At 37.2% G+C, this 72089-nt stretch overlaps 6 protein-coding genes across 10 annotated transcripts; 4 read left to right on the top strand and 2 right to left on the bottom strand.

Annotated features, from left to right (window-relative positions):
- Positions 1-13493: 13493 nt before the first annotated feature.
- Positions 13494-30177, top strand: LOC123321957 (keratin, type I cytoskeletal 9-like). Its single transcript, XM_044909775.1, has 2 exons — positions 13494-13642; positions 29681-30177. The coding sequence occupies exons 1-2, from the start codon at positions 13625-13627 to the stop codon at positions 30095-30097; spliced, it is 435 nt and encodes a 144-aa protein (XP_044765710.1). The 5' UTR covers positions 13494-13624; the 3' UTR covers positions 30098-30177.
- A 6478-nt stretch (positions 30178-36655) lies between these two features.
- Positions 36656-46118, top strand: LOC123321956 (glycine-rich cell wall structural protein 1.8-like). 2 transcript variants are annotated; one of them, XM_044909774.1, is made up of 2 exons: positions 36656-36803; positions 45566-46118. In XM_044909774.1, the coding sequence occupies exons 1-2, from the start codon at positions 36789-36791 to the stop codon at positions 45980-45982; spliced, it is 432 nt and encodes a 143-aa protein (XP_044765709.1). In that variant the 5' UTR covers positions 36656-36788; the 3' UTR covers positions 45983-46118. The 2 variants fall into 2 exon arrangements, with proteins under 2 accessions (XP_044765709.1, XP_044765708.1); XM_044909773.1 differs by lacking the exon at positions 36656-36803 and adding an exon at positions 36870-37052.
- A 13447-nt stretch (positions 46119-59565) lies between these two features.
- Positions 59566-62676, top strand: LOC123321594 (keratin, type I cytoskeletal 9-like). Its single transcript, XM_044909272.1, has 2 exons — positions 59566-59722; positions 62180-62676. Exons 1-2 carry the CDS (start codon positions 59714-59716, stop codon positions 62606-62608), a joined length of 438 nt encoding a protein of 145 aa, XP_044765207.1. The 5' UTR covers positions 59566-59713; the 3' UTR covers positions 62609-62676.
- Positions 62677-65015: 2339 nt separating this feature from the next.
- LOC123321947 lies at positions 65016-65831 on the top strand. The gene is made up of 3 exons (XM_044909757.1): positions 65016-65196; positions 65249-65498; positions 65778-65831. Exons 1-3 carry the CDS (start codon positions 65154-65156, stop codon positions 65806-65808), a joined length of 324 nt encoding a protein of 107 aa, XP_044765692.1. The 5' UTR covers positions 65016-65153; the 3' UTR covers positions 65809-65831.
- A 220-nt stretch (positions 65832-66051) lies between these two features.
- Positions 66052-68767, bottom strand: LOC123321609. Of its 4 annotated transcripts, none has more exons than XM_044909300.1 (2): positions 68331-68767; positions 66052-66966 (listed from the first exon to the last, which is right to left on the bottom strand). In XM_044909300.1, exons 1-2 carry the CDS (start codon positions 68574-68576, stop codon positions 66169-66171), a joined length of 1044 nt encoding a protein of 347 aa, XP_044765235.1. In that variant the 5' UTR covers positions 68577-68767; the 3' UTR covers positions 66052-66168. The 4 variants fall into 4 exon arrangements, with proteins under 4 accessions (XP_044765235.1, XP_044765234.1, XP_044765236.1 ...); XM_044909299.1 differs by having other exon boundaries at positions 66052-66969; positions 68331-68766; XM_044909301.1 differs by lacking the exon at positions 68331-68767 and adding an exon at positions 67075-67211 and having other exon boundaries at positions 66052-66969.
- Positions 67244-68103, bottom strand: LOC123321611 (cell division control protein 2 homolog 3-like). Its single transcript, XM_044909303.1, has one exon. It carries the CDS (start codon positions 68075-68077, stop codon positions 67499-67501), a length of 579 nt encoding a protein of 192 aa, XP_044765238.1. The 5' UTR covers positions 68078-68103; the 3' UTR covers positions 67244-67498.
- Positions 68768-72089: the final 3322 nt, after the last annotated feature.

The following is a 72089-nucleotide window of genomic DNA, read 5'->3' on the forward strand; positions in this document are numbered from 1 at the left end:
ATTATCGCAAATCAAGCAAGAAAGAACTTAAACAGATTATACGATTTTCACAATATGAGTTTTTGAACCACGACACTTGTTTCGATATCACAATAGCATCTTCAGGTGCGTATCAATAACTTCAAATACCAATCAAGAAAGATCAGATGATATTGACATTAGATTTCGTCCTCAACTACACAACCGCTGACCCTGATTTGAATTTGAATATTTCAGTTCATCAAAAATGTTGACTTAACACTACAATAATATCAACTGAGTTCAAAATGAGAATCTTTCAGAAGTGAGAGGTTACGTAATCTTAAGTTTCGTAAACAAAGATCATCAGTCTATGAAAATACTTCTTTTTGAGGGGTTGAATTGTGAAAAAATCGAATTGCAGTGGAATTGGTGAGTAACTGTACTAAGAAACGAATTAACCGATTCTTATTTTTTAAAGTGTGAGTACAAAGAGTATAAACTCTTGATACTCTCAGACTTCTATGAGAAATAGAATAGAGAGGAGGGGTATTGCGAAAGTTAATTTTGATGATCGTATCGAGTACTATCTGACCCTAAAATTTCGTTTCAAATTATTAATTGATAATGAAATAACAGCGAAAATAGTGGAAGAGGTAATGTGGAATTTATCTCGAGATTATTCGTATAGTTCAAAGATATTTAGTAGTTATGTTGTGAATTTTTTCGGCTTCATTTAACGAACGACATCCTGAAGTAATATATCCGATGCCTACGTTGCCAAAATTTCAGGCTACTGGTTCACTCAGAAACAAAAAGAAGGTGCATGAAAGAGACTAAGCGAGGGAAGTGACTGTCTTAGGACATGTAGCAATGGATCTGACCTTCAGTACTAGGAAACTGTCCGATATATCTGGCGTTTCACACAAAACCATTATGAGAATACTTAAAAAACATAACTTTCATACTTATTAGATACGATTGGTTCAGGAACTGAATGTGGATGATCCCGATCGCCGAATTCAGTTCTGTTAAGTGATCAGTAGAATGTTAAACTGTTATCATTACTACATGCTCGATATCTGTTTTTCGGACGCGTGTTCATTTTACCTTAACGGCATTGTAAACCGGCATAACAGTCGGTATTGGTCAGATGAAAATCCAAGATTTTTTCGTGAGGTCCATACTCAGCTCCCCTAAAAATCAAATGTTTGGGCGGGTATTTATGGAAATCACATAACCGACTCTTTTTATACCCGGTAATCACCGGCTTAATTTATTTAGATCTATTGAAAAACTATTTATCCAGCCATCGTGAAAGTATTTGAGAATGCAGAAGACCATCAAACGTTCATTTACCAACAAGCTCATTTCGTTCAACCCGTGCGTCAGTTCTGAGATGAAAATTTTGTTCATGCCTGGATTCGAAGAATAAGACATATTGAGTGGCCACCCAGATCAACTGATTTAGCTCTACTGGACTTTTTTCTATGGGGTTACCTGAAATCCAAGATTTACGCTACCCAACCTGGGTCACTCGGATCATTAATGAATGCCGTCAAATTACACCACAAATCTTGAGTAATGCACGTGAATGTTTCCAACAGAACTTATATAACTGCATGGAAGTGAATGGTGAATGGTGGAGTATACTACAAAGTATACTCTTAAACTATTTTTCCTGTCATTTCGTTATCGATGAAAATTTTGAAGCGAAATTTCAGAATCAAATAGTACCTACTCGAAAAGATCTTCAACATGAGGTATCGCAATACTCCTCATCCCTGATCAAAATGAAGAGGTTTTGCTCACCTTTGATAGGGGGGGGCAGTCACGTGGATTCATAGAGCGGAAATGTTATTCCCCTCGAATCAAGAATTGACGGGTCCGAGCGATTTTCCTCATTTTTCTTTTAAAGTCGGAAAATCGAGATATAAAGTTTTCGTTGGGCCACACTGTATAATAATATTATCTCCAAAAACTTACTACAGGGCCAAAATTTCTATCCTAAATAATGGTGATATTCTGCTTTTATCTGTAAGCCAATCTTCAACTTTTCATGAGCTAATAAGAAAATTGCAATTTTGGAGGTTTTTAGTGAACTGTAGCTTACGGGAATCCGTAACTTTTTTCGATAAGAAATTCAAACGTAACACTGTAAAGAAGATAGTTACAGGAGCATTTCCAGAATTGTATTATTTACGAATCTGCCAATCGGACACTCACAGATCAATCCTACGCTACAGATTTGTAACTTACTTACAGATGAAAAGCAGAATGCAACCATAAATTCCGTATTTATTTTGTCGAAAAATCTGTTTCCAAAACAACGTTTTGAAACCGACCATACCTAATAATTAATTCGCTCATTGTAATACGGTAATAGAATAAATTTATGACCCTGTTAGTTTACCACCTGCAAACGATATTCCAATTCGTCACCAGATAATCTGTTCATTCCTGAATATGTTACTCAATTAACGATTGCGGATCATCATAAGCTTCGAATGAGTTTACTTTCGTTGAAAAATTAATTTTTCCCACATTGGATCTACCATTTTCCAGAATTTTCATGTTGGTATTTTTGACAAATGAAGAATTCCGTAAAATACCCTTCTACCCCTGTAGAAACCTTCAACTTTTTTATTGAAAATGAAACACTCAGAATATCTTTGCATCTTCAGGTAGGTGATTGTATGGTAATTTCCACAGTATACCAGACCTTGAGTAAAAACTTTATGGTTCATGAGTTAAATGGATTTTTATGCAAAAATGGTGAAAACGGACTTGACACTTCACGGAATATTTCTGCTGATGATATTTTCCTTTCGAGAATAGTTATTTGTGCAACCAGTTGGGAAAACCATTATTTTTCGTAATGAGCGTATTTCTGCGCAACGAGAGGAGCGAGTAGTAGTATTAATATTAACTTTGTTTGCTGTTTGGACCTAAAATGTACAGGGTGTTCATGAGAATGAAATACTTTAGTTGCCAAAAAAACAAGAATCAGCAGAAATTGAGTTTGCCGTGATAAAGAAGAGTTCAATCAACCGTGTTCTTGATGTTTTCAATGCTATTGACCCACATTTGAATTTCACTTGTGAACTCGAGGATGAAGACTCATTCTCCTTACCATTTCTGGACGTGCTACTCATAAGAGATCCCAATGATGGTCAAATTAGGACTAACTTATATGAAAAGCCCACAAGTACAAACCGGACTATAAATTTTCATTCTCTGCATCCTTTGCACCAAAAGATAAATGTGATAAAGGAGAGAGTTAGGAGGGTTGAAAGATTAAGTGATCCCGTTTTTAGAAGAGACAATTTGAGAGTGTTGACAGCAGATTTAGTTAAGAATAATTTCCCCAAAAGATTAGTTAACAAATGCATTAATGACAATATTAATCAACCTAATGAAACTAGAGACAACGTTCATCATGTGAAGATACCACTAATTCCTGGTCTATCTATCAGATTGATGCAATCTTAAACCTACAGAATTTGAAGTATCTCACATATTCCAAGAATACTTTGGGAAATATTTGTTTTTCGAAACTTAAGTCTAAGACCCCGAAAGCACTAGAATCAAATTTGGTGTATAAAATCAATTGTAACAATTGTGATGGCTGCTATATAGGCACCACAAAACAAACCTAAAAGCTAGATTGTCCAATCATAAAAGTTCAATAAGGAACCTATCCAACAATAAAACTGCCTTGGTAGAACACCATCTTGCCACAGGCCATAATTTTGATTTTGAGTTAGAGAACGTTTGCATTTTAGATAGAGAAAGAGACTATAGAAAGAGGATGATATCTGAGATGGTTTGTATCAAAAAGTTTGATAATTCTAGTAACTTGGTTATCATCCATTGTATTAGAATTAGGAAAGAAAGAATATATTGGGAGTGTTGGACACTGTTTATTATCTATTGTTCACTGTGTAACAATGCCGACGTTTCGAAACAAATCGTTTCTTTTTCAAGGCTGTAAATAAATACAAAAAGTATACTATAAGACACACAATATGACATAACATGAAAATAAATTACCTATAGTATATCCAAATCCAAGAGGCCAGCGTCAACATTACAGCATGCAGTGATCACGCGTCAAGAACGTGATAACGCAGAGGTGTACTAATAAATTTAATTCCGAGACCGTTATATTTTAAAACTTTTTGAGTGTTCCAGTTCCGGTGAAAAATATGTATGCTGAGACTGAGACTCGTAGATACGAGTCTCGGTAATGAACAATTAATCTAAAGTTCCCACTTTAATACATACATACTATGTATATAATTGTGTTACAATATTTTTTTGTAAAAGTGACTAGCCCGTAGTGTCGTCAGAAGATGCAGAACTTTCTTCTAAGTTGACGATGACTGGTGTTATATCATCCATAATATTAGCCAGTTTCCACATGTCTACCTCTCTACTTTTTGTTTGACATGTTCCACGCACATGTTTCTATCTTTCGGAATTAACCCGTGAGAGAGCCTCTTGAAAAAGATTTTGGACGTCAGCCATTTCAAATGTGGTGTTTTTATCTGCCACAAAATTCTTGACATCGGCACAAATCAACTCAATAGGGTTCAGTTCACTGTGGTAGGGCGGTAATCTAAGTACAGTAATATTTTGGGCCTTTGCGGTTTCATCCACTATGTATTTTTCAGTTTTCTTCGTTCTGCCTGACTATCTGCAACAATTGCACTTTTATGAGGTCAGGGGTGAAATCAATATTTTTTCCCCCTCAACCATTGTCGGTTATCATTCTTTCTGAATTGTGAATTAGGAATTTTTTCCATTTTCCTTGAATGGTAAGGAGCATTATCTAAAACTACTATTGAATTTTCCTCCAATTTAGGAAGTATACCCTCGAACCACTTTTCGAAGGACTGACCATCCATTTCTTCATGGTAGTCACCAGTTTTTTTGGATTGGAAAGTCCAGAGTCCTCCAGTTAAAAAACCAGTGTCACTGCCAATATGACACACTATAATTCTTTGCCCTTTGCCTGGAAAAATATATTCACTTCATTTGAAAAAGAATGTTGAAATTGTTTTCCACCAAAAAGGTACTTACATCAAGTTTCACAAAACTTTGATTGCTCGATCAACGATTTGGCATTCGATTTCCCGCAGGAAATCATTAAAACTTTCATATTTCCGAATATATTGGAGGAGTAGCAGTTGAGAATCATTGAATGGGCGTGTATAGATAATTATTTGGTGCAAGAATGATATTCAGAATGCTTATGACCAACTTATCGACTGAAAACTAATTGACGTTCATCCGTCAATCGATCGTTGATTCTGTGATCAAGCTTTATGAAACCGAGGGTTAAACGAGGGTTAAACTCAAATTTCAAGACCTTAACAGACGGATTTTTTAATCCAGTAGATAGTCCAGCAAGTAACGCTTGCCGAGAAGACGTAACTGTTTCATCGGTCCACACTTTGGATTTAGTATGACCGGCATTTACCCAAGTTTCATCCAAGTAGTAAATCTTCCTGTTTTCATCACGGAAGGCCCTAATTTTCGTGAGATAGTTTCTTCTCCAACATTTAATGTCGTCACGGTCCATTAAAAAACTGTTGCGTTGGCGACGTCCATATTTGAAATTAAGTTTTTTCAATATTATAGGGAAGGTACTCTTCTTAAAATTTGGCAAGTTCGAGTCTTCATTAACTATTTTTAATACTTTCTCTATAGTCGGGTGTTCATTTCTGAAGAAAAACTCGTGAACTTTTCGCCGTATTACATTTTTATCGAAATCTGAAAAGGACTCCCATTTTATTGGTTCGATTTTGATTTGTTGCCGGCTGTGATAGAACACCGGAATTTATGTATTCGGAAATAATTCTCCTAACACTTCGAGCTCCAATGCCAAGTCTCTCAGCAACTCGGAGTTCTACGTCGTTTAAACACATTCCTGCATTTTGAATAATCTCAATTTTATAAGTATTCAAAATCATTTCTTTTATCTCGGCACTGAAGTGTCGTTTCACACGTCTTTTTTTTTTGGAGGACTTAAGTCAACACGCGATTCCTCAGCAGTATCAGTACTTGACATTATCTTAAATGCTTGTAACTTGAATAACTTGCTACAACTATAAACCAATTTACGAAAGAAAAAGCAATGAATGACCTCTGCAATTCTGCACAACAATTCGCATACAATCAATGAATCAAACGTAATGCGGTTCTGCATTACTCCCACCTGCAAACATGGCGTTCCTGAAGCTTTGACCAATAAGAGAAGTACCTCAAATAAGATCACGCGTTAGTTGGTTTGTTTACGCTGGCCTCTCGGATTTGGATAGACTATAGTTACGAGAACAATATTGTACGCTTTTTAAAAACATTAGGATTCAACAAAGAAATCAAAATCTCCTGGAGAGCAGACATACAATCCCATCACTTTATCCGTTTCTATATTTATGATAATGACATCAACATAAGGTTACAAAATATTGATCAGGAATGGTCTTAACACTATTGACGAGGCCAGCCATTACTTATTACTTTCTAAGTATATTATTATAGATCATGCTTAGGTGTTGCACATCTTCTCTATGATTGACGGTATAATTTCTTTTTATGTGTATCATCTCGCTTATATTACGTCTATAACCAACCTCTTCTCTATCAAGAATTTTTATCAGACAAATCTATTCCCTACAATTGGAAGAACATCCCTACAAAAATACTGTAGATAAAGTATTAAAGACGTTTCGTAAATCGATCCTGAATATTGAGATTAAAATAACCATTTGGAAGATCAGAAGGTTGGAAGAAAACATCAGAGAACTACAACAACAATTGTGTTCTAACATGGATGACCACTTTTATAGTATACTGTTGACTATGGCCAAAAATGCTTATAGTTACGTATTCGGTAAGACAAAGACTGGCAATGTTAAAAAGATTGAAACACTTGTAGATCAGCAGATTCCACCGATGCCGTTAACAGTATGTGATAATTATTTAGTAAACTACACCAATATAGCCATACCTGAAGAAGTTAAGGTTATGTTAAGCCTTGGTCCAAAATTTAGTTTGCCACCTAAAAAAGTACCTATCAAAACTGTCATCAAAGAGATAGAAAGTTGCATTAACATTCAGGCAATAACAGAAGAAGTGAAGAATACATATAGATTAAGAAGTGTGAATGTTATTAACAACTTTGAGAGGAGAGAACAACACAGAAACAAGGGCCACCTACTTGATGGGTTTGTGAGTGAAACCAATAAGTTTGTTAGAGAAAACCAGGATATCATCATAAGTCGAGCTGACAAGGGGGGTGCAACTGTTGTTATGTACAGGGATGAATATCGAAGCGAAGTGGACAGAATGTTGAGTGATGAGGACACCTACAAAATAACGGAAGCTGATCCAACGACAAAGATTCAGAATGCAGTCAATAGATGCCTGATGAGACTCACAAAAGAAGAATATATATCTGAGGTAGAGTATAAAACTTTAATCAGACATAACAGTTTACCACCTAAGTTATACTGTTTGCGTAAGGTCCATAAAGATGGTCTCAATTTGAGACCTATAGTCAGTTGCGTCAAGTCTCCCACTTATAACATTGGTAAATATTTACATGATATCTTAAATTCTACCTTGTCTACTTCCATTTTTAACTTGAAAGATTCATTTTCATTGACCACAATTTTGTCAGATATAAAAGTACCACTAGGATACGTGCTTATATCGTTAGATGTTATATCCTTGTTTACAAGCATCCCAAGAGAACTTGTTGTTAGTATCATTAAGAAAAGATGGAGATTTATCAGCTGCTATACGGATCTTAGTAGGGAAAAATTTTTGGAATTGGTTGATCTTTGTTTTGATGGTGGTTATTTTGTTTATGAAGGAAAATTTTATATACAATTGGATGGCACTGCTATGGGTGCACCGGCAAGCCCATCATTTGCTAACTTGATTATGGAAGAAATCTTTTGTTATGTTGTTGAAACACTTAAATTTTATATCCCGCTCATTAAGTTCTTTGTAGATGATACATTATTGTTGGTACCATATGACAAAATACAGTACATTTTAGATGTTTTCAACTCTTACCATCAAAAGATACAATTCACGATTGAAGTGGAGAAAGATAACAGTTTGCCTTTTTTGGATTTGTTGATGATTAGAGAAAACTCTAGTATTATTACTGACTGGTACACTAAAGCAATAAGCACTAACAGATGCATAAATTTTTACAGCAGTCATAGCATGCAACAAAAAACTAATATAATGGAGAATTTAATTAAAAGAGCTTTAAATCTGAGCAACAAAAAGTTTCATAGGAAGAACTTAGATAAAGTTGAAAATATTTTGAAGCAGAATAACTATCCTACATACTTAGTCAAAAGAATAATAAATAAACACACGTCCAACCGAAGTCATATAGTTAATGTTCCTTCTAACTCGTCTATTTCTTCCTACTTTAGGTTTCCGTACTTACCTGGTCTTTCTCACAGAATAAATAAAATATTTAAGGAGTTGAATGTCAAGTGTGCCTTTTACAACTTATTCACCACAAAGAGATTTTTCACAAATTTGAAATTTAAAACACCTTATAATTTAGAATCAGGAGTAGTATATAAGATACCCTGTGCTAATTGTAACAAGTGTTACATTGGCCAAACAAAACAGTATTTACGCGATAGGATGAAACAACATAAATATGATGAAATTTTAACAAAACTGCTTTAACTTTACATCAAATGACTACAGGCCATAAATTTAATTTTGAAGATGTAAAAATTCTTGATAGAGAAGAGGTTGGTTATAGACGTAATATAAGCGAGATGATACACATAAAAAGAAATTATACCGTCAATCATAGAGAAGATGTGCAACACCTAAGCATGATCTATAATAATATACTTAGAAAGTAATAAGTAATGGCTGGCCTCGTCAATAGTGTTAAGACCATTCGTGATCAATATTTTGTAACCTTATGTTGATGTCATTATCATAAATATAGAAACGGATAAAGTGATGGGATTGTATGTCTGCTCTCCAGGAGATTTTGATTTCTTTGTTGAATCCTAATGTTTTTAAAATGCGTACAATATTGTTCTCGTAACTAGGTAATTTATTTTCATGTTATGTCATATTGTGTGTCTTATAGTATACTTTTTGTATTTATTTACAGCCTTGAAAAAGAAACGATTTGTTTCGAAACGTCGGCATTGTTACACAGTGAACAATAGATAATAAACAGTGTCCAACACTCCCAATATATTCTTTCTTTCCTAATTTGATAATTCTGTTAATTTTAGAAGTGACATAGACAATTTAAGTAATACATATTGCCATCTCATCAATAAAATTAAAATTTGGAATGGATAGTTGTTGGCGAACATAACAGTGTTGTCTAATATATGTTTCTCTTTTTTATCCTGTGACTGTTTGTTTGTGATCTCTACGCTGTTTTTTGGGCTTAACATCCATTGGCTTGTTCACGAAACTGTATTTTTGTAATCTCTAGTTGTAGTTTATTCTGTGACTATTGTTGATAAGATTTTCTGTGGTCGTCCATAGTACATATGACTTCTATACCGTTTTTTAGGTTAGAGTAGAGTCATGCCCTATCTGTTCTCGTTATACCGCTGATGTCGTTATTTTTCTTAATTTCATTATATGTTGGTAGGTTGCCTCCTCCCTTCGTACTCGATGAAGTCTGTATGTTCATTGTTTTGTTTTTTTCAGCCTGAAGAAGAGGACAATCGTTCCTCGAAACTGTAGCAATTTGTAAGAATTGAATAATAAATATATTGCCACGATACCGACTCAATTTCTGCTGGTTCATGAGAATATCATGACGTTGGAAATCGAATTCATCAAAACCCTATTTTCAAATCACAACCTATACAAGGTGGGCTTTTTAAAACGAAACAGACGAGATAACAGGTGGAATAAATTCATTTCGAAAAAATGCTCGGACAGGTCGATTTTTGTTTCGAGGGGGAAAACTTTTGAGGTCAAATTCACAACTATATCGCTTCAACCCCTAAATTTTGAATAGGAAAGTTAGGGTGAGTGATACCTCATTTGAAAGGCCTTCTTATCCTGAATTCAGAGTATTAATTTTTTTCTCATTTGTTTCATTCGTTTTCGTTATTCAATTTTGAATTTCGTACAGTACCAGTCATTCCGCTAACCATGCTATGTGAAATCATCAATCATTTGACTAATTCATTCTATGGTTACGATGGTAACCGTTAGTTGTCAACATTAGACAACGAAATAATTATTATTGGCAATTACATTTTTCAACAAATAAGGTGGTTGTCTCTTTTGTTTCGTTTTAAAAAGCCCACCCTGTATATTTTATTGGTTCATTCGCTTTTACGAGAAGGAAAGAGGAGGGCTACCTAAATAAACACTAAACCTACAATAGAAACTTACAGGGTTATCAAAGAAAAATTTGAAATCAGAGGAAATAGCCATTTCGTACTGCTTGATTATTCTGCGACTTCAGGAAACCATAGAAAAAAAAGTAAAATCCAATGTTCCGATGAAAAATTTTGACATTTCATGACTTGTTGGCGACTTCTTAACAATTCCAACAAAATATAATTCATTTGAATCCATTCATGAAAGGACAAAATTATATATATAACATTGAATTTCAGTTTTTTATATTACTTCCCTTTTATACTATTCCCTTATTTCAAGTTTTTCGTTGATAACTCTTTCCATTTGAAGTATAAGGTTTTTTTTTAAGGTAAACCCCTTCGTTTTTTTCTCACATGATATCGACAAAGACAATAAAGAATAAAAATGTAGTTTGTCTGGGTTGAAGCGGCAGCACATGCGGAAAATTCCAGAACGCCATAAAATCGGGAACTAGGTTAGGCCACAGAGAACGGTTCAAGTCACCGCGTCAGCACCAAGAAGCTTATTTATTTCATCTTAAGTCAACGTTTCGACCCTGATTAGGGTCTTCTTCAGGGCTCTTAAATAAATTTACATTAGAATAAGTACACACGAAAACTCACATGATACATACCGAAACATAAAGAGCAACAATCTTGAACAATCTGGTGCTGACTTCTTGGTGCTGACGCGGTGACTTGAACCGTTCTCTGTGGCCTAACCTAGTTCCCGATTTTATGGCGTTCTGGAATTTTCCGCATGTGCTGCCGCTTCAACCCAGACAAACTACATTTTAAAGCAGCCTTGTACCCAATTCTAACTGTTTTGTATTTGTTACTTGTTGTATGTTGCCTGTTCACACTCATGCCGCATTTTCAGATTGTTCAAGATTGTTGCTCTTTGTGTTTCGGTATGTATCATGTGAGTTTTCGTGTGTACTTATTCTAATGTAAATTTATTTTAGAGTCCTGAAGAAGACCCTAATCAAGGTCGAAACGTTGACTTAAGATGAAATAAATAAGAGAAAAAATCTTACTATCAATTTCCCTACGCCCCTTAAACTAATGAAAGGATATACTGAGAGATAGGTACCCAAGAGGTAAGCCAAAAAAAAATAAGGCAAATCATGAACAAGCTGCGATATACTATTCCTTGTTTTCAAATGCAAACTATACAAATGTGCCTTTATTATGTATAGAGAGCAACTCAGCTCCATTTCTATGAAGAGTTTTCTCGAGAGAAGTAAGAATTGTACAAAATGAAGATCACACCCAAAATCGCCTAAACTAATATCAAAATATCGGAGTTAAAATAGATTCTACTGAAATTCCTGATCGTTTGTGATCTGTACTATATGATGAACTCGAGAAAGTATATACAGGTTATTCCTATTTCAAAGATCGATAATCCTGTGGAGATGTAACCAATTATGTTGGCATGGACTAAACGGATGAAACCTCAACTTGAGGAGTATCTCTACTCTAATAAGATTGTATGGAGTGCCTCAGGGCTCCGATCTTGCACCAATACTCTTCATCTTGTACACCAGCCAATTTACGAAATACATCAATCACTGCCAAGTGCACAGTATACTGATGATTTTCAACCCTTCCTTTACGTCTTCATTAGTGAAATATATTTGAAACGAGGACTCGAATTGGTTATGGGTCATGGTCTGAATCTAACTACCGATAAATCTTTTGATCTCGGATCTCGCCTTCGGTTCCAAGGAAAATAAGCAAATTAAACCATCTTGAGCTCATTGTTTCAGATAAGGATGTTTGGTTGATAGTGCGAGAGATTTGCTTAGATTGTGGATGATTCTTAGAGGCTTCAAGAGCTCATAGGGATCTGACAATGTTGTTTCCATATATTCGGTTTATTTGTCTGTCTTCACGAAGAAACTAATATGTGAAACTTTGGTATTGTCGAAATTCAATTATTGGTCCTTTGTATAAAGGTATTTTTTGCTTAGACCTGGGCAAGTTTGATTGAATTCAGAGTGTTCAAGAAAACAGTATTTATAACTTTTTTTTTCGGAATTAGGAAATTTTATCATGTATCTCACAAACTGAAAGAGATCAATTGGATCCCAATGAGGCTTCGTTTTGAATAATATGCCTTAGCTACTTATATAAATATAAAGATGAGTCCTCCATCTCTTCAACAAGTTGATGTATAGATCTGATGTCCATAAGGCCAGCATAAAATATAGTCGTCACCTCCGCATACAGCTAAAATTGGAGGACAAGAACAAATTTAATATAATGTTATTTATAGATTATACAATGTTATTCCTAATGAATCGAAACATCTCAATAATGGTAAATTCAGAAGGAAGATCAAGGATTTCCTTCTCAACCGCCTCTAACAGAATTTTTCTCCGAAAAATACGTGTTTTATATTCACCATGCTCTTTCGTGTGAATGTACATATAGAAAAAAATAATAGTATTTTTTTTTTCTGTTTTGCTCACCTTATTAGTACACATACTCGATTTTCTTGAGAGGATATTATTTCATGAACTGGATATGAAAATTTTGTTGTATTCTGCTTTTATTATAATATCATGATTACGTGCCTGCAGTTCTTTGAATTTTTTGAGCTATAGTAGCAATCATGAGAAATATCAGCATGAAATTTGCCAGACTAACGAATATATGGGAGTTCATGTTCTAAGCATGTCTCCATAAATCACCCTATATCTCTGAGACCAGTATCGTTATGGATCATTTAATCCCCAAACCCTTATTCAGTTTGAGGTGTTCTATGTCCAATGAGGCATTTTCTCTTGCGTCACTAGTCATCCTTTATTATTGATAAAATATTAGGGAGCTAAAAATAGGTTGGATGTCAGATAAAACAATCTACTGCTCCATATATGTAGGAGCGGAATTGATCAGCAGATGACTCATGGATGTTTATGAAAATAGATCCAAGGTTTAAAATGATATCACAGAAACAATAATCAATTTATTACTAATCAATTCTTCCGGTTCATATTCGACACCACGAACCGACCTAGTACACAATTGAGTAATACAGGAAATCGCGACATCGCAATTCCAATCATTTTTAAAGAATCCCTGAACAATTATCAGTAAACGCTAACTGTAATTTGTAGGCATAAAACGATAACACAATTCATTGCCGTGCATTCCGGTATTTGTAATCTCCCATAACAACCATATATATTCTACCACCACGGTCACGGAAAATAGTATTGAGGGAAGCACAACAAACAGTTATTCAAGTATCTTTCATCATGACGATGTTATTATTAGTGAGTTTGTTTATGCACATTATACAAATCGTCAGATTCTAATATTGAATTCTCACGGAGATAAGTCGAATAAATAGACAATAAGGCCAGGCGCAAATAGAAACGTAGGTTGGTGAGGTGACGCAGCATTTCCCTGCGCTGCACGTACTATCTGACAAGTCACTGTCACGCTATATTTGCGCGGTCTTGTTCTTTTCTCTCTTTTACAAAAACTCACACTGCGTCGCCTCACTAACCTGCGTTTCTATTTGAGCCTGGCCTTATGCTTTTACATTTTTTTTGTTCGAAATTACAATGAGTTCCTTTCTCACAAATAGGTCAGTTGAATTATTATATCAGACCAAAATTAATAACTTTGCCTATTTATTTTTCATTCCAATTGTCCGACTTTCTTTGAACATCACAAAATATCATGACCAGAAACGAAAATTCATAGTTCTATAAGGTTTGGAAAAGCCATGAACGTCAAGGGTCAATTTTTGCAAATAGCAATAAATGCAACTGAAACAAATGCATAGAAATAGCACTGTCTATAATCTTCACAATTCACACCAAGGGGACTCTCTTATGTTTTGATTACATACCCTACTTTTTTGTGTGAATGTTTTTCTGGGAAATTGGGAATTAGAACCGTTGAGCTAATTTTCATCATAGAAAAGAATTTTTACCGAACAAAATGATAAGCGCTAAAGCACAAATTCAGACTTTCTGAATTGATATTTTCTCGAACACCGTGCGTGAAGGAGTTTTTTCCGCACCAACCTGCGTGCGCAATATAACTCAAAATTCACATTGGTGGAGAAAATTCATATTCATTTCAGGAACAGTTGACTATTATTATACAATATGAGAAACCTATTAACCTTTTAATCGTAGCTCCTGTATGAGTATTTCAGCTTGAAATGAAAACAAATAATTTTCTGACTATAAATGCTGCTGCGTTCAACAAAGTATCCAAAATACTGTAGCGCCACCCAGTAGCCAACAAGCCAAGATTGAATACTTTCTCTTCAAATATCAGTGGTGATCAAATACCAACAAAAAAAGGAACTTTCGAACTTGTACTACTCCACACGTCAAGGGAATGGAAACATAAATAAACCTAAATAATCATTTTATAATAAGGATATTCCGTATCTGTTCTCATTGGTGTAGGAGATGTAATGCTCTGACGATATCAAATAAGAGCGAATCCATGACAAGCAACTTATATACAGTGTCGAGTGAGAACTCGACCAGAGCAGACGTATTTCATAGTGCTGTAAAAGTGAAAGTGGAAGAGAAAGTCGAAGTGAAAGTGTACACTAGCGGAGCTACAGAATTTTTGATTCCGTCTATAAAACTTCCGAAGTTTTTGTAAGTTTTATATGTGTATGTGTTATAGAGCGGAAATTCGGAAATTGTCTTGAGTCCAGATCATCTCCAAGATCGTTGGTTCCACGGATATCACTGGGCAGTCGATTCATTTTTCTGATAGTTTCGAACATATACAACTTAGCCACATACATTTATAGTAATATTGTATTGAGGATTTCAAATATTTCATTATTATTCAGAAATACCTCACATAGTTTTATACAGACAGAAAGCTATGTCGGAGGTCTCAGACAATGAGAGCTCCTACATGGAAGCTACGGACACCGAAGACTTCAGCGATGGAGAAGCAGAGGAGCTTGTAAGGCTCAAAGAAGAGAATGGGCAGTTGAAGGCTCAAATAAATGAACTAACTGAAACCGTGGCTCAGTTGGTCAGAGAGATACGCCTCGTGAGAGAGGAAGTTAACAAAAACACAGCGCCTCAATCCCCTAGTTTTTCTGAAATTGCAAAACAGATTACGGCACAGAAATCCCTCACATTTGCAGAAATTGCAAAGCCGGTAGCGGTCCCCAAAAATTCCTTCAAACAGGAAGTAGCTCCAGCACCGGAAAAGAAGAAAAATTTTGCAACTCAAGTTGCAAAAACCCAGAACGCGCCGCCCACAAAACGCGCGCGTAAAGAAAGTTCATCTTCAGACGAAGAGACCGCAAAAAAAGCAACGGAGTTGCCTAAAAAAGATAAAATTCCACCCATCACGACTATGGGTACAGCCGATTGGGTAGAGATCTCAAAAGCTCTCTACATGAAGAAATTCAGCTACATCAGAGCAACCGTCGTAAAAGACGGAATTATGATCGTTACCTCGACTGTGGACGACTACAGGAACATTACAAAATATTTGGACCAGATTGGTAACTAGTACTTCACCTACCAGATGGAGGAAGAGAAAGAGATCTACGCATTCATAAGGCATCTAACAATAGATGCTGACCTAGATATAATCAAAAATGATCTCAAAGTCCAAGAAATCCATGATGCCGAGGTATCCAGAGTGACATCCAATAAAACCAAAAAGCTTATACTCTTATACCTGGTTAAAACTCAGAGAAAGGAGATTTTCGAAAAAAAACGCCTCTACAATCTCTGCATTGTAATGGAATCAAAACGAAGGGCAGAAAATCCAAGCCAATGCTTCAGATGCCAGAGGTACGGACATGCCCAAAAAAAGTGCTCTTTTCCATACAGATGTGTCAAATGTTTGGGTAATCATTGCACAAAAGATTGCGAACTTACCAGAAAAGGTGAGGAGGGAAATGCCACATGCGTTCTGTGCGGTGAAGAAGGCATGAATTATGAGATATATAGATGTGATAGAATCGCAAACACTAAAGAGGTGTTGCCTTACTGGTTAGACGAGATCTGAAACACTATTTTAAAGGAAGATCTGACGAGTCACAAATAGAAACAGTGACGATTGTTGCTGAAATAAATCGACAAAGAGTCGAAATCACATCGGCATATAAAAGACCCCCAAATAACTTATTGGAAGAAGAGATCACCAACTTACTAGATGGGACAAACCCGAAAATCTCCATCGGAGATTTTAATTGCAAATCTCCAGAATGGAACAGCAGGATGGAAAACAGAAATGGCAGAAAACGGAAAGATCTCGCTGAAAAACATGAAGCTATCGTTGTTGGACCTGAAGAACCAACGTACTTGGAATTCGGAAATGGATTACCAGATATAATTGATATCGAAATTATGAAAAATATCACTATACAATTCTCGATAGAGACCTTGTGGGACGGAACCTCTAACCACAACCCCATCGAATTAAAAATAGGATAAGAGCCAAGAAGATAACTAATGCAAACAAGAGAACACACCGATTGGACTGAATATAGCCATCTGATACAAGACCTTGAAGGTGCAGTTGATGAACTGGAAAAGGATATACTAGAAGCCTACAAAAGAGCACAAAGAAAATAACGATACCGGCACCGATATATCCACACGGTGATACACCCAGAGAAATTAAAGATCTCATCAGGGAAAATCGGAGACTAAGAAAAACAGGCTCAACAAAACAGATATAAGTAAGAGAAATCTAAACCGATACAGTCTAAAAAAAAAAGGTCTAAAAAATACCCTGAAGGACATGAGAAGAATTAGATGGAACAACAGAGTTCAAGAACTAAATACTATCGATCATTCTGCATGGAAAATTCGAAAATGTCCGAGAAGAGAAAAGACTAAAATACCATCTCTCCACGGAGAAAGAGGAATGGCATATACGAATATCGATAAAGCAGAAGCACTGGCGGACTCGATCGAAAAAGAATCGAGAATAAATTACAGACCTGATGACAATAATGATGATCTGGAAGAACTAGTTGAGAACAACGAAGAAGAAATGGACGAACCACCAGTAGACGACAAAATGGAGAAACCAACCTCTCCATTTGAAATAAAGGAGATAATCAGAAGCTTGCGAAATAGAAAAGCTCCCGGAAGTGATAAAATAACGAATGCTATGTTGAAGAAATTACCCAGAAAAGGTATAGCTGCTCTCACAAATATTGCAAACGGTATAATGAGGACTGAACTCTATCCGAAAAAGTGGAAAACTGTAGAAGTCATAGTGTTCAATAAACCAGGCAAAGATGAAAAATTTCCCCAAAACTACAGGCCTATAAGTTTATTGTCCGCCCTACACTGAGAGAACGAAATAGTGAAATTACAGTGAAAATCTTGGGTTATTTGTGACCAACGATAATCACTGGAATTTCACAAGGAATATTCTGAAACAAAAACCTTGTGAAATCACAGAAAATATAAATCACAAGTTGGTTGTGATTTCACATGAAATTTTTTCTAATGATTTTTCTAGAAACTAAACCTGTGAATACTCATTGTGAAATCACAATAGAATTTTATGGTATCAACTGTAAAATTACGTTTATTCTGTGAATTCGCAAAGGATTATTACAGAAATAAATTGTAAAATTAAAAAATTTTGTGAAATTACAGGATTCATTGTGGAATCACCTCTCGTTCTCGCGAAAATACGTCGTGAAATTTAGCATCAATTAGACCGTAAAATACTATAATGTTGTGAATAAACAGAGCAGATTCACAGAATTTAATTGTGAATTTCAAGTATTTGTTAAAATTCCAGAATTCATTGTAGAAATACCCCACACCCTTGTAAAATTACTTCGTGAAATAACCATGAAAAGTACTGGATAATTGTCTTTATTTTGTTATTGATCAAAGTAGTTGTACAGAATTAAATTGTGAATTTTAAAAATTTAACTAAATTTGGCACAATCACTGCCTAAAATATACACTTCAATATGGAAAACAAAAAATTTGAAACATTATATCAGTTAAAAAACAACCACAACATGAAATTAATATAATCTTCAATATAAAAAACAATATGAAACATTACATCAAACAAAAACAACAACAACATTGTAGAAATACCCCACACCCTTTTAAAATTACTTCGTGAAATAACCATGAAAAGTACTGGATAATTGTCTTTATTTTGTTATTGATCAAAGTAGTTGTACAGAATTAAATTGTGAATTTTAAAAATTTAACTAAATTTGGCTCAATCACTGCCTAAAATATACACTTCAATATGGAAAACAAAAAATTTGAAACATTATAAAACAACCACAACATGAAATTAATATAATCTTCAATATAAAAAACAATATGAAACATTACATCAAACAAAAACAACAACCACAAATATCATCTAAAATTATAAAAAAAAAATTCAAAATATAAAAAAAACATAATTGTGAAGCATTCAACTATGAAATATCAGCTTCTGAAAATATTGATATAAGTATGCGCTTATTTAGCGGTTTATATCATAAGAGTATAAAATTAAAATTCAAAAACAAAGTATACCTAATCTTTTTCCAACAAAAAAGACACAATCTTCTTGAATAGATAAATTGATGAATTTGTTTTCTATAAAACTTGCTTTCGTCGTGCTTGACTTACTTCCAGAATCCGGATGAATGTTGAAATGCATCCTTCGGAACATCTCCATAGATTAAATTGAGGGCCTTCCTGAATACATAGGTTGTAAACACATATCGTTTTTCCATAAATAATTCGTATCGGTGGTTTATTCCTGAAAAAAAATTGAAATAAGTAGGAATCCAATAAGCAATAAGCTTCGATACAGAATAATTGAATAATAAGTTGTATGCATGCGGTGTTCAATTTTTTCCATTAGTATCTGCCAAAGGAAAACCACAAATCGAAAAAATAAACATCGCTTTCAAAAAATGTGAACGACATATCTACTTACCAGTATATATTTCTTTTGTCACACACTTGAAACCTTCAAGGAACTTGGAAGGCAGAAATACTTGGAACTTGAAAGAACTAAATCATATTAAACAAAAAACTGAACCATGTATAAATATTCGCACTTCAGAGCTCTTGAAGACACAGTGGATCATTCTAGAATGAATTGGGTTATGGGGTAAGTTAGTGAGTATCTACGATAGGATATGGGATTGGGCAACGAGCAGGTGCCAGTTGCAGGAAAGGTTTTGATTGGCCACGGAATGAATCTAGAAGCAGATAAAAGTTGTGATTTTACAATTGCATTATGAAATTCCATTGAAGCTGTGAATTCGGATCCAGCCGAGCGACGTCACGTACCGCATAGGTGGAAAATGACTTGATATTTGCAATCATATTGTAATATTACGTTCAAGCTATGAATGTGTTTAACACATTTTTAAAATAGATATTTTACAGAAATGCCCAGACTTACGAGTTTTTTCAGCTGTAGGTACCTACTCAAAATATTTTCTGACCAAGTGACAGAATTTGTTTTTCGATTATGGTTGAGGAGGAATGCAGGAACCTATAATCTCCTACATATATGAATTATACAAAGAATAGAATAAAATATATTTTATTTATATCTTCAGAAATGTATTAATATAAAGAACAAGTCGAGAAAAAAATTTCTACAAAAAACGTCATTGTGGACTGTCTTAATGCGATGAATAAATTGGACAAAAAGTCATCTGTATGGACTATATGTTGTACTGATGGATCAAAATTAGAAAGAGGTACAGGCATTGGGGTGTGTGGACACAGATCAATATAAGGCAGCAATCCAAAATGAGGAGGGGAGGAAGCAATAAAAAAATCCTGTACACACACTCCTAGACATCCACATCTACACCCGAAAGCTCCTGGAGCTGCCACTAGATGAGTTTCTGAAAAGTCATCTTCAGATGAGACTCTGCGTGGATCGGAAAAAGAACAGCACAATTTTGACCTTCGTAAGATCATCAGTTGTTTATTAAATTTCAAGCGGCATTTTTGGAACGCTCTAATGGAAACCGATTGATCTATTTTTTTTTATTCTGTTTTCATATTCGAGAGAAATATTTTGACCATAATAAATTTCAACAATTTCGCGTAAGATTTTTCTCTTGCTGTAAACATGTAAATAAAAAGTGTTCGATCCTTGAAAGAAATTGTGCCGCGATATCATGTTGTACAATTATATTTTTCGTGGTAATTTCACAACCGCCTTAATAACACATTGTATAAGCACATTTGTGAAGGAATTTTAAAATTAAAAGGGTTCTACATTGTAATTCTACAACACAACAATTTTTTCTTCGCAAATTCACAAAAAAAATTCTCAAATCACAATAACTTTGTGAAATAATGTTGTGAAATCACATCTTCATGTGATAATTCACAAAATTATTGTGATTCAAAAAAAATTTAGATCACAATAATGTTGTGAAATTACCGTTTTATGTTGAAATTCGCAAATTTATTGTAATATTGCATTGCAGTTGTAATTTTTCAGGTGACTATTACAACCCTTGTGATATCACAGAGAATTAACACATATTTTCTGTAAATTTCATATTCACTGTAAATATACATGATATTTTTACATTTTTCATGAAATTTCGCAACACCCTTGTAGAAACATCCAGATATTGGTTGTGAAAAAAATAATCCAACTGTGTAACTGTAACCTGTCCAGCTAATATGTGGGTAATTTCACATTGTAACCTCAAGATTTTTCTCAGTGTAGGAAAAGTAATAGAAAGAGTAATCGCCAGGAGGCTTATAGAAGAAACTGAATATCTGAATCTCATTCCAGCAGAGCAATTAGGATTCAGAAGAGATCACTCAACAGAAAAGCCATTACTGAGACTCACATAATATATAACAGAAGGATTCTAAAATAAGCAAGCAACAGGTCTTGTACTACTAGATGTCGCCAGAGCATTCGACAGAGTATGGCATGAAGGATTGATTTACAAAATGAGATATGCTGGATATTCAATCAAACTGTGCAAGTTGATTAGGAATTATTTGAGAAAAAGAAGATTTTACGTGAAAGTGTAAGGTGCTTGGGGATTCGCGGCAAAGAGCCATATACAAAGAATTCAGGCAACAGAAAACAAGCTACTACGATGTGCCATAAATGCGCCTTGGTTTGTCATGGACAGATATATCGAGATTTGAAGTGGGAAACCATCAGCGAATTTATGAAGAGGAAAGCTGAAAAGTTATTCGAAACAGCGAAGGAACATCCAAACCAAGAACTCAGGAGACTAGTGGACTACGATCTGAAGGAAGACAGAGGAAGAATGAGAATTTACAGAAGGAGACCGCGAGATCAATTGAGGAGAGATTAAAATGATTATGGAAACTTATTAAAACTATACCTACTAAGAAGAGATATCCGAAATGGACGAACATGAACACCCTAGCACGACAATGTACAAGAAGAAATTAACCGATCAAGGGATAAATGGTTTATAGGCAAATGCCCGGAACCAATAAAAAGCAGGTTAGGTTTAGTGGGTCGCGAACTCAGGAGAGTGAGTAACCGCACAGTGTTCCCTAGAAATGGGTTCCTTTGGGCGAGAGATAGAGCCCCCCAGTTAGGGTATAGAGTAGGGGAGGTAGCGTACAAATTTTTTTCGTGATTTGATACCGCATGAAATTCATTTTGCGGGTAGATTGATGTTCAAGTATCATGAAAGTGAACGTCAGTCGCCGCGCCAATGGTGGGGCTAATGGTGGCGACGTGTTAAAGTTGCCGAAAAAGAAAATTTTTCAAGTGATTTGATACCGCACCAAACTTCGTAATATGATTGTTCACATCATTCTCAATTGGAATATAACCATCAACTGCATAAACGATGGTGGATTATACGTCAGCCGGGTGTTTGAACTCGACCAAATTGAAAAAAAAAGTCAGAACTGACTGTTTATACCTCAAAATGAATGAAAACCATTGTCAGCTTCATCTTCAACGGTGGAAAAACTGTCAGTCAGCGTCCTCAACATGCACGCGTTAAGTGCAACTTAGCGTCTTATAATTGATACTAAAAATCAACTGACCATCTTTACCAACAGAATCATTCAGCGGATAATAATATTCATTTAAATTGTTGAAAAAAACTGAATTACAATATTTTCCGATCACAGGCCAACACACATTTTGGTGCCTGCGATTTTTTAACTGTTCCTGAGTAGGAGATGTAAAGAATTCTTCATTCAAATTCTTTCAATAAACTTTCCTAGATCGAGCATGGCGTGTGACTTGGAGATTCTGTGACAACGTCACGAGAATGTCAGTCGAGAGAGAAATAGACGAGTGAACGGATAATAATAAACTGTAATTGTTGTTTCTTTTGTATTACAGGTAATTTTGTAATTTGTACAAATAATGTAAAATAATAACTAATAAACTTTTGTATTACAGAGAAACCAAACTTTATATTATTATCCAGACAGATATAACCTCTTAAGTTTTCTGGAAAACGATCTAGGTGGCTGTGGAGGTAGTGAACTTTTATACTCATGTTACAGCCGAGAATATTAAAATTTGAAAGCATAGTTTCCACTAATTCTACGTAATTCTGTGCTTTATGATTGCCAAGAAAATTTTGTACTACTTGAACAAATGAACTCCAAGCGTTAGATTCAGTCTCGTTTATTGATGTGGTAAATTGTGGATCTTTAACAAGTACCTCGACAAAGTAGATTTTTTTCTTTTAATCTGGATGCAAGTAATTCAGCGGATTCCTTTGAGAGATTCAGGTCTCTTATAAGATCGTTTAGTTCTTCTTGATTGAATCACTGCGGAGTTGCTAAATCTGCTTCAAAATCGCTGTCGTTTTCTGATTGAATTCTTTTAACTTCGTCAGACGTTGATGTTTCTGTATCATCTTCTGTCAGTTCGGGTAGACTGCTGAATGATGGAACGGGTATTTCTTCCGAATGCACTACAGGCCTTCTTGCAGAATCTAGATCAGGATATGTCCATTTGTGTCTATTGTTTCTATTTATGCATTTAATATTAACAAGACAAAAATAGCAGTCGTCATGATGGTTTCGCGGTTCTCTCCAAACCATTGGTACACCAAACTTGAGGCACTTCCTCTTTCCAGTTGTCCACTGTCGCAAATGTTCAACACATGTTTTACATATGAAATGTGGGGCCCAAGATTTATCTTGATCTCCTAAATGCACGCCAAAATAGGCAAGATAAGCTTTTTTCACAGAGTCAGAAATCGTTTTTCTGCTCTCTTTCAAAGTGTATTCACCACACACATAACAAAAAACATCGGGATGATTTACACGGGTACGTCTGCTTGTGGATGCCATTGTTTCAGTTTAGTGTCTTGATACTACAAAACGACCAAAATTTACACAAAATGATAGCACAAGTTTACTTGGGAAAACTCAGTAATATACTAAATCAAGTACAGCCAAGCAGGTATAGAAGGATCGGGTCATAGGCAATTACAGGTATAAAAGTAATTAAGAGCATTGTATTTAGTAGTTCCTAGTATAGGAACATTGGGTCAGGGACAATTCCAGGTATCTATTTGGCTAATTAGATTCTGGGAAATTTCTATTTTGACGATTAAGTACATATTCATCTCTTTATTTGTTGTCCTTTATAAAAAAAATATACCATTTAACCTGTAACGTGTATCTCAGAAACTAGAGCTGATAGAAAATATCTAGTGGCATTTTTGGAATCAGCACATTAAAAACATCTGAAATCAGATGTTAGATTTCCGGCACCATTTTTTTTTCATTTTGTTGGCCTGTGATATCGATTGGGAAAAAAAACCTTTCAATATCATAAGTTGATCAGAATCTGATAAATAACGTTGAAATTATAATTTTAAGTGGTAACGTTTCGGAGTCTATATCAGACTCCTTCATCAGACGTTACCACTTAAAATTATAATTTCAACGTTATTTATTTTCAGTTCATTGTCAGGCAACATTTTTTTCTAGTTAATTTGCTCCTGACAAATTAGTGTAAGAATTTACGCAGGAGCAAATCGTCGATTTCATTTTTAATTGATTTTGTTTCAGAGATTGAGAGTGAAAACCCTAAAAAGTTCATTAAGAAATGCAGAATCCTCCCAGAATAAATTTTCGTAACTGGTTGCGAAAAGTAAAGCGTTTCAAAATGTAGATGAGTTCTAAAAAGTGTCACTTTATATGTCAAAATTAGAAAAAACTGTTTTGAATGTTTTGACAACCGTCATTATTAGTATGGGAGGTAGCGTACTATTTTTTTCAGTGAATTTATAGTGAGTCATGAGGCTCATAACGAAGTGAATTTTGAATAATCCAGTATTATTCGCAGGGAGTTGGACTAAATTTAAACAGATCAATTATGATTTTGTCAACGTTTCGGAACCACTCGTTCTTTTTTCAAGGCTAGAAAATAAATTGATCCATCATGAACGACGACACAGAAACATTAAGGAATTGTTACCTCATCATATGAATCAATAACTATTTCACATTAATTTGAAACAGTAAAACGATGTTAAGAACAGAACATTGGATCAAATTCGTGACAGTCAGAGCTATAAAATAGATTTAACAATAACAAAATGCATCCATTAATTCATATGCGTCGTAGTGAACACGATGTTTCGTTGACATGTATTCGCGTATTTTGTCTCATCCTAACTACTGTTTAATTAACAATTATATAGAATGGACATTCACAGGTAAACGTCAATACAGTCACAAGTGTAGAACAATCATCAAAACGAATCTCGAAGTAGGTACTATCCGTTGGGCACTTTTATTCTGGAAATCAGAAATCAGTTTTCTGTGTAGCATTAATTCTCGTATTCTCCATGTAATTTTCTCTTAGGATGTTTGTCGCAATCTTCTGTTTATTAATTATGGAATTCTCCACCTAACCTTCAGCAACTGTATTAGACTTCCTTTCTCCATGCTGTTTGATTCTCAGTAAATCAGCTGTAGATAACGCACATTGAGCGTTCTCCTAGGATGTTTGGCGCAATCTTCTGTTTATTAATTATGGAATTCTTCACCTAACCTTCAGCAACTGTATTAGACTTCCTTCCTCCATGCTGTTTGATTCTCAGTAAATCAGCTGTAGATAACGCACATTGAGCCGCTTTCTCAATGTCGCTGGGAACGTCGTTCTCTGAATCGGACATTGCAATATACACTGCGCAAAAAAATTAACACACATTATGGAAATCTCAAATTTATTCTACAACTGAAGGTGTTCTCAATGATAATTATTTTTATCAGAATTATGCATGCATATGTTATCCACTTTCAACGGTTTTCTTCAATAGAGATGTTTTTTCCCAGCAGAAATAAAAAAAGATGATATTATCAGATTTTGAATGTATTGGCTCCATTCTGAAATCAGTTGTTTTCAATCAATTCTAATGATCAATAGATTTTCTTTCGTTTGATTTTCTACACTCGATCGCTATGCAACGCGAAACACGCAATTTGACCCAAGAGGAATGTGCCCAAGCGGTAGTTTTGCGAGAAGAAAGGTAGACATACACAAAAATTGCAGAAAGGTTTGGAGTTTCCCATACAAGTGTGTCCAGAATGTTGCAGTGATTCAGGGAGACAGGTATGAATGTCCGAAGACCAGGACAGGGTAGAACACGGGTAACAACTGCCATTAAAGAACATTACTTGAGAGTTTCTTCGTTGAGACAACGGTTTGCAACCGTTCGCCTCCTTCAAATTCAGCTTGAGCAAACTCATGAGGTGCAAATTAGCACTCAGACAATAAGAAATCGCCTCAGAGAATATGATTTAAGGCCTCGTGTCGCGGCAAGAGGCCCAGCTCTTACCCCAACCCATCGAAGGGCGCGTTTGAATTTTGCGAGAGAGCATATCCATTGGGAAGAGGCCGATTGGGAAAGAGTTCTCTTCACATATGAGTCTAGATTCTGCCTCTACCATTGTGATCGACGTTCCCTTGTATACGGACGTCCACATGAAAGATATGCTCAGTGCAATTTCCTGAATACTACAGACCTAGTGGTCGTTGATAATGGAGCTATGAATGCTGATAAGTATATAAGAAACATTCTTGAAGAGCATGTAGTGCCATTTCCTCCATACATTGGTGAAAATTTCATTTTTATGGACGATAATGCCAGACCCCATCGTGCGCGCATCGTTCAGGAGTACCTTGAAGAGGTTGAAGTCTCTCGAATGGAATGGCCAGCAAGAAGTCTAGATCTCAATCCGATTGAGCAGGTTTGGGACAGCCTCAATAGAAGGCTGAGAAGTTCAGAAAATCATCCAGCTACTCTTAATGACTTAGGAATCCAACTCGGAGAAATCTGGGAAGGATTAGATCAGAACATTTTAAGATCACTCATTTTGAGTATGAACTGTCGTTGCCGAGCTGTAATTAACGCTAGGGGTGGAAATACCAAGTATTAAATCACTTATCAGCATTTCAGTATTTTGAAAATTGTTCTCTTCTTTCACATAAGATTCGGTGAAAACCTGAATTTTTCTTCCATTTAATGTGTCTTGTTTTGTTCAAAGCTTTCCCGAGAGAACATAAAAAATAAGTTATAAAGTCAATGTAGAGTTAACTTTCATTAAAATTGAGATTTTCAGAATGCGCGTTAATTTTTTTGCGCAGTGTATATTCTCCTACTTCAAAAATATTCACTTAATTATTTGCGAAAGGAAAGACCATTCTAATTCCCTCTCTTTGACAATCAAAATAAGCACTATCAAAATTACGAAATATGTCACTAAACGATACTTGCTTCCACAGCAACGAAGTGAAAAACAAATATGTATCTCCGAATTCTCGCTTGTTAAGACGTTTTTGGTACTTTTAATTTGAATTCAAATAGTCTCATCCTATTCAAAATTAGAAAAAATATTGTGTGAAACACGTTGGGAAACACCAATTTTCGTAATTCGAGTTCTTTTGCGCAACGAGCGAAGCGCTTCATTTCATTTGAATGAAATGTACAAGGTCTTGAGAACTATACTAGCTAGAAGAAAACGGACGGCACATTCTCGATCTCTTTTCACCTGTCTTTTCCAAATCTGAAAAGAGATCCAGCCTAACGTTCATAGATTTTGAGTTTTGAACGAAAATTGAGAAATTGTCATTTTCAATGAAGCTGAATAACTCGCTTGTTTGAACTCATATTCGAAATCCGTTGTGCATTCTACAGGCACTTTTTCATCAGGAATTCGAATATGATATAATTGAATTTTTTGATCCAGTCATCTTCGAGATACGACAGGGATTTTTGATTTTTCAAATGTAAACTATAGTTGAAAGTTCTTTCATCTGCAATTTTTTTGCTGATTTCAAATATCTATTATATGTCACTATTTATATGAATGTTACACGAGAAAAAAAATTCAATACTTTTTCTTGCTTTTCGATTCAATGTTGAATTATCTCTTTTAAAGGATATCGATCTCGATATCGATATATAAAAGAAATAATTATTCGACAGTCGGTGATTCCTATCGCAGAAGGTTGAGATTACATAGAATTATGTGGAGTTCATGAACCATAACGCATTTTCAACGGTCGCTATGGTTACGCCAGCCTACTGAAAAATCAACAGTGAATCGAAAAGCAGAAAAAAGTATTAAATTTGTCTTTCTTATGTTATATTCAAATGAATAGCGACATATGATAAAATTTTGAAATCAACAAAAAAATTGCAACAAGATGAAAGAACTTTCAACTATAGTTTATATTTGAAAAATCAGAAATCCCTGTAGTATCTCGAAAATGACTGGATCAAAAATATTATATTCAAATTCCTCATAAAAAGTGCATGTATAATGTAACGGATTCCGAATACGAGTTCAAATAAGCGAGTTATTCAGCTTCATTGAAAATGACAATTTCCCCCATTTTCGTTCATAACGCAAAATCTATGAACGTTAAGCTCGAACTGTTTTCATTTTAGGATTAGTCAAGAAAGAAAAGCTCGAGAATGTGTTTTCTTTTAGCTCCTATAGTTCTCGAGATCCCTTCAGTAGACAACGAATTTTGCCCACACTGAACAAGGGATTAGTGTTTAAATATATTAATTTTTGCTACGAAAGAAAATCAAATTATTAACACCCAATGTGCAGATGCTTGAGGAGATTTAATGTTGATTATCCACTTGGCCCGAAAATTTTAAACCAATGGCTTAAAAATTTTGAAAACTGATGTCCTTCCCCCGTTATATTCCAAATCATCTTTTATTTAATTGAGTATTGTGTCAATAGTGTAGTGTTTATTTTTGAAATAACGTCACATTTCTTGCGAAAATTCGTATATCTTCAACCCGTCGTATCTCGCGAAATGTCCGTTAGAAAACTATGCTGTGATGAGCATTTTTCATCAACAATAAATATGATGAGGGTCACATTCATTTTCATACTGACCCATTCCATGCCAGTCAAGAACCCTCTTCAAATGGTACATTATTTGGATTGATTTGAAAATGTTGAAAAAATTGATTATCGTGGGTTTTCCTCGGAAGTTGGATGTATGGCGATGTGGAACTTCTTGAGCTTCACAAAATTGTACTAAACATTTTTCTATATCTCTTATAGTTCACCCAGCGTCGGGAATAACAGCCTAAAATCAACATTTTACCCATGCAAGACTTATTCAGAAATGATCGATATTTTTCGTCATCTATTTACTATAGGATTAATTCCACAGGAAAACCTTATCTGATTAATTCCCTACACAATAGTGAAATTCAAACAAACAAACAAACACGGACTTTCACATTCAAACATCAGTAAGGATGTTAATGCTAATCTTTTATTTGGTGTTACGATAGCTCAGAGAATATGAGAGAAAAATGAGAATAGAAACTATAGAGATACGCAGTCGACCTACCTTGTTGGGATGAACACCAGAAAAATGGGGAGCTGGCACTTCCTGCTATCTTTCGAAGTCTTTGAGAGCACTATCTTTGAAAGCACTATTTAAGAAAAGGAATCGGAATTTAGAAAATTAGACGAAATTCAGATTGTAATCTGCACTGTGTTCCGTCCTTCGTCAATCGAGAAGTTATATTAATCTCGCCCATATGTCTCCATATGCAGTTCGAGATTTCCCAGCGTATTTGCCGATAATGAATTGAAACATAAACTTATGAATGAATGAAAGAAAAAAAGAGAATTAATTATAGAAACTGACGCGTTGATTCCAAGATCGTTTCGAAACAAAAGAAAAATATATATAATTGAATTTTGACATTCAATTCAATAAGAGTGTTGCATTAACAGTTGGTGAAACAAATGTTTTTTCTGTGGATTCTTTTTTCATCGACGATTTATCCCATTACATACTAGGTTCTTATATTTCAGGTTATAACTCTCATGGCCGCATTGTTAGGAACCGTACTAAGTGACTGTTACGGGGGATCCGGTGGTGTTCACCGTATCACTGACTGCCAAGGAACGTTTTATGCAGGCAGTGGTGGTACTTACTATTTCACTAATAGACCAAAAAGGTTCGTTGCGGGTAGTGGTGGTACTTACAATGGAGATGCTGGTGGAGATGAGTTCATTGCAGGTATGTCAGGTGTTTACAATCTGGAAAATACTAGAGGCAAACATCAAAATGGACAAGGAGTTGTTCAAGGGGGCTCAGGAGGTGTGTACCATTTACCACATGGCTATGGAACAGTGACTGGAGCCAGTGGTGGTGTCTATTATGGAGATGCTGGTGGAAGGGGATTGGTTTATAGTACTGGTGGGAGTTTCTTCGTAAGGCCTTCTTAAATAGAAATAATCGGATTAGGAGAGTAGTAGTGTCTATCAAAGATGAAATGGCTACGGTAATAAAGGTGTTATGGGAGCCATTCTTGAATATTTTGAAATTTTGTATGTTCTTTTTATTTCCCATACCTGAAATGAAATATTTTGAAAAATAAATTACAATAAAAATAAATTTGAATGATTGCAATGTATTACCCCTATTGCTTGTCGAAATATTTTATTTAATTGAAATCAATGGATTCATCCCGTTCGTAATCGACGAATTTCTATTCAAAATTGATCACAACGAAAATGAACAAAATTCATTATTACATCGAATTCCTTCTGAGTGAAAAACACATTCATTATTAATCTCAGTATTCCCAAACATATTAATCGACAACCAGTGGGTTGTCCTTCGAATTAATTCTCTCGCAGATTTCCAGGCAAAGGTTCAAATATCGAATAGATGTGGTATATGTTTGATGAAAATACATAATTAAACTAGAAAGGATTTTCACCAGGCTGAGTTATTCAATCACAAAATCTATTCCACAACCACAAGATCAGGTGGCTGCAAGTAAGGGGAGTTGAACCCCCTTTCACTCTGAAGCCACTTAAGTTGTATCTGTAAATGGTAGCAACCTAACCTAACCCATGGAAGAGTTGAAAAGGGGGGCGAGAGAGACTTGACCATAACTTTGTTTATCAGGAAAAACATTGAAAGAAAACAATTTCCTATGACCAACGATTGTCTGTGTCAAGGTTTTCATCATTAGATGTATCAGCATATGAAATACATATTTTCTTTTTCAGAGTCACTTTCACTTATTTCCGAGATGTTTTGTACTTTTTTGAAACTTTGTATTTTTTTGATAGTTATTTCTATTATTCAATTATCTTTTTTTGAAGCAAACTATTATCTAAGCTCAGTGCGGGAAACTTGGACCACTGATTATGTCTCCCGACAATAGCATGGGTCAAGATTTAGGCTATTCAACAGATGTTTTCTTGAAACTTTTACAACTATTATTGAAAAGACTCATCGTTTGTAAAACAATATTAGTCAATGAAAGCAATAAAACTAAATAACACCACGCACCTACTAAACTTTTCAGACAGTGTTACAAACAAAAATTATTCAATTTCTTACTTCCTAACAACAAATCATGTTCAACCCTCTCACTCCCGAAATGTTCTGATGACGGCTAAAATGGAGCCGCCACTAGTTGTGCCTTGTCGCAAGCTATTTACGATACCGGTAGCGCGAAATTTGAATCGAAATATTTTAGGTGGTGCAAGTCTCCTACCTGGGCAAGTCTCCCGGACTCCCCCTTCACTGAGCTCTGTGATAGCACACGTATAATATAATAACACTATTCAACAAGGGTTCTCCCACCTAAGAGATTTATATTTTTTTTGTTAGGTATCCCTCACTTTATTACAAAAATAAAATAGTACTTTGTAGAAGTGACCAAAAATTTTATTGGCAATCACAAATCTCCGCAATATGTAAATATCGTCAAAAGGATGTTACAGGCTCATCAAAAAATGGGATGTAACATGTCCTTAAAGCCCGTTTGCAACAGCCGAGAATTCTCTGGAGAATTCTCTACAAAATTCTCGCAAGAAAACGGCACAGATTATTTTGTATGCAACTGAACAAAGAATTCTACCGAAAATGCGTATGCAACGGTATATAATTCACGGCGCATGAATTTTCGAGCAAATTCTCTAGAGAATTCTCGGCTGTTGCAAACGGGCTTAAAAATACACTTTTTGCAATCACATATTAATGTCTTTTCACAAAATATGGGAGCCGTAAGTGACGAGCATGGAGAGCGATTCCTTCAAGACATCGCGTCATTCGAAAAACGCTACCAAGGCAAAGGGGAACCCTCTATGCTTGCTGATTATTATTGGTCCATCGTTAGAGAAATAGAGAGTCGTCCTACAGCAGAAAAGACAAAAGATCTAAGCGATCGGAATCTTTTACACCATTGCAAATATTATAATGCATTGTTTTTGTTAAAAATCATGAATATAATTATTAAAAAACAACAAGAGCTAACTTCCACTTTTTATTTATCGTGCGTTTATACCTTGGCTACGAAGATTAAAAATATATATATATTTTCCTTAGGTGGAAGAACAAAGCTATAATTTTGTCGATCAGTGTAATTATTCAATTCAGTTTCTAGATTTCTAGATTTATGAGAATTCGCCATTCTGAAGAATGAATATAGTGATTGCATAAGAAATAAATAAAACAATCAGTTTTAAAAGGAAACTCAATAACGATCTGACTTTTATATCATAGATGAAAAAAAAGGTCGGTCAACTTGTCAATCTATGAAGAATTAATGAGAAACTTTTCACTCTTTTATTCGTCAATTCTGTATATTTTGTTTGGAAAAAATGCTATTGGATTTTCGTTTTTCAGTTTTCCTTTGTTGTTTTTTGGGGGAATAGTCGACATGTGAAAATGGCTTTTTTGCATCCAGAAGATGGTCGTTAGGGTTCTTTTTGGCCTGAGGTACCGGGAATCCTGCCGTGGCGTATTCAGGAAGAATAACATTCTCACACTTTCTGGCATCTACATCTATAGATGTCTGCAGTTCCTGTTCCAAAATAGGAACATTTTCGACAAATTTAGGAAAAGTGATTCATACAGGACCCGAAACCAATTTTTTCTGTAACCTCTACATACGTTGTCCCTGACGGAAAGAAATTGTACATATATGTGTCTAAAACTATATAACACACTACCATCCAAAATACGTCAAATTGATAATTTCAAATGTTTTCGAAAAGAGGTCTACAGCCTATTGTTACGACTAGAGCCATACACTGTTAGTGAATTCCTGGAGAGTAACATTGAATGTTGATCTTCTCTGTTTTTGTTTATTTTTTTCCTGTATGACGTTTCCCATCTTCATTGTTTTGTTAACAATTATTATTGGTGAATAAAGATATTCTATTCTATTCTATAATAAATTCTGAATATTTTTCGGGTGATGTATTTCATTTGAATAGCATAGAAAAATGCAAAGTGAAGAGTTGAAAAGTGGTGTGGTGCAATAGGCCCCTAGAAACGTTCGATTGAATCCAGCGTGTTCAAAACAACTGTATAAGATTTTTTTTTTCGAGATCAGGAGATTTAAGTATCTCACAAAACGACAGAGTTGAGTTGGCCTCCGCAGAGGCTCCGTTTCGCATAATATGCCATCCGTATTGAATACAATATGTATAATTATAGTGGGAAGTCCACCCTATTTCTTTAACAAGTTCAAGTGGCAGATCTGATGTCCACAGGGCCAACATAAGGTATTGAAATTTATTGTCATGTATCCACCACAGAACGTCGACCTTAGAGAGAAGTTTTAAATGAAATATTCATAGATAATACAATGATATTCCTTATGGAATAAAAGAGATCAAAAATGGCAAACTCAGAAGACAGAGTAAGGATTTCCTTCCCAACCACCTCTAGCTGAATTACTTGACTTTCCCCGGAAAATATAAACTTTTTTTGTATACTCTGTTATAATCATTATTATCTAGTAGATTATACGATTCTTCGTTGAATGGTTCATTTCGATCTATTCTAATCATTGACCGGAAAAGACCTGACACGCCATGGTAAAAAAAATTCAAAGGAGTTCAAGAGCCAACATAATTCTTTTCAATTATTCACGAAATGTTTTCAAAGTTGTCCACAGTCTTACACGACGGGAAACGAGATGAAAAACGGTACCGCAATAATTCACAAAACGATCAATTTCACAAACACTTTCAAATCGGTATCTCAATTTTTCAGCATTTTAATTAACATCCATTCCACGATACATTCTTCTCGAGTGTCTCCAAATAATCAGTTCAGTTATGTGTTTCATTTTCCTGCTGCGTCACCTTCCAGTCCATCCTGTACCTACTTGAAATTTAAGGAAATAACATTAAACTTGAGGGGATGACAACTCAGCCACCTTGAATATTTATATGAGCGATTTTTGATGAAATGATATATTTCGATGTGTTCTTCCCTTTGAAGGCAGCCTGTATATTTAGAACTCAAATTATCTTCTCCAATCTAATTGACGAAAATTATAATCAATTTTTATATGATTCATATGATTATTCAATTCGAACACTGGTTGATACTCAAAAAAACGTATATGTTTCTTCTTAGAGTAAATAGAAGAGGAGTATTATACAGATATTTCAACAGAAATGGTGCTAAAAATGATACTTTTGTACAAAAATCATTCACAATTGTAATTATACTACTTTGTCATAAAACCAATACTAAATTTCTATTTCCAGTATTTTCTACTAATTTTTCCTTGTTTTTCGCAATCACAAATGGTGTTCCTGCATGTTTGCAATTCATACTCACTAGAATTTGATTACAACAATTTATTTCTGTAAAGCGTCTTCTCTGGTCGATTAAATCCTGAAACGAATAAATTTTCCGTACATTTTTAAAAAAACGATCCATTAACAAAAATTTTCGAAATAGATATTGTGAAAAAGCTCATTCTACAAATTGCAAATATACAGGGTTACTGGTTACGTAAGGGACATCCGCTCAGTGGAGATAGAAGACTTCAAACTGAATGAGGATTGATATGTACCATAAGGACATTGGTTTCAGAGGTTAATGGGTTGAGCCTTTGACCCGTACGAATATTTCAGGAGTAGATTCTTGAGGTCAACTTTTTTCCTATACAAGTTTTCGATTCGGCCCTGATAAAAATACATAGCCATTTCAAGATTTCATAATCAGCTGCACCACCCCTGGAAAAACAAAATTACCTTCAGGATAACTAGCTAAATCTGTGACATTACACATATGTGGATTTCTTAAACAGAGTTGTATTAAGCCAATTTTCCCAATTCTTGAAATTAAACAGATACTTTTCAACTTTTGAATATCAAATTACTCGAGAACGGCGCATTATACGAGAAAATATAAAGAATATTTCAATTTTACAAAACATTCAAATATCCATAAGACCAACTTAGTTTCAAGAGTTGGGATCTTTGAATTTTTGGTAATTTTATGGTACGTAATGGTCATAATAAGAAAACTAGAAGACGTTGGTGATATCTACTGTCCGAAAAAGATTCATCGAATAAATGAAAAGCTATATTCCGAAATTCATTTCATTCGATAGAACCGTGAGATAGAATTGGAAATAATTATTTTTATGGTTTTTCAACAGCCTATATCTTTCAAAACGAGCTGATTCGGGAAAAACGACCTCAAGAATTTACTGTTAAAATATTTCTACGAGTCAAAGACTCACCCTGTAGATTCATTTATGAAAAAATGCTTAAATTAAAAACTTCCATATCTTCGTTAATGTAGTAAATATTTTAGTGATATTTCACAGCATTATTACTATACATCATTCTCCATCAGCGCACAAAAAAATTTAAAACAGGACATTTAAAAATTTCAATTTACCTGTCAGGTGGAAAATATCACTTTGTAAAGGATATAAGAAATATTCGAATGGAAATTTGAGAAAAGCGACAAAAAAATGAGTGAGAATTCTTTGTTTGCATTGTTCAAATTTTGCATGGTTCTCATGATAATGGTAAAAGCGAAATATGACAAAATTTTCACAACCATTTATATTATGGATGGAGCAATAACACTGAATTCGAGTTACTGAAGATAAGTTGACTCATTTTAATAACGCCTAGCACCCCTTGTTATTCTACTGAAATGAGACATATGAAACAGTCATCCACCTGGTATGTTTGAAACAAAGTATCATCTTCAAGTAAATAGTAAATAGTGAGTACAGTATTGGGTTTCACCTGTTTGTACTCCTATTGTCTTAAATGAATAAATTATAGCATTATAGCAATACATCAGGAGACAACATTTTTTTTTACAATTACAAAGGGAGGTGACAAACGTTCTTCTTCTGGGCGCTCAAACTCGCAAAAGAGAAACGTTTCTTTCATTCTAACATACGAATTTTTTTAATACAAATGAATGAAAGCATCCTTAGGGGATTTTTCAATCGCACATACTCATTCAATTTGAGGTCACCTATCTACACTGAGCCGTTTTATCTTACGTCACCAGTCACCCTGTATAATGAATAAAATATTGTGGAGCTATAAATACGATGAGGTTGGATGTCAGATCGTCAGATGAAACAATCTACTGCTACATAGGAGCGAAATTGATTATCAGATGACTCATGGATGTTTATAGAAAGAGATCCAAGTGTGACAATAATCAATTACGAGTCAATTTTTCCGGTTCATATTTGACAACCTATTACAAACTTGAGTAATACAAAGTCTTTATAAATGACTGTAAGATGGAAATCTGCATTGAATTAGAGCTCTGAGTATAAGCAGACAGTCGATACTTATTTACCTGCTCTAGAATAAATTCCATAGCACTTGGAAATTCGCAATCATTTCAAACCGTCAAAATTCTTGAAATGTGCAAAATTGTTATATTTCTACTACGATCATTGCATTGTTGTAATCATTTTTAAAGAACCTGTACAATTATCAGTGAACGCTATCTGCAATTTTTATACATACAATGAACGAAAACACAATTTATTGTGGCGCGTTTCTGTATTTGTGATTTTCCATAAGTACAGTATATATTCCACTACCACGGTCAAGGTAAATAGTATTGAGAGAAGCGCAACAAACAGTTATTCAAGTATATTTCATCATGGCCATGCTATTAGTGAGTTACTTTATGAATTATATTTGTCGGATTTCCTATACTGAATTAGGATTTTCACGGATAGAAATAGAATCGAATAACTAGAAACTAATACTTTTACATTTATATTCGGCAGCGCAATCAGTGTATTTTCACAAAAAGATCAGTTGAAGGTGTAGGTATGCATGTTTGGAGAGGATAGCAATAATTTTTTACTTCTCCATGGTTGATCACACAGTTCACGCATCACAAAAGGGACTTTTGTTGAGGGTAAGACGTTTAAGTAGTATAAATTTCATCGATGAGGATATTAAGCGAGTGAAAGATTTGCTTCGGTTGAATAATTATCCGGTCAGTCTAAGGCGGATCGGCCACCGAATGCGAAGTTGCGCGAAGCTGAGCATTTTCAGTACTAATATAATCGACAAGCTACGAATCGAGTGACGTAACTCATCATTTAGCATTGAAAACTCTCAGCTTCGCTCAACTTCGCATTCGGTGGCCGATCTCCCTTATTTAGAATGATCTTGCTTTCAGAAAATCATCATGTTGTTTCAGGTGGCAACTTTCTCGATAGCAATACCCATAGATTTAGATTTCTGTTCTCATGTGGCTTGTCCCAAAAAATTAATAACATCTTTTTTTACATACATAATGAAGAATTCAAATTCGCTTTCTACAATGTTAAAACTGTTTGCTCTATTTTCTCGAAACTTAAAGAAAAAGAAGAACTATTGACAATTCTAGTTTAGTGTACAAAATATCTTGTAACGATTGTGATAAAGATTACATTGGAAAGACCAACTTCTTGAAAATAGAAAACGACAACATAAGGTTTGTCAATTGGTGGACCTGACAAAACAGCCCTTTATGACATCATTTCACTAATAAGTATAATTTCAATTTTTTGTTGGTCTCATCAACCTCTCGGGATATAAGAGACCACCTTATTGGTTAAAATTCAGTCAGTGTAGGTACAATATATTCATATATTCTGTCAATATACACAGGTCACAATTCTTTCAATATATTAATATTTCTTTAAACTTTTCACTGTACTTATATCACATTTTAATTGACGTTATATTGTAGCGGTGTCGGGCGTTTATATGCAGGGCCCATTCTTCAAAAATGTGTGGAATTGTCAGATTGGAGTTGCAGTCAGGGTATTTTGGTTTCTCCGTTTTAGTGAAAATGTGGCTGTCGGTTGAAGGAGTATGACCAATCCGTAATAAGTTTAGTAGTATTCAGTCACTTCGGCTATGTGTTTCTTTCCATCATTTCTAGTTAGGTTTAATTTTAAACCAACTGCCTATGGTCATTTACTTTCCCAGATTGATTTAATTTGATGTAGCAGATATATTTTAAATCTTTTTTAGAGATTGAGTTAATGTCGATTATTTCATACAATTATCTTATACAATATTTATTCATGGTGAATCTGCCGAAACTGTGATATATTTTGTTTGGTTTTATTGTGCGTTGTATCTCCTTTCAGTCCTGAACTCAGACGAATCGTCGACTTATGAATAAAGTTTTGTTTCTCTATTTTGATTTGTCCTCGTTTCCGTTAAACCCACCATATAGTTTTTTAATTGCTCTATCGGCTACCATAGAGCGTGGAAATATAAAATTTTCCGTATTTCAATATGATAAATTTTCCAGTTCATTCGATTTGTTAGAAACATATATTTTTGCGTAACTTTGCAGAATTAACATCTATTGAAATACTATTTCAGAGCGAAATTCATAACTACCTGTTATTTTTCCATCACAATTGTCCATAATTTCCTCTGAATATTAAAAAATATTATAATGAAAATGATGAAGTAGTGAAAATCGATCTAAAGAGTCACAGTCAGACCGGTTTCTAGTTTATTTGCCGTCTTCATTACCGCAACTCAATACGATGATGACAACCAAGATGAAATGCAGAACATATATTCAATTTGATTGATTTTGAAATCAATTTTGATACTTGATGAAAATACATAATTTAACTTGAAACAGATTATACGATCTTCACAAAATGAGTTTCCGGAACATTCGGAGCAATTTTGAGGCAAGAACAAATCGAAGGAGATCTTGTTATGGTTTCTATTAGTTCATAATAAAATCTTTTTCACTCAATGTTATCGAAAACTATCATCTACATTGAAATTTTATATATATTTTTTATTTATTTATTTATTTATTTATTTATTTAACAACAGTAACGAGTAGAGGACAAACCTATACACTCGATTCACAAAGTCTGGAAAAATAAACATCTAATGCGTACAAACGGGCGCGGGTAAATAGAGTCTAGGATCAAACAAAGCTACCTTAAAACCGCAGCATGAACACAACACTCGAATGCACCCGCCACAGCACAGTCCGCACACCGACAGCACACCAGAGGTCCCTCACCGAGAGGACCTCCACCTATCGTAATTGTTCTTGAAAGAGTTTATTGATGATGACAGAACAACCTCCCCGGGCAATCGGTTCCAGTTATGAAACACACGATTAGGGAGAAAGTGTTGACGTTGGGCGCACTTGAAATTCTCCCGTCTCAGTTTGTAGATATGCCCTCGTAGATTGTTTCTGTTCAGAGGGAACATATCGCGAACCCTCTCACCGAATTGACCCGTCACAGCTCGAAAAGTGAAAATCAGATCGCCACGCACACGCCTATCCTCGAATAGTGTCAAACCCATTGCACTAAGTCGCCGCTCGTACGGGGGTCGGCTCGGGCCATAGTGTATACGAGTGGCCCATCGCTGCACTCGCTCAAGGACCTCGGAAGCGGCCCTCGTGGAACACCACCAGACCGGACCAGCGTATTCAAGTACTGGACGAATATATGTCCTGTATATCAATCCGAAAGCTCGATCGTCGCAGCCTCTAAAGGATTTGTTCAATATATATGCAAGTTGTTTGGCTTTGGCTGCTATGCTTTGTATGTGGGCGGACCAGCTGAGATCTTCCGAAACTGTAACGCCGAGGTCCTTGATTTGAGAGACTGGGGACAAGTTAACTCCACCAATGGTGTATCTCTTTCGGGGGTTGTTCTTTCCGATGTGGAGGACGACGCATTTACTGATGTTGAGGGGGAGTAACCACTCCTCGCACCACCCCTGCAAAGTATCCAGGTCAGACTGAAGAGTACCGTGTTCCGTTGTGGGATCATTATAGAGCTTTAGGTCATCGGCAAACTGTGACAGGGTGGAACCGAACTGTCGAGGCAGGTCGGAGGTGTAGAGGAGAAAGAGCAGGGGCCCTAAAACGGAACCCTGGGGCACGCCGGAAAGTACGGACCAAGAGGATGAAGAGAGCGCTTCGCCCACACGCACTCGGTAGGTACGGCCAGATAAGAAGGCTCTAATCCAGCTGAGCAGCCTCCCCCGGATACCAACGTGCTCCAGCTTTGCCAATAATCGGTTGTGCGGCACCCTGTCGAAAGCCTTGGAGAAATCAAGGTATATAACATCTGTGGGCTGACCAGAGTCAAGTGCCCTCGTCCAATCGGATATGCAAGAGAGAAGATTTGTGGTGGTAGATCTCCCGGGGACAAATCCGTGCTGCTCGTCAGGGATCAGCCCAGTCGAAAGGGAGAACTCAAGAAGTTGTTCGCTTATAATTCTTTACAGCACCTTTGAAACAGACGACAGAAGGCTAATGGGGCGATAGTTGTCAGGTGAGAGCTTATCTCCGCTCTTGTAGATTGGAGTAACAGCTGCGTAGAGCCAGTCGGAAGGAAGTGATTGGGTAGCCATGGATCTACGAAATATGACGGAGAGTGGGGCAGACAGGGCAGCAGCACATAGTTTCAGAAGGAATGGGGTGATACCGTCAACACCAGGAGCAGAAGAAACGTTGAGCTTTGAAAGGTGGCGCTCCACCATCACCTCATCAATCTCGATGTCTACTATCTCTGTGCAGGATCGAGGGCCCCGAGGGGTCGGACACGCACCCGGTGGCTCGGGGGAGAAAGATCGAGAGAAAGATTTCGCGAGAATGTCGGCCAACTCCTCGCAACCACTACTCAGGCCGCCCGAGTCACCTCTGACAACAGGAACGCTCACGCTGGTGCACAAGGAAGATCTCACATATTTGAAGAATTTCTTCTTGTTCTTGGAAGCGGCTAGTTTATTCTCAAAGTTTCTTTTAGACCTCTGTAGCAAGGTCGAAACATAATTGGAATAGTTTCGGTGGACGGAATAGTCGAGTGTGGATCTGGTCCGCAAGTATCTTTGCCACAGAGACCTCTTCTTTCTGATAAGCCGTAATGAGTGATCGTTGATCCAGGGTTTCAGGAGGTTACGTCTTTCTATTATTGTATGAGTGTTAGAAGAGACTATTTGATTGACACGATCCGAAAAAGTCTTCATCAGCTTGTCTACGTCATCGTTAGGAGGAAGCAAGGAGTTCCAGTCGACTCCCAGCAATTCAGTGGAGACGCTGTCGTAATCAATTCTCGTTCTGGTCTTCACAACATTGGAACTGACACGTGACGTGTGAAACTGCAAATTGGTAGAGATAGTGCAATGGTCGGACCTTCCGAACGGTGGCAGATAGCTGAGTTCCGAAATAAGTAGAGGATCGGTGACAAATATAAGGTCCAGGAGAGAAGGAATTTGGCCATCTCGGAATCTGGTCGGCTGATCAACAATTTGAAGCAAACGGGAGGAGGAAACCAATTCGGCGTATGGAAAGGAAGGAGAAGACACCGAGGGTAGAGCGGTAATCGGCCATTTGAGGTCACGGCAATTGAAGTCCCCGGCAACCAGAACGTTGTCGTTGGTATCGGACGCTGAGGCAAGGAAGTCAGCACAACTGAGGTCGGAAGCACAAGGACGCGGTCTGTAGACGCATCCAACAAGGACAGAGAATTGGCTATCAGAGATCTTGAGGAAAATGTTATCGATGTCTGCCCAATTATTGATTTTGGTTTCCACCTTATAAGAATCGGTTATACATTTGTGAAGGTATATGCAAACACCTCGGTACCCTAGAGCATCCTGACTGTCAGCCCTGTATATAGTGTACCCTGGGATATGTACTACAGAATCAGGGATCGACGGCTGAAGCCAAGATTCAGCAATGAAAATCAATAAAGGGTTGTGGAGCTGCGCGTAGGCCAGAATTTCTGAGTGCTTAGATGGTAAGGACTGTGCATTAGTATAAATGATGGGCCAAGAGTTCAGACTGTCTAGTTTTTTGACTTCCCACCCTGTGTTGAGGGTGGAACTTTGACGATTTTCGGGTTTCCTTTGACATACTTAATGGTGAGATCGGTCTCACCCGCAGCTAATCTGTTCCCCATTTCTGCTCTCAACGCTGATAACTGCGACTGTTGTTCCTTAGTTTGGTCGTTAAGAATTTTAACCGTACGGTATAGGGGACTGCCAAGTATAGAGCTCTTCCTCCGAAGAATCGTGAGAACTATCTCTGGGTTAGTGAATGTCACTCGTATCCAACGGGGTCGAGTCCTGTCTCGCGACGGCAGCCTGACCACGGCGGTAATATGCTGACTGGCAGATGCGCTTATTAGGTTACAGATACTCGAAATAGTGGCGGCATCCGTTGTCTTGTCAGATTCAGGCACGTTGGAGAAAATAAGGTTGTATGAGCGTTTAACTCTTTCGAAAACCTCCGGAATAATGTTTTCCCTTACGTCGTCAGTAGAAGAAAGCCTCGATTCCAAACCACCGATTTTATCAGACAAAGATGACACATTCGCACCGACCGCAGCCTGGGTGTCTTTAATGACGGCCAACTCACGCCTACATGTATCAATCTCAGATTGGTGCAAGGTTAAAGTTTCGGAGTGACCATCAATAGCAGCCGCACAGTCGTCAAGGCGAGACATGAGATCGTCCTGCCTCCTCTCGACACGCTCCAAGCAGGCAGTCATCCTGCGTATCTCGTTCATCAGGAGCTCGAAGTGTTTCTCAGTGAGACTATTTTCAGGTGGACCGGAGTGCGTCGGCTGACCTGTGGTGCTCGGTGATGGCTTAGTTCGAGATCCGGCAGTACCGCTGCGCAAAAGGCGTTCGCCAGAAGAACAGGCTGTGCAGCACCACGATCCCCCATTTACTTTCAACGAATCAAACTCTACGTCTCCCAAGTTAACACACTCTGAATGAAACGGTTTTTTGCAAAGAGAACAATTTGCAGAATTATTTTGACCTAAAATAGGTTTGCTGCAGGCACTGCAATTACGTGGCATTATTAGATTAAAAAGCGATGCAGGTATAGGAAAACAAAAATGTTACTCTTCACTTCTTTGCGCCCTTAAAGAAGACTCGGACAGAGTGGGAAGACGACGGATTGGGGAATCGTGGAAGGTAAAGGAATCCTGTATGTTGATGTCGCAATACGCGTCCGGACGCGCGATGTGCAACCGGCAGTAATAATTCGCTCGCAATACCCGATCTCAGCGAAACGAACCGGTCCCGGAAGATTCAAGGTCGCCCCACTGTCGCGCTTAGGAGGAAGTGGAATCGCCGTCCGTTGTTTATGAAATTTTCAATACTGAATTAAAAAAAACAATTGCGTTAAATTGTATCAAAACGGGCGAAAAAATCGATAAAACTCTTACAGAAGGGTTGAGCTCACAGTAGAACTGATATTGGCCAAAACTGACAGTTGAAAATTGGACAATTTTCGTAATTACGCAGGAGCACAAATTAACACGTTCACAGGCTCACTCGTTCGCATTAGAATTTTTGTTTATTTATTTTATGTTGCGACTAAACTAACGAAAATAATACTAGGGAAACACAAATATTCAAAAAATATAGTAATGGAAAGTTATTGAGGTCGATCTGGTCGTTGAGTTACTTACATTTATTGAACTCCACACTTTCGAAAATAATCAGTTTTGGAATTCTAGTTTCTATATATGAAATTTCGAAGTCTTCGTTGAAGTTGTGAACGTAGTAAACGTAGAATTTCCAGTGCCTTTGATGAAACAATTTCTGTGTTCTGATATTCATTTCTGAAATTTTCTACCAGTTTGATCCATATAAAGAGATGAACAATCACTACAAGTTAGTTTATAAACTCCTCATTTATATACCTTAGGTAGTCGTTCGATCTTCATTATTTTTTATATATTTACCTGGAGTATTTTCCTTTCTGAAAGCTAATTTGATACCTTTCGATTTCAACAAACTTGATATCACAGAGTTGCATGCAACCAAAGGACTCAATTTTCTGAATATCACAGATATTTTTTATCTGTGAACATCAAATTACTCGAAAACGGCGCATTATACGAGAAAATATGAAGAACACTTTTATTTCGTTATCGTTTGCAAGCAGATGTGCATGATCATAATACTAGAAATGAATTGTTGATAAGAAAAGATTTCAAGAAATTAAAGAAGTCGCAAAGTAGTCCAGCCTTTTGTGCTACATCACTGTACAATAGACTGCCTCACGAGTTGAAGGATCTACCTTTTACCAAATTCAAAACTAAAATAAAAGAAATATTGGTCTCCGTGTGTATGAGCTAACTCTAAACATATTTTGTGAATGTTCATGATTTTGGCTTCTGATTTTGTACTTAAGGTGTTGACATTTGTGGTTTTATTCTGTTGAGTGATGTTTGATATGTATTCTTAAAGATTTTGTCCTTGGATTTCTCATTTATAGAACTTAACATGTCGATATAAATTGTAATATGTAGATGTTTTTTTTGACTTGACCTGTGAAAGCAATTCCTGTAAATGCATATACACCAATAAACTCTCATTTCACAAAACGTTCAAATGTTCATTATACAGCGTCCAACTTAGTTTCGAGAGTTGGGTTCTTAGGATTTTTGGTATTTTTATGGTACGTAATGGTCAGAAAACTGGAAGTCGTGGGTGATATCTACTGTCCGAAAAAGATTCATCAAACAAATGAAAAGCTTTATTCCGAAATTCATTTCATTCGATAGAACCGTGAGATAGAATTGAAAATAATTATTTTTATGGTTTTTCAACAGCCCATATCTTTCAAAACGAGCTGATTCGGGAAAAACGACCTCAAGAATTTACTGTTGAAATATTTGTACGAGTCAAAGACTCACCCTGTAGATTCATTTATGAAAAACTGCTCAAATTAAAAACTTCCATATCTTCCTTAATATAGTAAATATTTTAGTGATATTATCTTGTGTTCTGAAAAAATTCATCAAATGAATGAAAAACTATATTCCGAAATTCATTTAATTCTATAGAACCGTTCGTGAGAAATAACTATTTTTTTATGGATTTCCAACAGCCTATATCTTTTGAACCGAGCCGATTCGGAAGAAATGGTAAAGTGAAGAAGTGTTTCTTTTGAACTCAAAAATCTACTCTTAAAATATTTGTACTAGTCAAAAACTCACCCTGTATATACAAAAACTTGAGAAAATTATTTCAAGGCCAATCAACCTCTTTCTTTGAAGTGGTCTAGGTATACCTTCGAATTCATATATGTTGAAATGAAACATGTACCAAAACAAATGACCTAAGCATTCTCAAATTACGAATAAAAATTGAAAACTGGAAAGACGATTAAGTAATTTCCTGGAAATGCAATGGATTTTGATGAATTCACTCTGATCCAACCCTTATTGCCAATATATATCCTTTTCTAAGATGATGAGGCATCAGGAAATAATGTTAATTATTTAAGAATCTATCGAAAATATGAAATTTATGCTAACCAATCAGTTGGTGAAATGAATGTTATGTTCACAATTTCTGTAATTTTTTTTTCATTGTCATATATGCCATTACATAGTATGTTCTTATTTTTAGGTTATTACTCTCATGGCCGCATTGCTAGGCTCTGTACTTAGTGACTGCCGTGGGGGAAGTAATGGTATTCACGAAATCAATGACTGCGAGGGAACGTTTTATGCGGGCAGTGGTGGAATTTATCATTTCACCAATGGACCCAAAGGATTTGTTGGAGGTAGTGGTGGAATTTACAGTGGAGAGGCTGGCGGAGATGAATTTACAGCAGGTCAGTCAGGTGTTTACAATCTTCAAAATACTAGAGGCAAACATCGAAATGGACAAGGAGTTGTTAAAGGGGGTTCAGGAGGTGTGTACCATTTACCACATGGCTATGGAACAGTGACTGGTGCTAGTGGTGGTGTCTTTTATGGAGATGCTGGGGGAAAAGGAATGGTTGATGGTTCTGGGGGGAGTTTCACTGTAAGGTCAGATTAGTAGAGTGGTAGTGACAATCGAAGATAAAATAAAGGGCTCCGGTATTGATGATATCATGGGAGCCATCCTTTTTCATTTTTATATCTTTGTATATCCCTATTATTTTTCATAGTTGAATAAAAATATTTCGAAGAAATGATTAATTATTTTATTGTGATACCCTTATTGCATGTCGAACTATTTTATATGATTGAAATTACTGCATTATATCCTGTCATTCAGATTTTGACATATTCTTTGTTTATGTTCACATTTTTTTCATTTTTTGACGAAATTTGTTGACCTTTTTCAAAATGTTTCCTGATTGATTCTTCTGCCCGTTTGTTCATGACTGCTGCATCATCAGTTTCTAATTGATTCGTTGATTTTTGACATTGGTATTCGATATTAATTATTTTCTCATATTTTCCTTCCGTTGCAGTTGTCTTGTTACAAGCTCTAGAGTATGGTGAGTTGTTCTCGCTGAAACTAATCGGGCAGAATTATTTGTAGTATAAATAAATAGTTCCCATCGAAATAAGGCTTAATTTATTGAATATTCGAAACTATGGTGAACGCCCAAGTGTTTAGAGAAACCATGCATATATGCCATTCGTGATTACCGAATTTCTATTCGAAATTAATCACAGCGAATGAAAAAAAGTGGGAAATTCATGAATACATCAAATTCTTTCTCAGTGAAAAAAATCATCAATCATGGATCTAAGTACCTCTATTACCAAACATTACAATTGACAACCGACTAATTACTACTGATTGTCTTTCGAATTAGTTTTCTCGCATTTCTCAGTAAAGATTCAAATAATGAATGGATATGGTTCACTTGATGGAAAGCTATAATTGAATTAGAAAAGGTTTTCACTAGCATTATTTATTTAACCACAACAATTGTTTAAGGATTACAATATATTATTCAGATGGCTGAAAGAATACTGAGATCTGTGATAGCCGAACACGTGTGTGTTACTGCTAGTGAAAATTATTTAATTCATTTTTAACAATGAATATTGTTGTTTGTATATCCCTTTTATTTTTAATATTTGAATCAAAGTATTTCGAAGAAATGATTATTGTATTGTGATACCCCTATTGCATGTCGAACTATTTCATATAATTGAAAAGACTGCATTTTCCTTACGAGATACTCCTCGAGTGGAGAGTGCACAGTTCCGGTGGATATTTTATGTGTTATTCGTTGTGTTTTGGAAAATTTGAGCTTTGTTGCGTTAGCACGAAAAACGTGAGTAAACGTTTCTCTGTTGGAGAGAAATTTTTCGAAGGATTACAGTATCTATCGAGCAAGTAAATAAGATTGTTTACGTTTCACTGGTGCGAATAAGGTCGATATCGGCTCGCTATAAACATTTTCAACATCTGTGCCGCTGATTTGAGGATCTGCTTGCGTTTCCTTATAGTGTTCCATACACAGCACGAATTGTAGATGTGGTTGATGTATAGATTGTTGTGGTCTTCTTAATTTTTTCTCTGTTACGTCCGCTCATTTAGCCCTAGCCTTCCTGTATGTGTTTCAATTTCAGTCTCCCTGATCGGCCACAGTGAAGAGTGTCCTTGCTTTATCCCCGAAGAATCACTTTTCAGTGTAGAAACATCCCAACTTTTCTGAGATAAGTGAATTGCTCAAATAGTGTCATACCATAAGGTATTTATATACCTGTTCCCGAAAATGCCGGATGAGGAATAAGTGCAGGAGATTACACTAAAACGACTTCTGGAGGCCATCCAGGATACCAAAAACGAGGTAAGAAATTGCATATCTGCAACAGAGACGAGGTTACTCTTGGAAATTCAGGCGCTGAAAAATAGATACGTAGATAGATAGATAAAAGGATACTTTTATTTCAATAATTGAAAACAAATACATGTTACAAAAATGAAACAACTCATTTTAATTAACCACAGAATCTATAAAATTCCCCAATATCATACGGTTCACAATTCATTAATAGTTTATGTATCTCCCTTTTGAATAAACCATATTCCTGAATCATTTGCAATCTTCTTGGTAGCCCGTTAAAAATATTTATTGCCATATATAATGGATGCTTCTCAAAACAAGATAGAGTGTGCACCGGAAAGAACATACGCCTCGTATTGTTCTTATTTTTCTACCTTGAGTAATATTCACTATGCTTGTGTTAATATTTCATTCGTTTTGAAGACAGATCTACAACTCACTCGATATTTTCTACCAGTTATCACTCTTATGGCCCATTTCTGCTTCACGAACAGTCTATCCATGACTGAAGTTCCACCCCAAAATATGATGCTGTAAGTCGCCAGTGATTGAAAATTAGCATAGTAAATTGTCCTCAGTACATCATCATAAACCATCCTCTTCAAGACATTCAGCGTATAAATGACGGAATTTAACTTCTTTCCCAATTGATCCACATGTTCTTTCCATTTCAAGTTTTGGTCTACTGCAACCCCCAAGAAAGACACCACCCCCTTGACGTCAACATCACCATCTTTACATCCTAGAGCGCTCGGGAAGATCTGTGAAGATCGATCTGTAGAGAAGTAAGTGCATACAGTCTTATGCATATTCAAGATTAGCTTTTTCTGGTGGCACCAGCTGCATATCTAATCCAGCACTGATCTAAATAAATCAAGTGAGTCCTGGAGGTTTTTACACCTTATCAAGATGTTAGCATCGTCAGCAAAGTTCACAAGTTTACAGTTCTCCGGTAGTGTTAGGTCTAGGTCATTAATATAGATTAGAAAAAGCAGGGGTCCCAATATGGTGCCTTGTGGGATGCCCATGGTTATTTCGATGTCCTCTGAGGTGAACTTCTCACTTTTTCTATTAATAAAAACTCTCTGTTTCCTGTGTCTCAAATAACTTCTCATTAGGTTCAGTTGTTTATCCCTTATATCAGATCTTTCAAGTTTTTCCAACAGTAGTTGATGATCAACGCAATCGAACGCCTTAGAGAGATCAAGAAACAAGCCCAAGGCCACATTATCCCCCTCCAAGGCCTCCAAGATAGACAATGTCAGTTCATAAATGGCAGTTTCTGTATGTTTCTTTCTCATATAGCCATGTTGGCAGTGTCAAATGACATTAAATTTGCTGAAAAATTTCGTTAATCGCGTTGCTATAATCTTTTCAATGATCTTTGAAAACGAACTAAGTAAGCTTATGAGTCTATAGTTACCCAATTCCTCCTTGTTTCCCTTCTTGAATATGGGTCTCACAATAGCTACCTTTAGAGCATCTGGAAAAGTTCCTTCCTTTAGAATACAATTCACGATGTAAGTTGATGGAGATACTACACAAGAAATGCAAGCCTTCAACAAGCTGATAGGTACTTCATAATAACCACATGCATAAGTGTTCTTCAGACTCCTCACGACTGACATCACTTCTGTCTCAGTGACATCAAAAACGAAAAACGACTTCTCTATTATTTTTTGCTTCTTAGTCCTATTCTTCCGCCCATCGTCTGTTTTTACGGGATATTAATTCCTCTTACCTTGCTTTCCTGTTGATGAGTTTACTAACCTCCATGTTGCTTTGCTTTTGTTATCCGCTGTTGCAATTAATCTTCCTGTGTAAGCGCGTTTAGCCGCTGAGATAGTCATATCAGAGACAAACGAGATGGTTACCTACCTGCTAAAAGTTTGTCACATCCTAATTCTCCATCTCTCTCATTTTTTCCGAAAGCATTTGTAGAGGCGCTGCATGCAGTATCTCGCAAAAGCGCGGGAAATTTGAACTGACGCATTGCCGATTTCATTCCGTTCGAAGAGCCAACATTGTTTTATGAGAAATTTTGCATTTTTGACGAACGGAAAATTTCCTATCTGATAAATATTGCCTTCATTGACAAATTTTTATCAAGGAAAGTTTTCAGATATCAAAAATGCAAAGTTTCTCATTTATTCACTAAGGAAATAGGAAATGTAAAACTACATCAGTAAGATTCATAGCTATATTTCAACTTCAAACATAAAAAAAGTCTCATCACAATTTCAGTAAAAAACAGTACAGTAATGAACAAATATAGGTATATGTATATATACAATAAGCAAATTTTATTTTACAAATGAAATGCAAAATAAATGGAACTTAGAGAAAAAAATGTGAAATTAATGAATTTGAAATTTTTCAATGTTGAATTATATTTATTTTTCTTTTCACTGTCTTTTCTCTTTTCTAATTACATTAATTTCACATACCACACTAGTTTCACACACATTTGTGAGAGCTTCTAAATCTTCGGATTTTCCCTACATAAGGTTTTAATCTTCCTCAGAATGTTCTCCCTTCTATGAATAATTCTTATTAATTGCCTTTTTCTTGGTGTATGTACTGTCCATTATTGAAAGTGCATCAAAATTTCTGAATATTTTCTTCCTTGATACTCGATGTGGCCAAATCTGGGGTTTTTGAGCTAGGGCTTGGATCATCCAAAGCTGCCACAGTCACTTCAGTCATAATTTCTGAAACAGTTTATAACTATTTTTCAACAACTACAAGAAACAAAACTTTTGCAAAATGAGTGTTATCATATGAACCGTCTGTTCCGATATTGCTGAGCAGTACTGTCAGTAATTCAGAGACGATGCCTATTGGCCCAGTCGTTCGAGTTCTATTGTTATTCAATTGCGGGCCAGTAAAACCAGCAATATCGGAACAGGCCCGAAGGGTTTCAAGACAGAAGGGCATATACACAAAATCGCAATTTTCAGAATTTTTCAGATTCTACAGATGAAACTCCATATTTACTTCATGTGTCTTAATAGTTCTTGCAGAGGTTTGCCAAGGAATAGGAACTGCGGATCTGTGAAGCTTAAATCTATTGAGATCCATATATGAATCTGGTGAAAAATGCTTATTGCAGATCTTGAATAAATGCAGAGATTCACTCGTGAATTCCATTCCTAGTATTTCTTGCCATTCCTTAGATCTGAAAGTTTAATAATATTAGCAAATTGCAAAAAAGATTCCATTCATAGATCGACCATGCTTATAATGACTATTTTACATATCATTCTATAAGATTTACGGAAGGCATTATTAGTTTTTTGGTTTAAGAAACAGAGAAACCTAAGCAATAATTATATATTAACTCACCTTGCAAGATTACGGGGAAAATTATGCAATTTTTTAACATTTGTCTCATCACCACCACAAAGTAAACAAAGCAATCTTGGCATTTTGCTATCTTGGAAGATTGTCTTCAAATTGTCGAAACAACTCCAGAACTTTGGTTGATAACTAAGCCAACCTCGAAACTTGGAATAAACAGAAAAGAATTGAAAATCATGCGAATTTTTACACAAGTAAACATAAACACAACCTCAAAGCTGTCATGTCAAAATTGTTAAATGACGCATGTGACAACTACGAAATGTTTCCTACTGGGGCGACCTCTACAAACGCTTTTCCATAATTAAACGAAGAGAGACTTAAGCCGCATTCACAATCAATTAGCGGGCCGAAGTGCACTTCGGCACGAAATTTACCATTCGCAATAATCCTGGAACCAAATACTCAAATGAATCAAAAATGTAACTGATCTAAACATAAGCATCAGCATCATCTCTAGCCGGCACGAAATTCCTTGCCGAAGTGATAGTTTGCAACTTGCAAGAAATTTTGTCTTGAATTTCATTGTGAATGGTAACGGAGAACGCCATCTGCTAAGCTTCCGAGCCGAAGTGCACTTCGGCCCGTGAATTGATTGTGAATGTACCTTTATGGAAGCTTATACAAGAAAGAGAGAGATGCACGAATTCCTTAAAATGGGACAGATTTCAATGCCAAGTTAACCGTCTCGTTTGTCTCTGGTCATATCATATTTCCTCTTCATTTTGTTGTAACTACTTTTTAATTCTTTTTTTGTTGTCGATGCAATTAGTAGATAATCTAAGATATTTTTCATTCTTTTTAATTCAGGAGTTTCTATAAATTTATTAGCTTTTGGTTTTACAGTTCTTTTCACCGAGGGAAAACATTTATCGAATAAAATTTGGAAATTCTCTTCAAAACTGTTCCACATCTTATTCACATCCTTTGTCCCAAATTCAAAAATATCCCGCCAGTCCTGCTCCGAAAGGCAGTCTAGAAATTTTTTTCTTGTTTCCTCATTTATTTATCTTTTGAAGTATTCGATCTTGCTAATACCCTCAGTTATATCACAAACAAACCTGAAAATACAGGTAGAGTGATCCGATATGTGATTTTCAATCACTTTAGATTCTTCTTCTAGACTTGTCATAAAATTATCCAAACATGATCCTGAGACCGGACGTGTAGGTTCCCTGATAGTGAGATTTAGACGGAAATATTCTGCTGTAGAAATAAACTCACGTGTTTCTCTTTCATCAGATAGTATATCTATGTTGAAGTCTCCCATTACTAGAATTTCTGCCTTTTCCTTCAAGCATTTCTGGATAATGGTTGTTATTTTCTCGAAAAATATGTTAACATCAGCTTTAGGAGGCCTGTACACAAATTGCTATGATTCTAGTTGATTCTAAGTCTAATTGTATTGCCGAACACTCAAAAATATTGGCAATACTAATCGATGTTATATCTTGTCTCTCCTTCAAATTATAGGAATTGAGCATGAATAGGGCACAACCCCCATGTTTACCTTTCTCTCTACAACAACTTGAAGCCAATTTATAATCATCAAAATGGATCGCTCTGAGTTCATTGATATCCTGCCAATGTTCCGTAATACCGAATAGATCTGGTTTTTGTTTGCTTATAACTAAATCAAATTCATTGAAAGCTGTATTTAAGGCTCGAACATTTTGTTGAATAATGCATAACTTTTTGGAGCATGTATTACTTACTTGACGAAAATTTATCTCTTCCGGTGTGGAAAAAAATTCTTAAATGAGAATTCTCTTAGGATGACTCCTGCTGGCCAGAACTCCTTACTGTATACAGTCTTATAAACTTCCTCTGATGGTAAACCCACACTGAATGCAGAGTTAGAACCTTTTGTATCTAGTTTTTTCACTACTATGTCCCCTAGTCCATCGGTGTTTTTCAAAAAATTTTAAATTTTTTCCTCCGTGACGTCTCCGCCAGCATTTCTACCTACATAAAGCCATTTCCTTTTTGTAGCTCCTGAAATCGTAGTTTGTTTATCATTTATTTTTGAACCATCGCAGACTAACGGAATAAATAGAAATGAAACTTTAAGAATAGAGAATGCAGATTTGAAGCATAGGTTAGAAAGAACAGAACGCTTATCAATATAAATAATTTGGTGATTTTTGGCCTGGAAATAAATTGACTGCTGAGTTCCTTTGCAGAGAGATAGCCCGCTTGCTGAAAGTGGAGATCCAAGTATCTGAAATAAGTAATTGCTATACTTTGGGTAATAGGGCAAATAGTCCAATAAAAGTTGAATTCGTCTCATATCAGACCAAAAAAATTGTTCTCAAACACGCCAAAAACCTTAAGGGTACCTCTGTAACAATAGCAAACGATATAACGCAGCGTCAGGGGAACAGATAACTAAGGTTCTTTTTGCGGAAGGCTAGAGCTAATAAAAAAAAAATCATATATAAAAGGAAACAGATTGGTGGTGGGACAGAGCGTATATGATTTGGAGGATCTGGAGACGTCGGAAGATGAGAACAAACCGAACAGCGCCCCAAGTACGCCTTCAACTGAGAAACTAGTTGGTGCTGTGGATTTCGGGCCTGGTCCATCAGCCACGAAAGGAAACAGGAGTCAGGGGAAACTATTAACGCCCCACGTAGCGAGTCAGAAAAAAAAAATTCATAAGTAAAAAAAAATCACACCCGAAAGGAAATATTGGTGGTATGAGACTCATGCATAAGTCTACAACAGACCAAAATAGTCAACAATAATTATATAAATATAAAAAAAACGTTACTAAAAAAAATAAAAAAAGAATATTGAAAAAATAATCAGTCATAAGGTTATTCACTGAAATCGATATGGACAATTTTATTAAGCACTGTCAAAATGAGGATTATAATACTATCACCATTGAAAATATAAAAGACCTAGATACTATGAATATTCATAAGGAATTCAGAATTATGCAAATGAATATACGAAGCTTGCAGAAGAATTTCAATGAGTTTGAATTATTCTTGCAAACAACATCGACTGATTTCGACATAATTGTGTTGACTGAAACTTTTCAATTGGAAGACCCAAAGTTGTTCGGTTTGAATGGATATGATCAAATCTACAATGGTGGAAAATATAACAAAAACGATGGTACAGTTGTATATGTAAAGAAAAGTATCGATTTCGATCAATCGTTGGTTGAGCTTGGAAAGATCATGGCGGTGGAACTGAACATTCATGGACAGGGAAAAAGCCTCAAGCTGACCGCTGTGTATAATTCACCAGTTTATTCCATTGCAGAATTCAATAAGGAAATAATGATTTATTTACAAAAAGAAAAGAATTGTACCAGACATATTATTACAGGTGATATGAACATTAATTTGTTGTCCCACCAGGAACACTGTATAGACAAATAAAAAAATATACTTTGCACATTTGGATTTACATCGCTTATCAATAAAAATACATGTCCAGATAGCCGAACGTGCCTGAATCATTTCTTTGTGAAAGGTATGCATCCGGAAAATTCAAATGTGAATGGCATTATCTTACAGAATCTGATCACGGACCATTATCCAACAATATTGTGCAGTAACCTGAACATGAATGGAAACACCATCAAAAAAGATCATACAAAAAAATACATAAATTATAACAAACTTAAGAACTCTTTAAAGAATGCAAATTGGAAACAAATATATGATTTTGATGACACAAATGATGTACAGTAAAATAAAAAAAAAACCAATAACATCCAATTGAGGAGTGAATACTCTAAATGTAAAAATCACGTACATAAACTTATAAATGAAGTCAGAAGGAAATACTTACAGATACGGATAACAAAGAATCAAAGTGAATCGAAAGCATTATGGGACTGCGTAAAAAATATAGCGAATGACACAAAACAGGAAACCAACATAGACTACATTAAAAATGAAAATGGTATGAAAATTGATGATGATCAAGAAATATGTAACCTATTCAATGATTATTTCAGTGGAGTGGGTGAGACCTATGCTAGTCAAGTGGTTCCACCCGTTGATTTCGAGGAGAAAAATATTCAAAAAGAGAAATCTTTTTTCCTGTTTTCAACTGACACGAACGAAATTGAAAGAACTATAGATAATCTCAAATCGAGGAAGTCGGCAGGATACGATGGAATATGTTCGGAAACACTAAAAAACATGAAAGAAGAGATATCAGAACCCCTGACTTATTTGGTGAACAACTGTTTCGAAAAAGGCTGTTTTCCGGACAAGGGAGGTGATAAGTCTAAAATGATGCACTATAGACCGATTACTCTAATATCGAATATTTCCAAGATTATAGAAAAGTTGATGCAGGTGCGTATGGATACATTTATTAATAAAAATAACTTATTGTCTAAAAACCAGTATGGATTTCGTAAGGGTATGACAACGGAAGATGCAATAAAAAGAGTCACTGAAGTTATATATAAAAATATTGACAGGAACATTCCATCTTTAGCAGTTGTAATAGATTTGGCAAAAGCGTTTGATACCGTAAGCCACGAAAGATTACTGGATAAGCTCGCAAAGTATGGTTTCCGTGGAAAAATATATGATCTTATTCGAAGTTATTTATCGCACAGAACTCAGATAGTGTCTTTGAATGGAAAATACAGTAAAGAAAACCGAATCACCTATGGCATACCACAAGGCACTGTACTCGGGCCACTTTTGTTCAATATATATATATATATATATATATATATATATATATATATATATATATATATATATATATATATATATATATATATATATATATATATATATATATATATATATAGTATAAATGTATGAATGGCTTATTCGAATTGAACAGCGTAGGTGAGATTCTGGGTTTCGCGGATGATACCATAGTGCTATATAAGGATGAGTCGTGGGAGAATCTCAGACAGAAAACAACAGAGGATCTAGGAACCTCGATAAAATGGCTTCAATTGAACAAACTTACCTTGAACACGGAAAAAACCAAATACTTGACATTTGCGTCGAACAACACAGGACAACCAACATTAGTAGATCAACAAATTGCATATTCCAGCAACGCAATCGACAAAATACCTTGGTATCTATATTGACCAGAACGTGAAGTGAGATCAACATACATATGCTTTATCTAACTAAAAAACTAAGAGGAATCCTGTATGAAAGCATAAGTTCCGAAAAACACTTGCATGTACTATACAACGCATTCGTGAAATCTCAGCTTTCATATGGGATAATAGGATGGGGGGGTGTTTTAGACTGTCACAAGAGGAACATAATATAATTCAAAAGTGTATTTTAAAAGTCATGTATGGAAAAAAAATCACATTCTTGAGTGATGAAATATACAGGATTTCAAAAGTGCTCGATATAAGACAAATGTATACTCAAAAAATCATCGTGAGTATACACCAGAACAAAATACCGATCATATCGAGGGAACATAATTACGGAAAAAGAGCGAAAGAGAATAGCTATGAAAGGTCAAGAGCGGAAGAGCGGAATATACAGCTCCAAGAATATACCCGATTTTACCGAAAGAGATAAGAGAAATGAGAAATGAATATAAAATCAAAAAGAATTGAAAAAATGTCCTATTGAAGTAGGTCGATCCTCGATTCATAAGATTATTAATTCAACCTAAAACGATTAAGAGAACCAATTCAGGTCCATTGATCTAAATTTTCCCGATTAGAGACACAGCCAAAATAAGGACACTACCCTCAATCTTGATTACTTTTCACCGGACTTGACATGCCCGATCAAGAGAAATGCCACCGAGAAGACAAGGTTTGTTAGAAGTAAGAAAAAAGAAAAAAAATTAAGTAAAAATAGCTGTACACAGTTATCATTACTTGAGAATGATTAACTCCACAGTTTTCAAGAATTTATCTTGTAGTTTATCTAATGAACTCTATTATTATTATTATTATTTAATATTATGAGTATATTCCGTTAGTAATAAGCGAATTCCTTTTCAAAATCACAGCGAATTGAAAAGAGTGAAAATTAAACAGAAATAAGAATCGGCAACCGACTGTTGACCACTGGTTGTCCTTCGAATTAGTTCTTTCGCATTTTTCAGTAAAGATTCAAATATCGAATTGATGTGGTTCACTTGATGGAAATCTATAATTAAACTAGAAAGATTTTAAATAGGATTAGTATAACTTGTTTCAGAATTTAAATAGATTATTCAGGTGGATGAAAGTACAGGGTGGGTAAATTTCGATGTTTTAGCGCTACAGCTTTTGAACCAGAGGAGATAGACAAAATCTGATACCCCAATCTCATTCTCTTTTTCTGAGAAACTAACAAGAGTAGTAGTCATTTTTGGCCACCTTCTTTTGTTTTCGAGTTATAGGTGAATATTGGAAAAATGGCGATATCGAAAGAAATTTATATCTCCGCTAATACTGATGATAGAGTTCTGGAATTTAAACATTATACAAGCCTTTTTTACGTAGAATCCAGTGGGATGCTCGGCTTTTTAGCAGGCTTTTCAATTACGCATCTATGACCCAAGTTATGTTTCTTTAAAAGGGAACAACATATTTCTGTTCAATTTTTTGGAAGCTTAGTTTTTACTGATTTCAAAAATATATAAAATCATATGGTTTGTATCAATATAAATAATAGAAAATGGTAAAAAACTTTTTCCTCAATATTTCTATGGTTTCAACTTTTGAAGAGCATAGAAAAATGTACCTTCGTATGATTATCAAAGTGTACTTCTATTAGTCCTTTCATTTCTTTGTTTCTTACTCATTTTCTCCAAGATTCAAATTTTGTGAAAATCGGTAAAAAGCATAGTAAGAATGACATTGCCGGAAGGAGACTGCTCTTGTTATAGGAAGCTCTATTTTTCTGTGCTCGTCAAAAGTTGAAACCATAGAAATATTGAGAAAAAAGGTTTTTTACCATTTTCTATTATTCATATTGATATAATATATATAAAAATGTTATATATTTCTGAAATCAGTAAAAATTGAGCTTTCAAAAAATTGTACAGAGATCTAGTGTTCCCATTTAAAAAAACATAACTTTGGGTCGTAGCTTCGTGATTGAAAATCCCGCTAAAAAGGCGAGCTCGCCACTGAATTCTACATAAGAAAATGCCTGTATACTGTTTTCATTCCAGAGCTCTATCATCAGTATTGGCGGAGATATAAATTTATTTCGATATCGCCATTTTTCCAATATTCGCTTATAACTCGAAAACAAAGGAAGGTGGTCAAAAATGACCACCACTCTTGTTAGTTTCTCAGAAAAAGAGAACGAGAATGGGTATCAGGTTTTGTCTATCTCCTCTGCTTCAAGAGCTGTAGTGCTAAAACATCGAAATTTGCCCACCCTGTACACTGAGTTCTGTTTTATGAGGACACGTGTATTCTAGTGAAAATTTATTTAATTCAGTATCTATATTTATGAAAACTCACCATATTGTAGAACGAATATTGTTGTTAGGGCTAAATATAGGTGTGAACATAAACTTGAGATTAGCCGGCTAAACTTTAGTTTAGCTTCAGGGATATGCTGTAACATTCACACCTCGATCCCGTTAAAAAAATCTGCAGAAATATTGATTGGCCATTATTGAAAACTAAAAAGAATTAAACTAAATAACATATTTTTCACCGAAGAATATTTCAAATGCAGATAAACGAGGAAACGTTAAAAGGCAAATCTACAAATATGCAATTACAGGAGAGTTTCTCGACCAAGTCCTATCTTCCAAGTGATGATTCTTGAGTTTTTCAGTTGTAGAGTACACTTTTATTGGGAATTCATCTCCCAAAGCTGTTATTCATTATGAAATCGGTGAAAAACGGGAAATAAATTTAAAAAACTTGACACTTTAGTGACAAATGTCTGAAATGTCAATAATTAGACAGCGTTCGGAAGATTTTCAGATTCAATTCGCTTTGAATCAAAATAACACTAATTGGTAGATATTGGAAACATGTGCATTATGAGAAATCCGAACGTAGGGCTTCTCATAAGGACCACTCCGAACACCGTGGGAAAACTTCAGGAATACCTCATGCAAATTCCACTTGGTTCTTATCTTTGAATGGTTTTATTTTTAGTAGATTTGAACAATTTTCAATTTTTCATCTACTCCATCGTTGCATCTCAAAGAATATCTGCATCAATCCCGATAATAGTAAAGTATGAAAAACTTTATATCTATTAAATATGTATAAATTTCCTCCAGTAGGGTCATGTATTCACACACATGATTGGTATTGAAACTATTTAATTTTTAGGTGATTCAAAATCTACTTCAACATTTACTTTTCTCGCAATGCAAATGGCCAATTTCAGTCATTTTCTGTGTATGTTGATTCAGCAATTCGCTTTTTAACCCTAAGTTTTTTCTTCTTCGAGAATGGACCTTGGAAAATTAGACCTGTGTTTTTAGCAATCATGCAGCACTATTTGTGATTTGTTTGTTTTCTTGACTGGCGAATAACGCAAACAGGACTTCTTATCGATTCCTCAATAGATATCTGTTATCTCACATAAAAAGCATATATATTCTACAACCACCGTGAAGGAGAATAGTTTTGAGGGAAGCGCCACAACATTTTAGTTATTCGAGCATCCACTTTGAGCATGCTAAATGTAAGTAAATTTGTTTAAATATATTTTCATCGTTCATTCAATATCTAAGATTTAATAAGTATGAAAATTGGATCGAATAACTAGAATGGAATTTACTCGACAATCTTGGTTAGTTTTTCTATAATATAAGACAGTTCAGGAATATCATTGAAAGTATAGATTGTGAATATTGAATAATGTTTGCAATGTAATGGTATTTTTTCACTAAACTGTTTACCTTACGTTTGCCAACGGAATCCAATGCTATCAACACAACTCCGAAGGTTTTAGGGAGATGATTCCTCGATGAGAATAAGCAGGGGTAAATATTTTTCGAAAGCGACCTCCCTTCCAAGATACATTATTTGTAAGGCGATGACGAGTTGACAGTTTTTAATTTTTTTTATGGGTTCTAAAGAACACTGAGTCATAAAACTATACATAATATGAAGCACTAAGTAGATGGTACTCACACATTTTTTTTAGATTTCATAACTTCATTATTAGGGGTTGAAAATAACAACCCCTTATGATTTTCCTTCAAAAATTGTTTTCGTGCGCTGGATTTTCGAAAAATAAAATTCTCTCATGGTTTCCCATTCGATCCTGGAGAAAAAAAGTCTCTTGCAAAACTTCGATACTCTCGATACTTTTCTCGGAATAAATAAAAATTTACAAGCAGTATACGAAGGTCTATAAGGCAGAGAGTTGATGCATGTATTCCAGCGGGAGATGAAAATATGGAACACTTCCACGATGAGATGGAATGAACAGTGATCAGAACTGCTTGTAAGTTTTTATTTATTCCGAGAAAAGTATCGACGAAATTTTGCAAGAGACTTTGTTCTCCAGGATCGAATGGGAAACCATAAGAGAATTGTATTTGTCGAAAATCTATAGCACGAAAACAGTGTTTGAAGGAAAGGGATAAGGGGTTGTTATTTTCAACCCCTAATAATGAAGTTATGAAATCTAAAAAAATTGTGTGAGTAACATCTACTTAGTGCTTCATATTATGTATAGCTTTATGACTCAGTGTTTTCAGAACCCTTAAAAAAAATTAAAAACAGTCAACTTGTCATCGCCTTCCAAAGGCTGTATCTTGGAAGGGAGGTCGATTTCGAGAAAAATTGATAGGATCTACCGTTGCTTATTTTCATCGAGGAATGATTTTCCTAAGTCCTTCGCATTTGTTTACAGACATCTTGTATTATGTTACTTTTATCTGATCAGATAGAGGAAGGACAGTCCGTTCTTTTTAGGCTTGTGAATACTCTGGGATGAACCCACTGAATTGAATCTTCCTATCTTCTAATGAACATTGAAAGCAGTGTTCGAAATTGAGTTAGCTGGTTCTGAAATCTTCATTATCTTATTTATTTGCATACTGTATAAGTAGTTGAGAATTTAAATTTGAGTTCAGCTGATTCGATTGAACGAGACTTTTAAGTTGTTCTTTAATATCGTTTAGCTATCAGACCAATGGATCCAATATGTTCTTTTACAGACACAGTTGAAAGGCAATCAAGTTTCCAGAAAAAAAAGGTCATTTGAATACATATCTTTTGAAGAACCTCAATGAAAATGAGCAATGGTGGAAAATAAAAAAGGGTTGGCAATTTCACACCTCATTGAAAAATTTAATTCTAGAAATTTGAGATATACCTCTGCAAAATTCAATTTGTTTATCCCTGGCCCTATGAAAAAATTGAATGAATCCATAATGAAGTCGACATCTTTGAAGCAACGTAACCATTCAACGTTCAACGATTGAGCGTTTCCGCGCGTTTCTTGAAAGAAACCTCTCGTCCTATTTTAAGGTACTGAACCTATATCCGAATTTATTCCTATTAATCTTGCGACACCATGTATCGATTGAAATTTATTCTGGGAGGATTCTGCATTTCTTCATAAACTTTTTAGGGTTTTCACTCCCAATCTCTGAAACAAAATCAATTGAAAATGAAATCAACGATTTGCTCCTGCGTAAATTCTTGCACTAATTTGTCAGGAGCAAATTAACTAGAAAAAAATTGTTGCCTGACAATGAACTGAAAATAAATAACGATGAAATTATAATTCTAAGTTGTAACGTTTCGGAGTCTATATCAGACTCCTTCATCAGACGAAAAATCTATTTTTGAAAATCTTCTGAATTGTCGCTTTTTGTTTGACATTAATTGTCAACACACAGAAACAGAGACTGCATAGAAACGTTGATTCATTTAATTTTGAAATTACCGGATGACAGTTCTTTCCTTAGTAAATTGATCCAAATATGATCTATTCCTACCGAACAATTTGCCAAATTATTATCTTGATCTAATAGAATACACGTAGACTCTTCAATTTTTTTTTTATAATAGCCTGGTTCCGTCATTAAAATTTTAGTGTTGTCCCAATCCATCATGTGGTCTCCCGTATTAAAACAAATGTGATCTGAATCTATAGTCTACACAAAATTTGTTTGGTTTTCAGATTATGGCCTTGATGGCCACTATGGTAGGAACCGTATTTTGTGACTGCTACGGAGAGGGCAAAGGTATTCATCATATCAATGATTGTACAGGGACGTTTTATGGAGGTGGTGGTGGTATGTACTATTTCACTGATGGACCGAAAAGATTTATTGCGGGTAGTGGTGGTTCCTACTATGGAGATGCAGGTGCAGACGAATTTAGTGCTGGTCAATCAGGTGATTATCATTTTGGTGCTGCTAGATCAAATCATCTCAAAGGACAAGGAGTTGTACAAGGAGGTTCTGGAGGTGTTTACTACTTGCCCCATGGATATGGAACGGTGTATAGAGCCAGTGGTGGCGTTTATTATGGAGATTCTGGCGGAAATGGAATGAGTAAAAGTACCGGAGGTACTTTCATTATTAGAGCTTCCGATATAGAGGTATAAGTTAATGATATTTGCATCATTTATTGTTAAGAGATATGAAACTACATTGAATATTACATTATAATATTCTTGTTTTGCATCCTCAAGCAACCTTTATATTCGTATATTCATCAAGAATAAACCGTTGTTGACAGAATGATGTGTTTAAATCTGACACTGAAAGCATTTCCTCCTTATTTATATAAGATTTCATCTGAGAGATTCTAGCTGACGTTCATCAAAGAAAATCACCAACTTTATCCAGGTTGATGTCTGGGTATCTAGGAAGAATTCACCACGATTAAAGGATTCTGCTCTTGACGATCCCTGTGCTCTGATTATTCTCGATGATGCAGCGCATTTTCGCCCACTAAGAGAAAATCCGCACTCCATGATACCTTTGAAACTGTAGTTCTGAAAGAACTGCGGAAAATGTTGCTTGAAATACGCTCCTTCATGCATGATAATGCAGTTGATCATTTGAATAAGATCGTTGGTCTCGAAAAAAGTGCAAAATTCATCCATGAATACAATATTTACAAGGAAAGGCTGCTTACAAGTAAGTATGATTAGAACGTCAGAAGAATAGAAGATACAATAGACAAATAATGATCAAAACAAAATGAAAGTACTGAATGACGGAAACCACTTATCGTTGGTTTCGAGAAGAGCAGAAGTCGAGCAAGATGAATTAACATGATAATTCAAAATTATAATGTGCAGATCATACAGAATAAGTGAGTAGCTATACGATTATCTGGGGAGACCCTTCAGGGTGGAGCCAGGACTAGAGATTGTCAACCATTCATGGATTACATACAATTGACCGTTGACCCATATAAGTTGTAACGGGGTTTTCCTCGGTGGACTCGAGCGCCAGCTATTCTTCAAGGCAGAATAGCAAACCTACCCTGGCAGCTACTAGCCGGAGACAGGGTTCCCTTGTGTCTAGGGTGTTAGCGACGCACAATGATAGGCAGAATCAACGTATACAACTTTTATTTGTCGATTCGAAAAAGGGGAACACAAATAGCACTATTACAAAATTCGGTGACTCGAAATCAATGAGATTTACAGGGCAAAACTGACGGAATAACACTGGATCCGATCTCAAACGGTATACGGGGGTTAACGGACTTGTTCGCCAGCCAGAACCTGAGACGTACACTTGACGGACAGATATTGGACTTCAGCCAGGTTAGGGGATAAAAGACAGCACAGAAATACGACGGCTCACCCTTAGGCTCGTTCGGCACTCCCCGGGCATCCGCACCAGCAGAATGCCTCCCTAACCGTAAAGGTGAACACCGGAACGGGGTAAAAAGACGGGAACTGGGGAAAGGGTGCGCCACCCCAAAGTGTCCTCGGTACCCCCCGGGCGTCCGCACCAGCAGGGTACTTTAACGACAGTAGGGGTGAACTAGATAAGACGGGAAATTTCGGGAAAGGGTGAGCCACCCCAAAGTGTCCTCGGTACCCCCCGGGCGTCCGCACCAGCAGGGTACTTTAACGACAGTAGGGGCGGAGCTCAGACTCGGGTATGAGAGGGATGCAGACGGAAAACTGAAGTTCCAATATTAAAAAAAAATATAACGGTGTGTCGTCTTACCTCTGGTTCTATCTTCGGCCACTTACACTCAAAGCGCGACAAAAAGACTCGCCCCAACTGAGGTGACGGAGAAAAGGCAAAGCAAAAAAAAATTTTAAACTCTCCAAAAATGAAAACCCCAAAAAAAACAATTTTTCTAAAATAACTCGGCGGACGGCTCTAATAATTCGAATCAAGCGAAAATCACAAGTGAACAATCAGGCTATAATTCGTAAGTCAAAACTATCTGACAGCAAGTTAAGAACAAGTGGACAACGTAAGTGAAGTGGCCTGCGGGGAACATCTGATTTTATACCCACAGGGGGGGTGCGGAAATCAGATGTGCCCGACAGTCGAAATTCGGTAAATTTGCGTCGATGAAGACGTTTTAATTTCGACTTATCTGTGCTAGCAAACCAAAAAACTCGGTTATCTTCCAATTCAGGATGTTTTATACGGTGCGACATCGTTTTTAGGAAATAAAAACGGAATAAAAACGGTACGGTATGTTTACAATTCCGAACGATGTCGGAATCCTGAATTGGAAATTCGAAAAGATTTCTCGGAAATTAATTCGAAACAAAATTATTTAAAAAGGAAAACTAAAATAATTATTCTAAAATGAGGGAATAGGTTTGAAAACCCATTTTCTCATTACATCCCCTCGGCTCCGGTTGAAAAATTGAATCCACGATGAAATAGGGGATTAAATTTTTCACGGTGAAATCTACTAAGTCCGGTTAACGGTTTGACTATTCACGGCAAGACGATTGAGATCGGATTTACAATAAACAAGTTCACCTAATCTACTCCAGGTGGCGTAACTCGGCTAATGCTCCCACTCTATGGTCCGCGATGACGGCGCTCTTCGATGAATCTGTCGAAGTTCTGTGTTCTATCAGCTAACCTCCAAAGTCCAATTGTCAAATTTCGCCGGGTGGTTCCAAATTTCGATTGCCATTTCCATCGGTGAAAGAAATGCCGGAAAATAGTGGAAACAGTGCAGGACGGAATCTTCAAAGTGAGTACCATTTCGATTTGTCATTCGTTGTGTTATTTCTGAACCATTTTAGGGTGGACTTCGCAAAGCCGGCTCCGGGCACATGTCATGGGGGTTAACAGTTACCAATATCGTCCAACCAGGATAGTTTGGAATACTGGACAGCGTCGTTGGCTCCCCCCTGTGACGGTGGTGCAATTCTCCGATGGTGTTGGAGTCAGCAGCAAGTGTAGGTTGCACAAAAAGGAGAGAAAAGCATTTAGTATACTGATATCCTGGAGCAGAGGGATAACAGGGTGTACGGTGGAATTTCGGAAGAAACGGTAAGTACGGTCGGTAATTTGAATAAGGAGATACAAATATACTGTTCTATTTCACTTACCGTTCAGGCCAGTTTGTAATATCGGTGTAAGCGGTGTCAGCCTTCTATTGCTATTTTCTATTCGGTTATTGTATTTAACAGTGACACAGGGGTGAAATAGAGACAGACAGGACGGGCGTATCTCACTTGTTATTATCGGACCCACAATTAATACAGAAAAATTGAATCAACTGTAACGGTTCCTGTTTTTCCATTGAATTAACGGAATTTTCTGTTGTAGGTGTGTGGGATACCACTTACCCACTGGATGACAGTCAGACGGTCCTGTTTGGTGGTAATAAAAGTTGCACAGAACAAACAAGATTGTACGGAACAGAATCTTCCAACACTGGCAGACCAGGTTAGATCTATCGGTTATGGTGGAATCGCGGAAATATAGGTATGTACATTCTGTCAGTTAATAAGGAGATACAAGTATAAGGCTCTATTTCACTCACCTGGGCACTTATTCAGTGAAAGCAGCGGTAGTACCCCATTATTAACCTATTTTCGGTGATGAATATTTTTAACGGTAATAGAGGAGTGAAATAGAGACGGACAGAACGGATGTATCTCATTTATTATCGGTGATCAGTACAATATAACGGTACGGTTTATTTTGATTACGGTCATTAACGGGACTTCTTGTCGTAGGTTTTGGCCACATAGTGGCACCTCGGACAGGCCTGGGTCGTCTTCTTGGACGTCTTCCGGGGGAGCGGTTCCTTCTTTGGACCTGGAGCGGTCTTCCGGGGAAGCGGTTCTTTCTTCGGAATTGGAGCGGTACGGAGCTTCTTGTTTCCTGGACCGGTAGGAGACGGTGTTGGATCTTTCTTCTTCGCACCTCCACATGGACAGTCCCGGGAGAGGGTGCCCAACAGACCACAGCGGCTGCAGAACAGGGGGGGGGTTCTGCTACAGGTGGCTCTGGTGTGTTCCCCCTGGCCGCACCTCCAACACAAACCCGGGCGGAGCTCTATGTATACCTGGGGGCCCATAGTCCCAACGGTTCTGGTGTTTGGGGGTAGGTACTCGTCTTTGTCGGTTTGTTGCTCTTGTGTTTGTGTTCCCTTCCGTATCCTTGCTTTCGTCTCCAGGTACCTTTTACTGACTCCGGTTTTTCCCCAGGATTCAATGGTGCTGGATGGGACCTTCTCCCTGGGCGGTGTTGTCCCTGGTAGTCTCGCCGGTCCGAGCGCTGGGGACGGTGTTGTGGAGCAACCGGCGGTGATATTCGGCGTCGGGCGGAGGAATGCCTTCGCTGCTCCCAACGGTAAGGGGACCGGTCTGGGTGGATCTTCGGGTATGTCCACCTCCTCGGGGTCCACAAATCCCAGCTCCTTATCGAGGCGTTCCAGGATCTCCACCTCCATGTTGTCGTCAGCCATGGTGTCGGATGGAGGACAAGTCGTGGCCTCAACGGTCGGTTCCTTCTAGAAAAAGACAGGTGAGTGAGGTACTATTTCTGCATGATCGTTAGTGTATTTTTATTTTTTTTTTCTGACTTCTCTCTATCCTAAGACAGAGAGACGGAGTACCTCTTGTCTTGTCCGTTTCTGGCGGCACCCAGATTCGGCGGACGGAGCCGGACGGGAACCTAAAGCGGTGTCGGGCTCGCGGACCGCCCCTGCTACCCGGCAGGAGCGCCCTCACTTTCCGCTTTAGGCTCCGGGTCCATTCTGGGGGTTGCGGTGCGGTATCTAATCGGTGTGCCAGGTCCGGTGGCAGGCGGACGATCCACGGACCATCGGAAGGTGGTGCTGGGGTTGTCTCCAGGTCCACCACGGTGGACAGATGGACGGCCGGCCACTCCCACTGGTCGGCGGAGCGGCGGAGGGACGGCTCGTCCATCAACAGCCCTTCGACGAACCAGACCACGGACGGGTGCAGCTGGGCCAACTCCCTCTGGCGTTCTTCGCCTGGGGAGGAGGCCCAGTGCTCCGTAGCCTGTCCGTCGGTTCGTCAGGGCCGGCCCGTGGCCACGTCCATGGCCACGAGCCCTAAGGCCCATAGATCCACCGCGGTGTTGTACGGTTCCCGGCGGTGTTGTTCCGGGCTCCAGTACACTGGAGTGCCAGCCAACTCTGTCAGGAGTGGTCGGCACGGTGTAATTTGCTCGGCCACTCCGAAGTCAGCTAGCATGAACCGAGCCCCCCGTCTTAGCACGTTACCGGGTTTCAGATCGCGGTGGACCACGCCGTGCCGATGGCATTCGGCGAGACCCACGGCGATCTGGCGGACCACCCGGAAGAAGGATGAGGGGCCCCTCCTCGGACCCTTGCGGGCGAGGAAGGTCCCCAAATCCTCCTCACATAACGGCAAGACCAGGTATAAGTGAGGGGGCTCCACCAACGTCTCGATGAGCGGTAGTATGTTGCAGTGGTCAAAGAGGCCCATGAATTCTGCCTCCCTGGCGGCTAGGGGATCCAGGTGGACCTCTTTGATGGCACGGCGTTGGCCCTCCTGACCACGTTCCCTGGCACTGAAAACGCGGCCAAAGCCGCCTTCCCCCAGAATGGCCTCTATACAGTATTTCTCCATCCTGCAACGGTAATCAGTATTAGTTCAAATATTCGGAGAGAACACGGTTCTGGCTGGTCCGGATGCCGCATCCTCGTTGAGTTATTTTTTTTTCTCTAGGAGCCGGACAACTTGTGATGTACTGACGGACGGACGGTGCGGATTCACATACCGGCATGGGGCCACGGACTGCACACTTGGAGTAGGACGGAGTACGGGGAAAATGGTACCTGTCGAGGGAAGGAAAGGTAAAACGGTTATTTAACTAGTTTACCAAGTGGAGGTGCTGTGAATCGGTGGAGCATCTCGGGCATGCTCGAAGAGCAAGCTCCTCGCTCGTCAGCATCCGACGTGGCCACGGGGTATCTTCCCTACCCTCGATGCAGTCACAGGCCTCCAGTGTGTCCCACAGGCCACAACGGTCACAGCTTCGAGTCGACGGTCCCCTAGTCAGCCAGGTCGGTCCGGGGAGGCCACAACGCCAGCACGCCCCGGATACGGTTGTCTGCAAGTCGGACATCTGAAACTGATTTTACGTTCAGCACGGTCAACACCCACCGACGGCCGGAGGGTTCTGGCGGACAAAACGGGAAACCCCTCGAACGAGACCGGGACCAAATGGTGAGTTCGGTAGATATTCTAAACGGTTATATACGGTATACTCACTAACAATCTAACGGATGAAACGGTTTTAAATCCTTTACATGAATATTGGTGATTTTCTTACCACTGTCATCTTTCAGGTCATACACAACGGGTGAAATTACTTTCACAACGGTATACGGACCAGAGAACTTCGGAGCCAACTTGGCTGCAAAGCTATCAACGGCGGACGACAGCGGATTAGCACGGCGCAGAACTCTATCACCGACATGGAAACGAACTTCTCTTCGACGGAGGTTGTAATGGTGAGCTTGCTGCTCAAATGCACGGTACAACCTGGTATTGACAAACTCATAGGCCTCCTGAAGATGACGGATTTGTTCTGTACGGTGAGTAAGATTTACTCTACTTTCTTCTGGGCTTCTGTTTGTCTCCTCGGTGTCTTCGTCTTGGGTGTTTGACGAGTAGATTGCCTTTGGAACTGTTAGTTCCCTTCCATAGTTCAGGAATGCCGGTGTGAATCCTGTAGATTCTTGTTTTGCGGTATTCAGGGCGAAGGTTAGTTCACCTAATTTCTCATCCCAAGTACGGTGATCGGCTTCACAGAACTGACCTATCATAGTTTTCAACGTACGATTGGCTCGTTCTACGGCGTTGCACTGTGGTGTATACGGAGGGGTGAAACGGTGAGCAATGTTTAGCTCTCGGAGACTGTTTTTGAACAGTCTACTGTCATATTGTACCCCATTGTCAGATATCACCAGTTTCGGACAGCCATATCGGAGTATAACCTGTTCATATAGGGCTGAGTAAACGGTTTTGGCGGTGGCTTTCCGCAACGGACGGCATTCAACCCACTTCGTGAAACGGTCCTGCATCACCACTACGTAAGAATTTCCCTTCTTGGAACGGGGAAGTGGCCCAACCACATCTGTACAGACCTCTTGGAACGGTGCATCAGTCATTCTATGTGGTTGCATTTTTCCAGGCGTCTTCTGTTGTGGTACTTTGTACCTTTGACAGGATGGGCAGTTTCTTACGTATTTTGCGACATCTCTGAACATCCCTGGCCAGTAATAATTCCGGGCTAGCCGAGAGATGGTTTTGGAGATTCCCAGGTGACCAGCTAATTCAGAATCGTGATTTTCTTTCAGGACCTCCAGTCGTTGTTCGGTGGGTACACAGAGCTTCCATGGTTGTCCGGATCCAACTTCAGTAAAGTCGGAAGAGTCCCAGAAGTGACGATACAGTTTCCCATCCTCAACGGCGTAGTCAGGGAAATCTTCTGGGTCTCTTTGTACCTCTTGGAGCTTTTTGTTGTACCAACTGCAGCGAACTTCGACGTCGGCCAGGCATACGGAATCCACAGACGGTAACGGGTTTCGGGACAGACTGTCGGCGACTTTGTTCAGGGCACCTTTCCGGTATTGGACTTCAAAGTCGAATTGCTGAAGGAAAACGGCCCATCGAGCAATTCTTCCGGACGGTGACTTGATGGAATTCAGCAATTTCAGACTCATGTGGTCGGAAATTACGGTGAAATGAAATCCTTCCAGGTATGGTCGCAGTTTCTCTATCGAGAAAACAATGGCGAGACATTCCTTTTCGGACACGGAGTAATTTCTTTCGGCGGTGTTCAAGGTACGGCTGACATAGGCGATCACCCTTTCCTCTCCATCAAGAACTTGGGTCAGGGCTCCTCCAAGGCCTACGTCACTGGCGTCTGTTTGCAGGACGAACGGTTGATTGAAATCCGGACAGGCCGGTATCGGTGATTCGGTCAGTTTTTGTTTCAGGAGGTCGAACGCTTTTTGTTGTTCCTTACCCCACTTCCAACGTGGTTTCTTCTTTAACAGGTGAGTTAACGGTGCAACGACATCGGAAAAGTTCTCTATAAAACGGCGGTACCAGCTAGCAACTCCCAGAAAACGTCGCAATTCACGGATGGTTTTCGGCGCTGGGAATGCTACGATAGAGGAAACTTTATCCGGGTCGGTACGGATTCCTTCGGAAGTAACGACATGTTCTAGGTATTTTAGGGATTTTCGCACAAAGTCACACTTTTCGGGATTGAGACGAAGATTGGCTTCTCTCAACCGCCGGAATACTTCTCTTAAGTTCTCCAGGTGCTCCTCGAAAGTTTCCCCCAGGACAACTATGTCGTCCAGGTAAGCGAACGCCTCCGGTTCCATTTCTGGGCCAATAACGGTGTCTAGGAATCTCTGGAATGTGGCTGGACTAGCGTGAAGACCAAACGGCATGACGGTGAACTGGAACAATCCCCTTCCTGGAACTGTGAAGGCAGTAATCGGACGGCTTTCCTTTGCTAACGGTATCTGCCAGTATCCTTGTTTCAGATCCAGTGTGGAGATGTATTTGGCCTTACGCAGTTTGTCCAGAATCCCAGAAATGTACGGTAACGGGTATGCATCTTTTACAGACACTTGGTTGACGGCACGGAAGTCGATGCAAAAACGGTATTTTCCGTCTTTCTTTCTGACCAATACTACCGGTGAACTCCACGGTGACTTGGAGGGTTCAATCACTCCCTCAGCCAGCATACGGTCTACTTCCTGATTGAAGATCTCCTGCATTTTCGGGTTTAGGGGTCGGTATCGTTGTTTGATCGGTTCGGTGCCCGGTTTCAGTTTGATCTTATGTTCAATCAGGTCGGTTGTACCATATAGGTCTTCAAACTTCTTTAATTCTTCTTTCAGAAATGCCTCCAGCTCCTGTTTCTGAGACTCCGTCAACTCCAATAGGTGTTCTTCGGCGGTGTGAACTTCTGCGGTGGTTTCGACGGGAGTCATCGGTTTCGAGATCAGACGACCTTCCAGAAAGCACTCGGCGGTACTGAGGTTTACGGAAAACTTGAAAGTCGACAGAACATCCATCCCCAGAATAATGTCAACCGGTAAGTTTGGTACCAGTAAGAATTTCAAATCAGGCAGTGTATAATCGGAAATCTGCACGGTGGTGGTGTACAGTTTCGGTGTGACGGTGGTTTGTCCGTTCGCTATTACTGCGAAACTGTTGTGCATTGTTTGTCCTGTGATTCCTTTACTTTCACACTGATCGGATACGACCTGACTGCAGAAACTCCTGGTCGCTCCGGTATATATCAGTGCTCGGAAGTGTTTGCCGGCTATTCTGACCTCTACTAACGGACGGTTATCATTACAGGTAGTCGGTGCCAGTGGAGTCAAGATTCCGGGAGATGTGGTCGACTCCGCCTCCAATCTCAACTTCAGTTTCCCGAACACGGACAGTCTCGTGAGAGAATGTTTTCCCTCTGGCATCGAGAACAGAAGATCTTCGGTGGCCTGCGACATTCTCGACGCATGTGGCCATATCCACCACATCGGAAACACTGTGTCTGGAAGGACACTCTCCTCCCTGATGGTGGTTCGGTCCGGTCAGCGGGGCTATT

This window comes from Coccinella septempunctata, chromosome X (genome assembly GCF_907165205.1).
Source record: "Coccinella septempunctata chromosome X, icCocSept1.1, whole genome shotgun sequence".
NCBI classification, from domain to species: Eukaryota; Metazoa; Arthropoda; class Insecta; order Coleoptera; family Coccinellidae; genus Coccinella; species Coccinella septempunctata.

Excerpts from the sequence above, each read along its gene's own strand:
- LOC123321956 (XM_044909773.1), top strand. The coding sequence starts at position 37,005 with ATGGTTGATCACACAGTTCACGCATCACAAAAGGGACTTTTGTTGAGG. Across the intron at positions 37,053-45,565 it reads AAAAGGGACTTTTGTTGAGG|GTTATTACTCTCATGGCCGC; the intron begins GTAAGACGTTTA and ends TCTTATTTTTAG.
- LOC123321947 (XM_044909757.1), top strand. The coding sequence starts at position 65,154 with ATGCCGGAAAATAGTGGAAACAGTGCAGGACGGAATCTTCAAA. Across the intron at positions 65,197-65,248 it reads TGCAGGACGGAATCTTCAAA|GGTGGACTTCGCAAAGCCGG; the intron begins GTGAGTACCATT and ends GAACCATTTTAG. Across the intron at positions 65,499-65,777 it reads GTGGAATTTCGGAAGAAACG|GTGTGTGGGATACCACTTAC; the intron begins GTAAGTACGGTC and ends TTTCTGTTGTAG.
- LOC123321611 (XM_044909303.1), bottom strand. The coding sequence starts at position 68,077 with ATGGAGAAATACTGTATAGAGGCCATTCTGGGGGAAGGCGGCTTTGGC.
- LOC123321609 (XM_044909299.1), bottom strand. The coding sequence starts at position 68,576 with ATGTCCGACTTGCAGACAACCGTATCCGGGGCGTGCTGGCGTTGTGGC. Across the intron at positions 66,970-68,330 it reads ATTCACAGCACCTCCACTTG|AAGGAACCGACCGTTGAGGC; the intron begins GTAAACTAGTTA and ends GTCTTTTTCTAG.